The sequence below is a fragment of the Spinacia oleracea genome, chromosome 1, assembly GCF_020520425.1.
Source record: "Spinacia oleracea cultivar Varoflay chromosome 1, BTI_SOV_V1, whole genome shotgun sequence".
Taxonomy (NCBI): domain Eukaryota; kingdom Viridiplantae; phylum Streptophyta; class Magnoliopsida; order Caryophyllales; family Amaranthaceae; genus Spinacia; species Spinacia oleracea.
The window spans coordinates 91722916-91795004 of NC_079487.1; the positions used below are offsets into that span (position 1 = coordinate 91722916).

Genomic DNA, 72089 nt, shown 5'->3' on the forward strand with positions numbered 1-72089 from the left:
AACACAATCGAATGGTATGAGTGACTCAATTCATTTATTAGTGACGTCAAAATTTTATAAACTAACATCTCATACCCTATTGAAATTTTCTCATATATCATCCGTGATAACTATTTTTCATTTACTAACGACATGCCGCGATTATACGCGTTAGTATGTATATTAATGACAACAAATTACCTTGATCATGACGGTATGCCCCGACGCCACGAGATGGCAATGACCGATGACACGACGCCACCAGACTACCGAGAAAGCTAAGGAAATCGGAATGTCGAATAATCATCATCAATGACCATGATGACACATGAGTAACTTCTAAACTATTTTTCACACACTTTCTCATTTCAATTCATTCATTGTTGTTCTCTTGTCTTAATATGTCTCGTATTCAACGTTCATCAAGTTAACTAATAAATTTTTGCATCGCACCATGAATGTCTCAATTTCTCTAATGACTAAACCATTTTATCAAATCGTTTTGAGGTAATTTGACTTGACATGACGTTTAGAGGTTGCATCATGCTGGCACGCATATACGGCGTCAAATATAAACGAACGTCATCATATCTGTGGCCGACTTCAGTCATGATATCTTCCCAAAGCCGCCACAGGGGGGCAAGATAGTACATACTCCCGTTCAGTTTAATATACTTGTTACAACTCTGAAATTTAACTAACGATGTGATACAATTTATTTTCATGATGATCTTGTCGTAAGATTTTGGTAACAGGTACGACGCTAAGACAAATGTACGAACACTGGGGGCTCAACCACTATCACATGTCGAAATAGGCGGATAAAGAAAAGTCATTGGGTTTCCCAAAGACGACAAGTGATAAGACGTCAACCGATTAACAAGAAAGATTGCGAGGATCAACCAATAAGTCGACCAACGTTGGAATGGACAGTGTCAAGACCAGCGATGCGTCATCATTCAACATGACGGTACGACGCCAGATGTGACGACGATGGTACAAGCGATGACAATGATCTCAGGAACGAAAACAAGATCGGCAACGAGAGGTGTCACGACATCAGGACAATGCTGTTGATTGTAGAATCGTCATCAAGGGAAAGTCGACGATACGACGTAATTTCGTTACATGAGCCCATATTAAGTAATATCTAACACTTACTTCGTGCGTTAATTAAATTATTACATTTTTTACTACACTGCGATTAAAGTTCAATTTCAGTTTTTGTTATTTGTCGCATTGAATATATCTTTCCAAACGCAATTATATTATATTTATGTTTCGTCTTATTTATTTGAAAATCAACGCTAACATCGCATCAAGCGAACGCCCACCTCTATCTTTTTTATTCTCTACAGATCACTTGTTGACGATATCACCAACGGCAACAGCAACGAACGACATCATCAGAAGACGACATCAACGAACGACGCTATCAACTACAAGCGAAGACGTCTCCACGGTCATGACCCTTAAACTTATTGGATCCCAACGACGACATGTCGCTTCTAAGCGCGACCACTACAGAATACACAGGTACTATTTATGTGCACATAACTTCGTTCTTCGAGTACCTCACAGGTAACATCTATTACACAGCGAACAATAGAGACAGCGTAAACAACATTTTAAGCTAACGACGTGTATGCGCCCCCGACGCTTGTCCAAATGCCTAACCAATCGACAAATACAAAATTGAAAAACACATGTCTTTCCCCCTCAACACTGACGAAAAACAAAGCAAGCCCAGAATGCTCAAAACCTACTTAAATTGTTGTTCTAAAAATCCCATAGGCTAAAGTCTTCTGCCATAAACTACACCATCAAAACATCTTATCCCTTGTCCTCATGTTATAGGAAACCTCACAACCCTTCGAATCTTCTTGACATTCGTCATAAGGTTGCTTCGAATCATTCACTTCATTCACCTGTAACTTCAACTTAGTCTCCTGCTACCTACCCTCACACGACATTACATCCGACTAAAATAATTCGACCTTGTGCCCAATCGACGCAACTTCCTTCTCTAAATTCTTCGCATGACTATGAACAAACGAAGAGGCTTATATCGCCTGCATACGATAGATGTCACACAACAGCGACAATAGAGGCACGCCTGTAAACATCAGATGACCGACTGAGATACAACAGTTGGCCATGACGCCTGTAAACATCAGACGACAGACTAAGATACAATCGTTGGCCATGACGCCTGTAAACATCAGACGACAGACTAAGATACAACAGTTGGCCATGACGCCTGTAAACATCAGAAGACAGACTAAGATACAACAGTTGGCCATGACGCCTGTAAACATCAAACAACGGACTAAGGTACAACAGTTGGCCGCGACGCCCGCAAATATCAAACGACAGACGAGATACAAAAGTTGGCCATGACGCTAGATACCTAACTAACGTTGTGTCTTAACATATATGTTTTCGCACAGGTTTTTTGAGAATTACATTCTGTTGTCTTATGCTCGTTAAGAGGAATGATTCTTTCACAAGATGTCAGGTTTACATCTAATTAAGCTAAGGACACCAACGCCGACATGAAGACGCCAATATACGCATGATGACATCAAGTGCTGTCAAAAATCATGGATGACACCAAGTTGCGACGCCACTGATCAAGATTAAGTATGGAAGACGACGGACAAGACGAAGACAATGACAGATTAGCATCGACATCAAATCAACGCGGTGGAAGACTTTGAAGATTATTTTCCTAACTTTCGACTCCCTACAATTAGGAAAATGGGGGCTATTGTTATTGGTCGTTTTATACGACGTGAGGTCGACGCGGGAACAAGTCATCGCAAGTCAGTCCGTCCTCGGATCCTATTAAGGAAGCAATCAAGGTTGGTTCCTATATTCAAGGAGCCACTATCCCCACTTCATGCTTGTTGGACAAGGTCAAGGAAGCTAACAAGGATCAAGAAAACGGTAAGAGAAGATCAAGCGATCAGTTGAGAAGATCGTGGAGGCGGTTGAGAGTATCATGGAACAACTAACAACATGATTCCGTCTTCTATGCTAGACCTAGTACTATATAAAGATAACCACTCTACAATAATAAGGGACTTCCGAGAATACCTACGATAAACCGACTGTCAAACTAGCACCCTCCACTAAATACTTCCCTTCGTAATGGTGTTAACCCCACGACACCATTACCTTCCTCGTAGCCCACTAACTTACGAATGAGAGTAAGCTTCTTTCTCCTATATAACTCACAAAGCATGCCACTCAAGAGAAGGAACTACTATTGTTTATTATATACCTTTCCCTTAATCCACTCATTCTCATATGCCAACATCCCTGACATTACAAAGGCTACGCCATATACACCGATGATAAATACTTATTAGCAATTACCTTTCCCGGCAATCCTTAACCAATTATTCTTCGTGTAAATACCTTCTCACATTTATGCTTCATTATTAGCTATGTCTACATACACGAAAATATACATTGTACTTGTACTCACGTACCTAGGCTATTTATGCCGAGAACATAGTAGATTAGTGGACTCATTGCCACCCGCGGTTTTTATCCCTTTTGGGTTTTCCGCGTCACCATCTCTTGTCTTGTCTCTCTTTATTTTCTGTCATTTATCTCCCGTCATTTGCATACTTTATTTTATCTAGTCGTCTATGTCCCAACCAAAGGTCGTCTATACGAAATTTGGCATAAACACCTACCATCGCGTAGCTGAGCCTACTGTTCCATGGAATCTCATTGACGCCTTAGAACATTGAGGTTAATCGGTGTTCTAAAGTTAGCGAGTCTGCCACAATATGCTGCAGGGTCTCTTCAATATCTATATAGATCGCAAATTGTGGAGGTTTAGTGGAGCTTCCGAAATGTTTACAGTTTGAAAATTCAGACTCGGGAAATGCCATAATCTATTAGCATTACCCACAGATCTTTCCCATCTTAAATCTCTGCAAGAACTCTGGGTTTTGAATTGCCCACACCTATCAAAGTACCAACTGGAGAAGACTACTATCTCATAAGGCATGTCCCTAGAATATGGCTTGACGGTATGCTGTACACTAACCTAATATCCAAACATGACACAAACCCCTGCAAAACAAAATAGCGAGCTACAGGAGCTCTGCAACCATTGCAGACCAACAACAGACTCTACACCATTCCTAGTCAAGTAAGGTCAACAAGGAGCAAGAAGCCACACTGAAATCGAAACTAATACCACAAAGTCAACCTGATCAACTTACTTCACATGACATACAATACCCACCAACCAGAACCTAGTCATACTTTGTTTGCTTTTGGATCATTTCTTTGTACTTTTTTAAGTTTTCTTTACGTTTGAGTTAGATAACATGTGAGATCACTATGTGAAACAACACCTCCTAATTATTTACTTTAAGTCTTTAACTAGCTAATTGATTCAGAAGCTCTCTAAACCAAAAACAAATTAACAAATCAAAATGTCAACTCTGGCATAGTTGACCGGAAAATAACAAAAAACCAGAGGCAGCAACTCACAATAATTAGGCTAACTTATTTCCTGAAGCAAAATCTGATAGCATTAAGAAAATCAGTATCAAGCCAAGTATGGGAGAAATGAGATGTTGTACAGACTCTTATATCATTTAGAATATTTAGTTTAAGCTCGTTTAATTAATCTACTTTTACTAATTGTTTATTTACTTTTGAGGCTAAATAATTTACTTTTCAAATTAAATTTGATAAGTTCTAATATTATTAAGTTTTAGTTTACTTTTGATTTTTTTTTGTTTACTTTAACGCATCTATATAGCTAATTGATTCACTTCTATGAAGCTTAAAACCGATCATAAATTCAATCAGATGATCATATGAGAAACATACATTATATTGATTCAAACAATATGTGAATCAAGCTCAAAGAAAAAATTTGCAGCAATTATAAGTCTAGAAATCATACTTATATCTTTGAGAAATTTTGGAGTGAAATCACGAAATCATGGTCGAATTGACAGCAAGGTTGATACGAATTTGTAAGTATAAGCTAAAATCACATGCCGAATTTTGGAATTAGAGAGAGAAAGTGGTGAAAACCTAATTCGAGCATCATAAAAGTTCAAAATCTGACGCTTAAAATAATTTTGAAATGAAGCTGAAGAAATTAAAAAACCGATTGTGATTGGTTTCACAACTCTTACCATTATCTACTGTAACTTCGCATCATTTTGTTGACGAATTCACAAATTCAAGCCGAACATTAACGAATTCTGGTATTTGAGCGAATAACAACTGTGTTGAGATCAATTTGCAGATTCAAATGCGAAATTGGTTGTTCGCATAATGATTTGAAGAACTAGAGAGAGAAAATGCACAGATCGAATTTGTGCGTTTGTGGAAGAAAATTCGATGAACTAGAGAGAGAGAAAAACCGCATTATCCAAATTCATTTAATTCGCGACATTTGATCTCACCCGTCTTTTTTATTTTAATCCCACGGCTACCGGATGTTCTAATTATAAGAGAAGTTCTCACCAGAACTCTATATATATATATATATATATATATATATATATATATATATATATATATATATATATATATATATATATATATATATATATATATATATATATATATATATATATATATATATATATATATATAGGTGTTAGCACCCGGTTCACCCTTAGGGATAATCCGGATTCGAGGTGAGTTCTGGGTGGATAGTTTCCAGTCCTCTCCCAATTGTTGTTGCAGGGATCGAACAATATATCTATACTAATATATTAAAAGGGGTTTATAAGAACGTATATGTGCCACGTAGATCCCTCCTTATTACGCCACATGACCACTACTAAGTATCATGACATGTAGTTGGCAACCAAAAAGCATGTAGCAAGGATTGAACACTAGACCTCTTGAATTAAAAGTTACCATTCTTACCATCTTAGCTAGCCACAATGATATTATATTTTTCTATTTAAATAATAAATACAACCTTTTAAAAATGAATAATAATGAATTAAAGGGAAAAAAACAAAAGGGAATTAATTACTTAACTTATAAATGTACAATTCTTCTCTTCTCAACTTAAGCTTGAAAAATAAAAAAAACTTAGGGTAATGGAGTGTAATTATGAGTGTGGAAGAGGGAAACATTGACAAGAGTATAATAATCAACTAATCATGAAGAAGAGAACTCGACTTTGTTTTGATTTTCGGATATGGGAAGGAAGTTTGTTGACCGGCCACTGATCTTGCATGGAAATCAGATAATAGCACCACATACGCACATATTTAAAATAAGCAAATCCCAATAAAAGTAAAACCCGGAGCAACGCCCGGGCCACAAACTAGTTATACTATTAAAATAGAGGAAACCAATGTGGAGTTGACAAGTGTTACTGTTTGATTTGCCTCTCTCATAATTAAAATAATATACTAAAAAAACATCTCTATTATATAGGTAAAACAATGTCAAAATATTAATTATAGAAAATAAAACTATAGCATATACACTCATAAAATATCTTTGACTTGATTACTAATTTACATACTAATTAATGTGTAGCCAACAATATTGCAACAATCATTTCTAGATATATAAATACTATAGAATGAAATAAGGAGTATACTGTACAAATATAATGTAAGGATTCTAATTTAAAAAAGACATATTTTATAGACTTGCATAAAAATTGAAATATTACTAATATGGAGTACATACTAACGATTATCTATATGAATTGCAACAAACTTCCAGGAAATAAATTTCTACAATCTTTAACATAAAATATTGCATTTGTTCGAATTTTTTTTTATCTTATACAATGTTATGAAAAAACGTGTCTATTCTCTTATCTATATAAAACTAGCTTTTGAGCCCGTTCATAGAACGGGCGGTTGTATAATGGTTGTTCAGCTGTCTTTTAAAGTTTTAATTAGTGAGGACTTGTGATGTTTTGGTAATATATGAATTAAATAGAGGTGTAATCTGAAGTAAGGATGGCAATGGATCGGAGGTGGATCGGGCCGATGGAGATTCATCCGCCTCCATCCGTCAACTTTTCATCCATCATCCAACCCATCTGTCACTCCATTTACCCTCCATCCACATCCGACTCGTCCATTATGCATCCGCGGTCCGCGAATGAATCATGTGGATCGGATCATTAGCCGGTGTAATTAAAATTATTGTCAACTTTATTTATATATCAATCAATATAAAGTAATATGTGTTAATATAGTGGACAATGAATTATAATTTTAATACATTTACATTATAAAATAACGGAAAATGCTAATAAAAAAAAATATTAGGTAATACATACAGGATTATATTCATAATTAAGTAATTGTAGTAAACAAAATTAATAATTTTAACGGATGGATCAGATGATGGATCGGGTGACGGGTTGGATGAAGCTCCACCCGAATCCGACCCGACCCATCACCCGATCCACGCGCCACCCGTTTAACAACAGTGTTTTATCGGGTTTCACCCATAAATTTGGTCTGGGTTGTTCGAATATCCGTCGGACTTTGATGAAATTGTCACCCCTAATTTGAAGGTTGAAAAAATATAAAAATTATATGTTGAATTAATATTGAATGTTAAAGGGGTGAAGTGGAAGAGGTTAATATGCATAGTGGACTATTAATAATTGATGTTGAATAAGGAAGATGAAGTGGAAGAGGAGTTAAAGTTGTAAAACATAGAAACAATAAAAAAAAAACTAATAATGAATTGATAAATAAAATGAGAGATGACACATGGCTTCCAATAATCTATGGTGACACATGGCTTCCAATAATCTATAGTTATCCTTTTTAAATACTAGGTATAGATATTGGAAAAAAACGTGTACTACGACGTATATTAATACTGAAATATTATAGCCACTATCATTGCATGGATAGCTGAAATATGTTTTTGTATGGTGTTTTCATAAAATAGATTAGATGAACAATATAGCTTAATATGGAAAGATCCAATTCAATACATACTACTCTATATCTATCAACCAAACAAAGCCCCGATTTAAATTAAGAGGATATTATAGGTATATGAACAATATAAAAATATAAACATTTGTAAGGAGAATACATTGAAGTTTATAAGCTAGCTATTTTTATATTGGTATGTTTCTTCTTTACCTCCTCCGTAAGTTGTGCATCGCGCGACTATGTTGCAAGTTCAAAAAAGAAATATAGGAATTATGAATTTGATTAATTTTTGTTTGTTGCATAACACATCGATCAATTGGTATATAAAACAAGGAAATAGAATGGGTCGGGGTATGCCTTATTCATATCATAAAGAATATTTGAATCCCCTATTATGAAAAATTATTCAATTAATTAGTATATAGATTGATATTAAATTTATAAGAATCGTGCATCGATGTGGAGCTAACAAGTGTCACTCTCTAATTGTATTGCTTTATTGTAGGACATTCAAAAAAGAAGAAAATAGGAGTGATAGATAGAATTTCATAGTGTAAATTCATATTTATAGTTTATTAATCTATTAATGTAAACATTTCCACTATTAGTCAGTAAGTAGATTGATTTTCAATTAGTACATAAATTGATATTAAAATTTCATAAACCGTGAATCGCACAAGTGTTATATTATCCTTGAAATAATGAACTATTTGATATATATGTAACTTAATCATCGACGCGGGGATGGAGGAAAGTTTTGACCTCCAACATCAGCCCCTACATTGTTGACCCCATCATCGACCCCAAGTGGTCGGGGATGGAGAGAAGTTTTGTGGGCTATGTGGATTAAAAAATAATATGACGCAGGTGATGGGGGTTATCCTTTATGGGTATTTGGGCAATGATGAATTTTGGATTGAACCTGACCGCATCGCTTATCATTTATCTAATTGATTATGAGTATATCAATATATTTTTAATACTAGCCTAAGTAATATAATGTGGTTTATTTACTCCATCACCCTAATCAGACAACTGAGTTTTCAAACATTCTAGAATAGAGTTTCAAAACTCGTATGCCAAAGAAAATATTGTCGGACCCACGGTTGAGCTTGATACGGGTGTGACTTCCCGAGTGGGTAAGGGAGCGTAGATGAGTTTTATTTTGTACCCCGTGAGGGTGGGATTATGATTGAGTTTGAGACGAGGATGAGTGGGTGGAGGGGATGGGGACAAGATAGGAAGGTACGGTTTTAAAGGGACCAATCCCCCCCCCCCCCACCTCGAAGTTATCTCTAGTTGAATAAAGTAGATTGGGTGGGTGGAAAATAAGTGATTGGGTACAAGGTAGATGGAGTTGAGTGTCGAGTATTAGGTGGATATGACTGTCCAAGTAAGTGATGGATGCAAAGGACTTTATTTTTTTTAACACAGGTGATGAACAAGGATGAAAATAATTTTATATACGTACCCTTATTGGTTTTACTTTTTAAAATAAAATAAAATAACACACTGAATGGGGCTATAAAATATCTACCCATCGCACGGGTATAACATAATCTAAATTATAATAATATATATAAACTCTATTGATAACTATAGTTTAATATCATTCAAAACTAATATTTGGATTATAAATTGTACATCGCACGGATACTATACTAGCTTATTACTAATACGTAAAGAAAAAATTTGTATTTTTTAATTGTTATTGAATTAATCTTAATATATATTTTCAAAACATCTGTTTTTAATTTTTATTAACAATATTAATTAAAGATATTAATGCTAAAAATTAATATATAAATAGTCTAGAAATTAAAAATGATGCATCTATTATGAAAGTGAGGAAATACATGCTAAACCGGTTAATTGTGACACGAGAAACATTTTGAGTGGTTGTTTTTAACGACTGAGAAAACAAAAAGAGATAAAACTCATTGCATATCTAACACGTGTAAAAAATAAAATATACTCCATAACTAGTTTTTATCCCGTGCGATGAACGGGCTACATGTATTTTTTATATATAAAAAAGTTTATATTGGCTATGTAATATAGGGGATTACACAAAAAATTTATAAAAATAAAACAAGATTTGTTTGGAGTATAATGAAATTGAAATTAGAAAGTAAAACAACCAATCTTAATTTTTAGAGAAAAAAAAAATCTAATTAAGGTGGAGAAGTGAAAATGATGAATATAAATGATGATTTGACAATAATAAATAAAATAAATCACAGGGTGACACGAGACATCATGATATGAAAAACATTATGTTTTAAAATATTAGTATAGATGTTCACTGTAGTAATTCGGAGCATCTTACTTACTAGAATGTGGTCTAATGGTGAAGAAATAGACTCTTCTCCCTCTCCACTTAAAAGGGACCCATGTGGCCATGTATTATCAAAAATAAAATGGTTTACTCTCATCCTCCTTCGGGCTTCCACCTATTAAATTTCGATGGTGTTAAGAGAGAAATTTTCTCAACAAGTTTAGGTTTTGTTATCCGTGACAAAGCAGTGTTGTTAAAGCCAGGTGTCAAGACATGATACGTGTCGTTTACCGTATTAAATTAAAACCTATCTTAGACCTTCAAAAATATTAACAAGTAGTAAAAGGCAAGAATTAAAAGGGTCGATCCCACGAGGAGGTAGTTACTATCTAAACTCAAATTTTAACTTATTATGAAAAACGAAATTAGACATATTTATACTATTTACTTCATTTACACATGTACGCATAAAGGGGGTTTTAATATTATAAGGAACTAATAATCTTAATCAAAAGTGATACTAAACTACTATATACAAGTATAAGAAAAGTTAGTTTATCCAACATAATTTCGGTTCGATCATTGACTAACGATATACGAATTGGTTTCTCATTCCCTTTCATTTAGTCTCCTTCAATATTCAGATTGGTATTTAGGTTGTCAAATTACCGCCGCGGTCTATTCGATATTTTGCTCACTAGAAACCTAGAATCTTTCCAAAATATAACCAAACCCCAATAAACTTATTTTATTAGATCAATTCATATACTTAATATAACCAAGATATGAGCCGCTCACACTAGAAATATTGAATCATTCATTCTAAACGACTATTAAACGCCGCACCTAATAGCAATTTAGCATAGTTTAAGTAACCCATATACTAGTAATCGTGCACTATTACAAGTATAAAGATCAAACATTATAATTCAAACAAATGGGCATACGAATTGAATAAATACCAAACTCAAACATGGAATATGATTAAACTCCACATCTAAAAAAATGAACAAAAATCAAGAAATTCAAAACTAATAATTAATCCAAGCATAAACAGCAAGTTCAATCATAAACTAGATAATTAAGAACTAAAGTAGGGAGAACTTATTATTGAAGCTAGACCAAACAGCCGCTGCTCGATTTTGCCGTTGATATCGATGACTCGCCCTCCAATACAACTCAATTTCCTAGTCTCAGATCAATCTTGCGCCCTAACTCGGTCTCACGACTCTCAATTTTGCTGCTATGCGTGTGTATTTCTTGACGGTTTCAGTAGCAACTTTATAAGAGATAAACCCTAGTTTTTGACCGGAGATATCGGAACCAGGAAATCGGTCTTGAGATTTTGTTGTTTTTTCTACGCTGAGAAGGAAGGTGAAGGAAACTGCTGCTTCGTATGACTCCAACAACCCACCTATTGGATTTTTAGGCAGTGGGCCTTCTCCACTAATTTGGGAATGTAGTGGGGGTTTCCCTTAATTCCCACATAATAAGTTGCTGGGTTTTTTTCATTTGGGTGATAGCTAGAGTTAGTGGACCCAATTCCCTTCACAATCTTCCTCATTATTTTTGTAATAGTTGTGTCTCGTATATATGAATCTACGGTCTTCGGCTTTATCCTCGAGCGATCATTACCTGTAGCATTACCGAGTACTAGTTAAGCTATTTTAACAATAAAATATAAACTAATAAAAAATATATTTATAATTATTAAAAGTAATTAAAGATCCAAAAATAATAAATAAAAGATGACTACATTGTTAAAATAAGGGAATAAATATATGGTAAATAAGGCACTTATCAAGACACGTACTTCATCCAGAGGAGTCCATCTTATATTATGAAGTATCGACACTCCGATCGATCAGGAATCAAAAGTGCGGTGGCGATGCGATGCAAAAATCTCATTATTGAAGGGTATAATTTGGTGTAATCAATTCGATGAACCATATTTGGTAGTTCCGGTAGGAGATAAGTGGGCTTATTGAAGATGCAGTAGATATTTATGTCAAACTTCGATTCTTTTTCGGTTATTCACGTACTGTTATCGGGATGTCAATCAAGTGATAGATTTCTTGGAAACGAAGGGCATTATGCTTTTCGTCTTCCGATCCTTCCTTTTTCTTCATAAATCGAAAGGATGATTTAGGTTACATATTTCAAATGGGTTAACCTGGTTTCTTTTCCTTGTGAAAAAAAGAGTAACAATTTTATCGAAGCAATATACTTGTGTAGCACTGTTGTTATGACCTTCTATTACATTTGTACTAGAATTAAGGTTATGTTATGTTAACCTTATTTTTACTTTTTCCAAGACCAAAGAATTTAGATAAGATAAATTTAGGAAAAATAAGGACTTCCAAGGAAATAATTCCCTTGGTCCAAATTTGCATTTAATTCTAAGTCTAATAAATGCAGTCCAGTATTAATTAACAAGTTAATAATTCAGTAAGATCAAGTGAACTGAATTCCTAGCTATAGGCCGCTTAAGTTTAAGTGGAATTAATAATATTAATCTACAACATACTCTTGACTGAACCCGTAGGGTCACACAAATAGCACGTGAACAGATCAAGTATTTAAGTGAATATATTATTCATTAAGTACTCTATTTATGATCATTCAAAAATGACGAATCTCGGTTCCAGTGGGAGCTGAAATCGTCAAAAGGAAAAGTAAAGAATATTCTTGAAATGAAGATATTGCCGGAAACGAAAATATGGTTCATGACGGAAATATAAATATTATCCAAGACGTAGATGTTGCCGGAAACGGAAACATGGTTCGTATCGGAAAATATTTTCGGAAATAGAAATATTGTCGGAATCGGAAATATTGTCGGAAACGAAATTATTACCGAAATCAGATTTATTATCGGAATAGGAAATTATTTCCGAAATTGGAATTATTAACTGAAACGTAAATATTTGCTCGAAATGGAAATAGATTCCGGAATCGGAAAACGAATCAAAAGCTCGACGAGCGACAAGCCGGCCCATCGCTCGACGAGCAAAAAGCCGAGCGCACAACACTAGGCGCGAAGCCCAGCACCATCACCCAACCGTGTGAGATGGGCCTGGAGCGCTGTGGGCCGCAACGAGCCAAGGCAAGCAGCAGCAAGCCAAGGCAAGCAGCAGCACACACGGCCGAGGCCAAACTGCAGCGCGCGCTGGGCCTTGGGCTAGCAGCGACTGCGTTTGGGCTTAGCCAGGCAATCGTGCCAGCGTGGCCCTTGTGGCTGCGTTGGTTGTTTCGTCTTGGGCTTCAAGAAATGTTCGATTACTTAGTCGCCAAGTAACTTTGGCTTTGAGTATTAGTTATCCTAGTCCTACTAGATTTGGATTAATTAAGAGTTTAACTATTGCTACAATTCTAATTGGTTAAGAATTTCAATCCTAATAGGATTGATAATTGTTTTCCTAATAAAACTCAAATCCCTTATTTGCTACTCTATAAATATGAGGCTAGCCCTTATAATTTAACACATCAAATCATATTATTTACTCAGATTGTGTTCAAGGGAGAACATAGTTTATAGCCTAACCCGAGTGCATAAAACCTTAGTAATATCCTAGTTGGTTTAACCTAAGGCGGATCCAAACGTGTTGTGGACTTTCTACGGAGGGGCGACACTTGGAGCTCTAAAGACTTGTTCTTGTTCGGTTCGGGAGCAGCTAGGGAAGGCACGCATCACATTGTATGTAACCTAAATTATGCTAATTGACTATGTGACAATTAATTTGGATTCTGGCCTTATGGTTTTTCCGCATGAATTATATTATTGTATTATTCATAACCCTACAGTGGTATCACGAGCCTCTAATTAATTCTATAATCAATTATAGTTAACATGGATTAAATTTTATAAATTTTCAATGAATTGAAGGGGTTATTAATTTCGTGATTGTAATTAATTGCAAATTCGTGCGATTATTTGATTATATGTTCGCAGGATTTTCGGCAGTTTTGTCAGTAATGGTCGAAATCTTATGTTTTTATAGTGAATTTCGCATGTAAACGACGTTTTAAAATTTTGACAAAAATTAGAGATTTGATGCCGAACCCAGAATTCCTAAATTCGAAGCCTAACTATGACTTTTCGGAGGTTTTAGTTTTCGAATGCAAAATTTGTGGAGTAATTTTTATGATGTTAAATTAAATATTTGTGAATCTTGTATGTAAATCTTGAATTTATTATTGACCTACTGTACATGTTTAACAATTTTGAGGTCTAATTTTGTTAATTATACAACCTAATTTGTAATTATAATTAGTTTGTTGAATTTTAAATAATTTATAATTTGTTTTGATTTTCATAATTAATTGATAATTTAATTAGGATCCAATGATTAAAAACCACCATAAAATTTGTTAAAATTGAAATATTATTAAATTTTTATGACCTAGATTTTAAACCCTAAGAAATCATGTAATCGGAAAATAATTTGAATAATAGATTTTCGATTTTTCGCCTAAATTTAGTAAAATTAATATGGATTATTAATTAGTAGTTAAATTTAAATATAAAAGTTTTGATTTTTATGAATTGTTCACGATCTTGCACGCACAAAGCAATGGAAGCTAAGTGTTACCCTTAAGGGGGGTTGCATTGTGCGGGCATGTGACGACGAGCAAGGGAGATCGTCGCCCATGCGGTACGAGGCAGCGAGCAAATGCACGAGCACGCACACGTGGGCACAACGCCTGTGCAGTGTGTGCTGTGCGAGTGATCGAGCAAGGCGAAAGGGCAACGCTGCACACTCCCAGCAGTGCTGGAGTCGAGGCAGCGTGCGATGGATTTTGAGCCATGCGAGTCTTCCAGCCCGCGTTGTGCCCAGCAGCGATGGCGACGAGGCATTGATGGATGCCCTCGTGCCATGCGCGCAAACTAAGCAAGAAAGCAGTGACAACAGGCGATGGCGTCGAGCCAATGGGTGTTGGCAAGGGCCTGGCTGTGCGATGGCCTCGGCCATGCGTGCAGTCAGCTCTTGCGACGCTGCAAGCCTTGGCGAAGCATGGGCCTTGCGCCCATGTGTCTTGCCTTGGCCGATTAACTTGTTTCGTTTAGTTTTTAATTTTTTATCGAAAAACGATTTGACTTAAATTTAATTTCGTAATTTAATTTTTCTCGGAATTTAATTTTGATTAATTTATTATTATAATTTGTTTTATACTAATTATTTTAATAAAATAAAAACCTTTGTAAAATTATAATTAATTAATTTTAATCAACTAAAAATAATAAAAGGGATTTAAAAAATTATTTTATTTGAGCTTTAAATTTTAATTAAATTTGCAACTTTTTGGTTGGACTAGGAAATACAATTTTATGTTTAAAATTAGTAAAGCATGTAAATTCTTGGTTTTAGTGGGAGCCTTTAATCATTAAACTCTTGATTAGGTCTTTATTCCTTTAAGGTTAAAACAACTCGATTAGAACTAATAAGGTTGAATAATTAGTAGATTATTGGAACCTTTGATTAGTTGCTGCAAATGTTTATGTGATGCATATTTTTCTACTAATTTGCTATATGGGCCATTCATTGATAAATGAATGGATGAATGGTATATTGTAAATGTACTGTTTTGCAGGTTGTGGAAAGTGACTAGTATGGCCCAAATAAGATAGTAAATATGGTATGCGTACCATTAATTTGAATGTAAAATTGGTCTAATGCACCGATGTTTTTATTTTAATATGGTCTGCGTACCATCAAATAGATGTAATTAGTTTATTTATAGCATATCCTATTTGAAGAAAATGGCGCCTCCCATGGTGAAATTCAAGACGGAGTTTCCAATCCATTTTCAAGACGGAGTTTGAAGTTGAAGCTTCAAGATAAAGTCGGGTCATACTAGACCACATTTAAATCTTATGCATGTTTTAAGTTATTTATTGCTTTAAATATGTCTTAATATTATACATGAGATTGAGTCTTGATTATGTTGCATGATAAAGGATTTTAGTTCACTTAAAATCTAACCAACATAGTAAGAGCCCTAAGTTCTAAATTGTAAAATTGAGTTAAAAGGTGACATGCGAAAATAACGCTTACTTGGATAACCTTTGCATAAATCTAGTAATAGTTTTCCGCCATAACGAGGTGTTACTTATTGATTCTAATAAAGGGGTAAGGTACACAATATTGTGAGTAAAATTGTTGATCAATTAGTGATAGTTTTCCGCCACAGCTAGGTGTCACTTCCGATCGTAGTACACAATTAGTTGTGAGTACAAGTTGATTTTGGTTGAACTCAACGATATAAGTAAGGAGTCCTTTTATGTCGTGGAAAATGGGATAGGTTTTCCTTTTATGTCGTGGCAAATGGGATAGGTTTTCCTGATAAGTTCTTAGACGTGCCTATCAACCAAGAATAGTTTCTGGACTATTAGCAAGGGATTTGCTTACCTAAAATATTTTAGAATTAAGTCAAATCGTGCTTAATTTTTCAATGATTTTGGGGTCTTGGATTCATTTTATTTTCACCTACCGGAACTAAGTATTTCGAATAAAATACCAATGACTTGTTTAAATTGCATGATTGCTTTAATTTTCAAGTTATTATTCATGATAAATGTTTAGACTTTGTATGCTTCAATGTATGTTTTAATTATTGGTTATAATTAAATATCTTGCACTGAAGTAAATCCTTTTAGGAAGGTAACATTAAATTTCCTCGATTGGTAGTGAATCCAAGAACGACTCACGGAAATGAGAGAAAGTGAGCAATTTAAAATGTACGTTTCTTTTAGCGACTTTTATGGTTGTTTTCGAGTATGAAAGTCGAATGGAAAACCGATTGGTGCTTGTGATCATAAAGCATTGAGTTTAAACGCTCAGCTTTACCAATGGTTAACAACCTAATATCTTTGTCCATTTAATTCTCGAATAATTCTAATCCCTAGACATTCGAATAGATCGATGCTTAGAGAACTTTAGAAACTTCTAGAAAGATCATCTAGTTGAAGCAAAATATTCAACATAAATTAAATGGTAATAACCTTGTTGGAGTGACATTGGACATGTCTAACAAAGTATAAAAGTCAACACTAGAGAAGTCAATTCTTAAGACTATAAGAAAGGGTACAAGAAATAGGAAAACAAGGAACAAGTGAAAAGGAATTTACAATTCTGTTTCTACCTATAAGTTTATGTTTAAAGAGAAGTGACCTAGCAATCAAACTTCCTTGGTATCATATACCGCTTGAGGATCTTATTTCAGTAATAACTCAAACAATGAAAGTTAGGCTATACTAATGACCTACAAGTGGGAAATGAAGCATGGCATTGCTACATTAGTTGTAGGGTCATCTAGTTTGTTTTAAGTCCTTTCAAGGCTGGAACTTAATGACTATTTTGTTCCATAATCAGCATACCTAAATTTCTGTTTTGAAAGACAGAAAGACTCACATTCAAGAAAAACAAATAAATATTTGTTTGTTTGTTTGAATGAAATGGTCATTAACGGGTTGAGTCAATATGCTTGATTAAAAAAAACAACTCTTTAACAATAAAGAACTTTACTAGGTTCAAATCAATCTCTTGATTTGAATTCCAAAAATCTTTGGCATTATTACTTAAACCATATCAACAAGTTAACATTCTAAAGCTCTATTTTGATGGACCTTTGAAATTTGATTGATTTCTAGATCATTCAAGACAAGCTAGTCTTACTTGTTGAAAGTAACAAAAGATATGAACTATTGTTAGAACACCTAGACAATAGAGTTCAAAGCTAAAAGAAGATTTTATGACTTTATTATTTCACCTGAATTAGAGTGAATATATGTTTATTTACTCAATGTGATGTAAATTTGAATCTGTTTGGCTAGTACAAAGATTCAGAAGTATAAAATCCACTTGGCAAGAAATCATAAAGATCTAGGTTAGATCATGTTGATGATTACTTATACCAAGAATGATCATCAATGATTGTGTGTTGTAATTTCACAATTTATCTCCATAAGATATGGTTTATCTAAATTGGAATGATCGAAGTCAATTAGTACTTGATTAGATCAATGATGAATCATAAAGATTTTTCCTATAATTTCTAAACATAATGCTCAACTACCACCAAACTAAACCAAATTCGTCAAAGCTATTGAAAAGTAATTTCAGAATATCTTTTCAATAATATATATCTAAAGAGTTGCTAAACTTAGTGGGAGCTTAGTGTTTGTTATTAGACAAACTAAGGCCCAAATATAGATATATGTTTTCATTGTGATTAATTCAAATAAGACAAAAGGGTATTGTTTCTACCACGAATCTTTGAGAACATAATGTTTGTTTGCTCGAAATAATGTCCTTTTGAAGATTCGTTTCCAAAATGACAAGTGGGAGAAAATAGACCTCGAAAGTCTTCGAGGCAAACAACAAACATAAACTGATGTTCCAGAGGCTTTTCGAAGTTCTTCAGAAAATCCAAACACTTATTCTTTAAGGACTTTAGAAGTGGCTTTAAATAATATACGTCTCTTGGAAGACTTTACAAGTGCTTCAAGGAGAACAGAATATTCAAAGGACTTTCAAGTTTCTGTTGATATTCTATTGTTTGATGTTCTATACCCAAGTAGGCATAGAGTTCAGGTCACTGAAACTATGAGATTCTTCTATTAGCTAGTGAAGAAAACCTACATCTTGCAGTCAAACTATTATCATGTAGATTAATGAGTTTGTGACTTATAAGAAAGCTATGTGTAGACACCTACTTTTGTCCCCATTCCCGAAAGGGAAGGTTCGATGATGAGAACATAAATCTCCACTTGGCAACGCATCTCCTATAAAATAACGAATCTCAATCACCCTTTTCATTTCATCCAAAACTTCTATTTATGGAAACCTGCTAAAGATAGTAGCTGCCGTAAAAGGTAGTTGTTAAAAGTGGCAAAGTCATAAAAGATAGAATCCTGTCAGAATTAGGTGTTGCACTCCAACATAAATCCTAAAAGAGATAGAATTTGCAAAAGGTATTCTATTACTGGTATAATTCAAAAATAAGAGTTACGTATTAATTAAAATCCTAACGAACCTAGAGTTCGTAACGGGCTCAGACGCATTCCGTCATAAAGTTAATACGCACTAAAAGACTCGGATAAATCTCAAAAGCTCCGTATTCTAAGAGTCCAAATCTGACAAAAAACTCGGCCCAGATCCCATTTTCAACGCCTGAATCTGGGCGCCGAAATCTTCGGCGCCCAGCCCTAAGCGCTGAAAATGCCTGGGGTCGTGTCATCTCCGAATTCTTTTTGGATTCGTATTCTAAAAATCTATCTTTCCAAAAACTCTTCCCCATAAATATAGCCTCAAAACCGACGTGAAAAGGACACACACACGACAGACAATTCCATAACCTGAGTATCGACTCTAGCCTTAAGCCTAGCCTCACGCTGCGAAATTGATCCGGCGTTCTGTCGCAATCGACCCAAAAGTCGAACAGAACGCATCTTATCCCTTGTAGCTGATGAATTAAGCCTAAATACTGGAACATTGCTTGGAAACCCGAGATTCGTTAAATAAAAGGAGAAATAGCAAAGCCAAGTGGTTAGTTTTCTGAGAACCGTGACGCACCTCTCAAGGGTGCGTTTTAATGTGTCCCTCCTATGATTTAATCGCTTTCATCACCCTTTTATAAAATTGTCAAACTATTAACTTGATTGATCTATCACGCCTAATAAGATAATACCTTGGATAATTGAATTATCATGCTAGGTACCTTAAATCAATCTAAATAAGATAATCACGATCGATTTAGTGTTATGTGTTGCATATTGCTAAAATCAATTCAGAATAGTTTAAAAGTTTAACGCATGTCCCTTCAATTATTTATGCTGAGCTAGTAAGGATAACTTGCCTCTGGAGTTATCGATGAGCACTCCTCTCGGTAGTTACAGTCCCCCGAACTCTCAATCTCTGCTCTGCGGGTGTACGTTGAGCGATCCCATCACCAGGGATCACAAGGGAACCTACGGCCGTCATGGTCGAACATAATTGCACTCCCTTTATGTCACGATAACTGGGTTTTGTCAGTTTTTCTCATTGTCGTTAAACACTGAATGGCGACACCTATATTACTAGTCAATTGGGTGTAAACTCACAGGAAATCTAACTACACTTGATCTGACAACGTCACACCCACGAGGGACGAGGTCATGCATTAGCCTCGTGCTTTTTCGACCCCCTCACAGTGGCGACTCCACTGGGGAACGTTAATGAAATACTCGTGCTCGTAGGTAATCAAAATAGCCGAAGGGTGAAACGATCCTACTCCGCGTTTATTTCCTTATCAAGTTGGGACGACCTGAAAATCAGCATATTAATGTGAACGGACAGAACCGCATAATGAATCTCAGCTCCCTTGGCATGTTTCATCTCGGGAGTTGGGACTAAGGATACCCATCGCCAACCGGGGGGTGCATACGCTTCGAATGTTGTCCACTCGACACTTTTCGCTAGTAGTACACCCGTCCCAAACCCAATCGCTCGCCCACTAAGGTCCCTCTCATTGGTGCATGCCCCCTTGGCTTACATCGTGATTGGCCTCTTGGGACGAAATTCGTCTGTTGAATGCACTACCTCGACCGGGGCATGTGTTGGATCTACGATAGAAGCGGTACCAAGCCAGGCGCAAATAGTACCCATAGAAGCCTATCATAAACTACTTGACATATTATTTTTGCTTCATGTTGTAATGCTAGTTATGTGTAGCGAATTCCGTGATTATGTTGTGATTGTGTGTGACAAATAACGCTAGAAAACCAACGACCCTAAAAGTTGCCCAAACATTCATAAACACCAATTGGCCAAAGAGTTATACCTAAATACGTGTTCCGCAGTCCCGGGCGATCGCCACAAAAATAAGCGACGCCCAGGACGGCCTGTAACGGATCCCACGACGCTGCATAACGCGCAAAGGACGTTATTGGGAAAGCACGCAAAATTAAGTCGTATGTACAAAAAAAATAGACGAACAGAATACGAGTACCAGTCAGGGACGCATTTTCAGTGCCCCTGGCTGGGCGCCAATTATTTCATCGCCCTTGCTGGGCGCTGAAGTTGCTGCTTGGCCTCTTGGCCAGGCACCGCAGCCTCGGTGCCCGCGCACAAAATATACGTAGCAATAAAAAATTCGTAACAAATTTGCTACGAGGACGTACGAAAAAGGCACTCAATTCTAAAAACGACTTATAAAATAAATAACTCCTTGCGTCGTCATTAGGCCTCCTATGACGACAATGTTCGGCACCAAAACCAAGCATGCCAATTAATGTAACTTTGAATGTCACGCGGGCAAGTGTTTCGAAAATCTAAAGAATGACCAAAAGAAAAGCCAAAATATACCAACAAGAGTGAGAATAGAAAACCGATAGGAAGAGTCAAAAGTCTAGACTAAGTAATGCTTAACTTTGGGCCTAAACTTTAGCTTGTCTTATGCATAGGGCTGGTTCTGCCACTTGGCGTCGATCTGAAAATCAAAGGTTAGTACGTCTCGAAGATACATCACCAACACAAGGTTTAGCAACTCCAAGCTCCATTCGTCACTCCCCCTTTCAAGGATCTCCGATTCCCCAACCTCGATTCGCACCCTCAAACATGTCCATAGAAGAGCTGCGGGACCAAATGGCCCAAATGACCCTACTTATGAATCAACTGAAAATGGAAAACGAATCCTTAGCGGCTGCGCAAGCCAAACATGACCTCGATAACGAGAAGAAAATCCAAAAAATGGTTCTGCAGCAAACTATGGGGAGCAAGTATTTCTCCCTCGATCTTGAACCTTTTCCCGGCAAACTACCAGAAAAGTTTAGTTCATCCGACTTACCAAAGTTCAAAGCCACGGACAATCCCCTGATCATCTCTTGAGCTTTCTGAATGCCATGAACTTGAAAGGTGTGGACAAGTCCATGTATCTGCCTGCCTTTCCTTTGTCCTTGGAACCTGTGCCACTCAAATGGTACTACCACCAGGACCCTAAGCTCTTCCCCACTTGGGAGGACTTTGTCAATGTCTTCGTCAAGCAATACTCGTCGAACATGGATTTTCAAGTCACCATGCGCGAGCTGGAAGTCCTCTTTCAAAAGAAAAATGAAGGTTTCACGACCTACTTCGCTAGATGGAGGGACCAAGCGGCCCAACTAATCAATAGGCCTCCTGAAACTGAATTGGTCCAAAAATTCATTGACAACCTAGACCCAGCTTATAAACAACATCTTAGATACTTGGGCCTTGATACCTTCAAGAGGGTTTACGATGTGGGAATAAAGATTAAGGACGACCTCACAAAAACAGTACAAAGCAAGCCTGCATACAAAAGTAATACCTACAACAGGGGCCACACGCCTCAAGCCCAAGAGGTCCACGCCGTAGAAGAAACCCCAACCCGAAGGAGCCCCGAAAGGTGGACCCGAGACCGAAAGTTTGCCCCACTCGGGTCGACTCTAGTACAAGCCCTCCAAAGACTAACCAAACAAGGAAAACTAAGGCCCATAGGCCCCACACCCGACCCTCCATTCAAAAATAAATACTGGGTCGAGGGCGCCCGCTGCGAGTTCCATCAAGGAAATGGGCATGATACTGAAAACTGCTGGAATCTAAAAAACACGATCCAGGATATGATAGAGGATGAAATAATACCCCTCCCTAACGTTGGCAAACCCAACAACAACAAGAGCCCACTCGGCTCTTGTCACATCTCTCTCGATCAACCGGAAAATATGAACTTTGACCCTACGGTGTATATTACGCCCCAAGGTGCACCACTCGCCATGGTCCCTATGGATCAAATCGAGAGAGAAGTGTGCGGTGTATGGGATGATGATGTTGAAGATATCTACCTGTCCCAAGTATCGGGCCAGGACCTCTTTACTGAAACTTGGCCCGGGCATGCTCCCATTGACACCACCCCTCAAGAGCCCAAAGTTGACAATCTCACTCGGTCCAGAAGGGTATACCAACAGGATATTCGCCCACCTCCCGTGGACGACATCCTAGTCAGACAGACTCCTGAAAACGTGCGGCACACCACCGTCGCAGAAGTCATCGAAAATCCTCTCTTGAAGCAACTAAAAATAACCAAAGCCGAGATTACCATCTGGGATCTCATGTGCACTTCAAAGGAACATCGTGAAAAACTTATTCGCTCACTTGACCTTATCTCAGTCCCTACGGACATCACACCTGACTCGTTGGTTAGCCACGTCACGAGAGATGTTGAGGAAAAAGCAATAGTTTTTACTGACAAAGACTTACCTAAAGAAGGAGGCGCCCACAATAAGGCTAACTGTAGACACCTACTTTTGTCCCCATTCCCGAAAGGGAAGGTTCGATGATGAGAACATAAATCTCCACTTGGAAACGCATCTCCTATAAAATAACGAATCTCAATCACCCTTTTCATTTCAGCCAAAACTGCTATTTATGGAAACCTGCTAAAGATAGTAGCTGCCGTAAAAGGTAGTTGTTAAAAGTGGCAAAGTCATAAAAGATAGAAACCTGTCAGAATCAGGTGTTGCACTCCAACATAAATCCTAAAAGAGATAGAGTTTGCAAAAGGAATTCTATTCCTGGTATAATTCAAAAATAAGAGTTACGTATTAATTAAAATCCTAACGAACCTAGAGTTCGTAACGGGCCCAGACGCATTCCATCATAAAGTTAATACGCACTAAAAGACTCGGATAAATCTCAAAAGCTCCGTATTCTAAGAGTCCAAATCTGACAAAAAATCGGCCCAGATCCCATTTTCAACGCCTGGATCTGGGCGCCGAAATCTTCGGCGCCCAGCCCTGGGCGCTGAAAATGCCTGGGGCCGTGTCGTCTCCGAATTCTTTTTGGATTCGTATTCTAAAAATCTATCTTTCCAAAAACTCTTTCCCTATAAATATAGCCTCAAAACCGACGTGAAAAGGACACACACACGACAGACAATTCCATAACCTGAGTATTGACTCTAGCCTTAAGCCTAGCCTCACGCTGCGAAATTGATCCGGCGTTCTGTCGCAATCGACCCAAAAGTCGAACAGAACGCATCCTGTCCCTTGTAGCTGATGACTTAAGCCTAAATACTGGAACATTTCTTGGAAACCCGAGATTCGTTAAATAAAAGGAGAAATAGCAAAGCCAAGTGGTTAGTTTTCTGAGAACCGTGACGCACCTCTCAAGGGTGCGTTGTAATGTGTCCCTCCTATGATTTAATCGCTTTCATCACCCTTTTATAAAATTGTCAAACTATCAACTTGATTGATCTATCACGCCTAATAAGATAATACCTTGGACAATTGAGTTATCATGCTAGGTACCTTAAATCAATCTAAATAAGATAATCACGATCGATTTAGTGTTATGTGTTGCATATTGCTAAAATCAATTCAGAATAGTTTAAAAGTTTAACGCATGTCCCTTCAATTACTTATGCTGAGCTAGTAAGGATAACCTGCCTCTGGAGTTATCGATGAGCACTCCTCTCGGTAGTTACAGTCCCCTGAACTCTCAATCTCTGCCATGCGGGTGTACGTTGAGCGATCCCCACACCAGGGATCACAAGGGAACCTACGGCCGTCGTGGTTGAACATAATTGCACTCCCTTTATGTCACGATAACCGGGTTTTTTTAGTTTTTCTCATTGTCGTTAAAAACTGAATGGCGACTCCTATATTACTAGTCGATTGGGTGTAAACTCACAGGAAATCTAACTACACTTGATCTGACAACGTCACGCCCACGAGGGACGAGGTCATGCATTAGCCTCGTGCTTTTTCGACCCCATCACACTATGACGAAACCCAGATTCCCTAAAATGGTTAGAGGCCATAAATAGACTCTATGTTTTAAATGGTTAAAGGCCATAAAACAGAACCAATTTTTTGATGACAAAATTGACATTTTGTTGATTTGCAAAAATGGTTTACACCTATTGGTTGCAAATTGGTTTTAAGAATAAAAACCATCAAAACATAAAATTGTGTTGTCACACAAAGCTAGATTAGTTGCTAAAGGTTACAGGCAAATTCACGACGTGGATTGTGTTGAAACCTCATGCATAATCATAATGCCCAAGTCTATAAATCAAGCAATGATTGCATATTAGTACATATGGCAATTGGATGACCAAACATCTTCCTCAATCAAATGTTGGAAGAAACTATGTACATGGCATGTCATAGGACTTGTGGATCCAAATAAATACTTGAAAAGGAAAGCTAGCTTATGAAATCTAAGTACAGATTTAAGCAAGAAATTGGGAATTGGAACTGTATTTTAGTGAAGCTAATAAGTATCTTAGTTTCATAAAATGTACATGATTCTTATAGATATATAAGAAGTTTAGTGGGTGTACGTAAAACTTAATTGGTCCTATGTGTATCACACACATATCTCTCTATTGTGAAATAACATTCAAATGTTAATGACTTAGATTTGAAATTATTCATCAATGGTGGACTAAGGCGAAACTTAGTTCATACTGGGTATTAAGATCTATTTACAAAGATTTTATAATATTGTTTTAGATTAAGTAATGGCATTTACTAAATTAAACACGAAAGACTCCGTGGGAGATATTCGACCCATGTGAATAAATCTAAGTAAAGAATGTTTGAACTATGTATAAGCAATTACTAAGTTAAACATCAAAGGATCTAAATGAGATTCTTAACCTATATTATATGTCAAATAATTTAGCTGGATTTAGTATCTACTGAAACTAGATGAGCTAAAGTTACATGAATAGAATTCAATTGGGAATTATTCTGCAAAAGAATTTATCATGTATGATATAATATAAGGATCGCCAAAAATGTATCGTATGACTTTAGGCATAACGAACATATACCAATCTCTATTGGTCTAAGTAAAGATCAAGTAGATTGAGATCAAGAAAAATTATGGTACTTGAAAAGGTACATAGTATTAGTTCTTGATTCAAGGAAATAAAGACGTGCTAAATATTGATGCTACACACATAAACACTGGCAAAGGATCAAGCAAGATCCCTTTGGAGTTAACCATTGGCAAGAACGAGCTATATGCATTGTGGTTTGAAATGGAAACATGGATTGAAGACCATGAGTTTTTGCGTGGGAAATTAAATATTAATTTCTATGTTCTAAGATACAATTGGAAAGTCTTCCACACATGGGCAGACCTATGTGGACCCCGGAGGGTTCACAGGGACCCCCATTTTTTTAGGAAAAAAATCAGAAAGTATAATGGCTAAAAAGAATATTCTATATTAGTGGTCCCAATATTAGAGAGAGAAAGTAATGAGTAAGACAAAAAGCTGGAGTAAATACGAAGTACATCAAATATGGAGGACTACAAAGTATGGGGAAATGGGAATGCAAAAGAGTAAATAAAGGGGCTCTCACTGTCTCACAGCCTTGAATTGTCATTGTTCGTCAGCATTAATTTACTTGAGAATATGAAAAGAAACTCAATTGAATAATGGTGAAGAGTAAAAAATTGTAAAGACTCATCGTGCTGCTTGCGAGTTGCGGCGCGATCATTCTAGATTATTTGCATCTCTAAATAAGTTATACGTTATACATTCTTGTTTTTTTCATCTAATGTTAATTTACTACCCAAATTCATAAATGTGTACACACAACTATATAATATATGGAAAATGTGTTTTCTACAGAAAGAAAATTTGCAATATATTGAAGTAGTTCACAGGAGAGTATGATACCATGTGCGCTAAGTGCAGCATAATCTTTCTAAGTCATACTACATGAACTTTGTAGTTGACCGACCAATGTTCGTATTTCATGTAAATTTATTGAGATATGCTTAAAAAACACATGCATTTAAAATATAAAAGTGCTTATGAGATAATACTATGAATATACAAAACATAGCTGCAATACCTCAAAAACTTTGTTATTATTTTCCGTTTATTCCATCTAAATAATTGTTACTTTGATTTTTGAATTAGGTATATATGACTTATAAAAAAAATCAATAAAATTGTGTTACATTTTTGGACCCCCATTTTATAATTTCTGGATCTGCCCCTGCTTCCACATATCCTTGAACTGCTCGGATAAGAAAATCCAAACAAAGCATCACTAGCAACCTATGAAGTTGAAGTAAAAGTAATTATTTCCTAAGAAGCAATAAAACAGAGTTGTCAAAAAGTTCTTCACTGAACTTGGGTAGATCACATGTCTGCTAACTTGATGGTTCTTCATTGCAAAATGCGTAGAACCACTCTTGAAGCAAGAAATACTAGATCACAAAATAAACATACTCAAAAGATCTTATCATCCTATCTCGAAAGGCATTCGATGAATAGGATATTAAAGATTGGCAAAGCATGATAACTAAACCTATGCAACAAGTGAGAAGCAACACTCACATTGTGGCACTGGAAATCAAGCATAGCTTTGAATTCCATTAGTTGTTTTAAAGATGGGCTTTGAATTCCATTAGGTAGTGTTTGGATGGGAGCATTCATTTCAAATGATGAATTTCAATTCTATTGATTTCAAATTCTGACATTCAATTCCAAATAAGCTGTTTGGGAAAAACAAGAATTATAAATCCGTCATTTTAAATCCTCTAAGTTGTTTGGGAAGATACAATTTTGATTTCAAAATGAAAAATCCCTAATTATTTATTTCCATGCATGCAATAATTATGAAAACTAAATCAAAAATTGTACATCATTTAAACATAACATACAAACAAAAAATTGATACTTTAGATTTATGATATTTAATACCCGATATGATGAAGAATTTGATCAGGAGAACTGGACTCATTTTCACCTAAAAAATATCCAAAATCAATTGACCTTGGAATTTTAATTGCAAAAATTCAATTAATCTCAAAATTTTAATTTCATAGTAATGAAGCCTAAAACGATTAAGAATTTATTAATTCCACAACAATTAAATATTTGATTAATTAAGAATGTAGAACAAAAAATTAAATTGTCAATAACAACATTAGAAGTTGGGAAAAAACTTAAACCCTAACTATTCAATCACTGCCTTCATCTTCAATCTGTCATGACGCCGGCGGAGGTCGCTCAGCGGAGGCAAAGAGGCTACAAGGAGGCGGCGGCGGTAAGGAGGTTGTGAGAAAGAAACAGGTTGATGGAGTTAAAGACGGAGAACAGGAGAGAACAATGACGAACAGGAGAGAACAAATCCAAATTTAGGGGAAAAATCAAACCCTAAAAAAATTAAAATTTGGGGAAAATACATACCCTAAGATCTGTCAAACAAGGAGTTGAACCATAATGCAACCAAATCCATATATGAGTGGGCACCTGAGAGTTAGTAAGAGAAGAACAAGTTGTAATGGGCGAGGCAGGAGAGAGAAGTAGGTAGAACGTGAGAGAGATGAGCCTCTGCAAGAATTGCATTTGAAATGACTTCATTTGAGAGAGGATTTGAAATTCTATCAGTTGGACGTGTTTCCTAAGAGGCTCGGATTTGGGCCAATTACAAATTCAAATGTTTTTATTTCCCAAACAGGTCATTTGGGCCAATTCCATCATTTGAAATGAATTCCTTGTTTCCAAACGGGCCATTAGTTGTTTTAAAGATGGGATTTGAATTCCATTAGTTGTTTTAAAGATGGCCCATTGTTGTAAAACATTCGGGTTGAGCATTTATCATATATGAAATGTATTTTCATATTCCATTTAATATTGGTTTAGTATTAAATGACGAGTCCTTTCAATTTGACAATATATTCAAGATAGACTGTCAGGACCAGTCTTGTGACTAAGAAATGTCTATCAAGTGAACTTGAATGTCAAAAGTTGAAAATGCTCCCTGGTCGGAATTTTTCTATAAAAGTGGACGCATAGAAAACGCTAGACGACTATAATGCAAGATGACTAGTAGTTTAGTTTCTTGAACTATGTGGACATGGCAATGTCGCAATCATTTGCATAGATACTTACTTGAGAAGATTAGTATCGGACAGACCAATGAAACTTTACTATAAGAGATGAAAATCTGTCATAAGTAAATTTCATTACATTATTAGACACTAATCCTCAATACCTGAGTGATTTGAGATTACTTGTTTGAGAACTGGTTACTTTGACGTTGTCAAGCGTCTCACCGTAAAAGGAGACTATAACGGCAATGCTCAGGTAATCACCTATAAAACGAAGTCTAACCTCAAGATCACAAGATTGAGATTGTCCTCCCATAAATCGGGATGAGATGCCGAAAGTTGTACAAGGCCACTCGGAGAGCTAGAAACTGAAAAATGCATGGCCATGCTCAAATGAATCATATGCTATGATTATCTGTTTATTTGATCATTTGAACTCTGAAACCGAGAAATACCACTGGGCATAATAAGGATGACTACGCTTACCTTATATTCATGAGCAGGCATCAAGCGACAAAGGAATTAGGAAATGCACACTTGTCCCTAAGGACAAGTGGGAGACTGAAGGAAATAATGCCTTTGGTCCAAGTTTGCATTTAATTCTAAGTCTAATAAATGCGGTTCAGTATTAATTAACAAGTTAATAATTCAGTAAGATCAAGTGAACTGAATGCCTAGCTAGAGGCCGCTTCAGTTCAAGTAGAATTAATAATATTAATCCACAACTTACTCTTGACTGAACCCGTAGGGTCACACAAATAGCACGTGAATGAATCAAGTATTTAAGTGAATATATTATTCATGACTGAACCCGTAGGGTCACACAAATAGCACGTGAACGAATCAAGTATTTAAGTGAATATATTATTCATGACTGAACCCGTAGGGTCACACAAATAGCACGTGAACGAATCAAGTATTTAAGTGAATATATTATTTATTAAGTACTCTATTTATGATCATTCGGAAATGACGGATCTCGATTCCAGTGGGAGCTGAAATCGTCAAAAGGCAAAGTAAATAATATTGCGGAAACGAAGATATTTCCGGAAACGCAAATATGGTTCATGACGGAAATATAAATATTATCCAAGACATAGATGTTGCCGGAAACGGAAACATGGTTCGTATCGGAAAATATTATCGGAAATATTGCTGGAAACGAAATTATTACCGAAATCGGAAATATTTTAGGAATAGGAAATTATTTTCGGAATCGGAAATATTAACGGAAACGTAAATATTTTCTCGAAATGTAAATAAATTCTGGAATCGGAAAACGAATCGGAAGCTCGAAGAGCGACAAGCCACCAAGCGAGCCGGCCCATCGCTCGACAAGCAAAAGGTCGAGCGCACAACACTAGGTGCGAAACCCAGCACCAGCGCCCAGCCGTGTGCGATGGGCCTGGAGCGCTGGGGGCCGCAACGAGCCAAGGCAAGCAGTAGCAAGCCAAGGCAAGCAGCAGCACACATGGTCGAGGCCAAACTGCAGCGCGCGTTGGGCCTTGGGCCAGCATCGACTACGTTTGGGCCTAGCCAGGCACGCGTGCCAGCGTGGCCCTTGTGGATGCGTTAGTTATTTCGTCTTGGGCTTCAAGAAATGTTCGATTACTTAGTCGCCAAGTAACTTTGGCTTTGAGTATTAGTTTTCCTAGTCCTACTAGAATTGGATTAATTAAGAGTTTAATTATTGCTACAATTCTAATTGGTTAAGAATTTCAATCCTAATAGGATTGGTAATTGTTTTCCTAGTAAGACTCAAATCCCTTATTTGCTACTCTATAAATATGAGGCTAGCCCTCATAATTTAACACATCAAATCATATTATTTACTCAGATTGTGTTCAAGGGAGAACATAGTTTATAGCCTAACCCTAGTGCATAAAACCTTAGTAATATCCTAGTTGGTTGAACCTAAGGCGGATCTGAACGTGTTGTGGACTTTCTACGGAGGGGCGACACGTGGAGCTCTAAAGACTTGTTCTTGTTCGGTTCGGGAGCAGCTAGGGAAGGCACGCATCACATTGTATGTAACATAAATTATGCTAATTGACTATGTGGCAATTAATTTGGATTCTGGCTTTATGGTTTTTCCGCGTGAACTATATTATTGTATTATTCATAACCCTACAGTTATGACCTTCTATTACATTTGTACTAGAATTAAGGTTATGTTATGTTCACCTTATTTTTACTTTTTCCAGGACAAAAAAATTTAGATAAGATCAATTTAGGAAAAATAAGGACTGCCAAGTATTTTGTACCATTTATAAGAATTATAACTAAAATAAGTTTGAATAAGTTGAGATAATTGAAAATTGGTTGAATTGAAACAATTAAAGTGCAGAATTGAAAAAACTAAAAAGCTAATTAAACTATTCTAAAGTGTTTAAAGTAAGAAACAAATAAAGTGGTGAAAGTAGGAGCAACCCTTAGAAATCTAGGATTTTCTAAAAGTTAGAAAACTACACTCCATACATGTTGGCTTTAGGGTAACATTCTGTTTATACAAAAGGAACATGTGCCGGAGGGCAACCGTCAAGTACGCACGGTGCTCAACATATCTACACGGTCGACCTTGCAACATTACACGACATGTCAAAGCAAACGTTGCATAGTCCGTGAGAGCATCATGCTCTCCAAAGCCGTTGTTTGCACGAGGGTACAGGGGTTGCACGATCCGTGTCAGGATCGTGCCCCTAGCTACTCCACTTATTTTCTTCTCTTCTCTTGTCCTTTGCATAGATATACTCTTTAACCCTTGGGCTTGACTTGATGGGAGCTTTCTATTATAACAACTCTTCCTTCATGTGAGTCCGTGATAATGGTGATGAGGTGGAGAAATAATGAGGCCACGAAGCTACGCTCGTACCTCATTATCGTGGCTCTTGTCTCAATTGGATTGGCGAAACATCCATATTCCTTGCGTCGCATTAGCTTGACTTGAAAATAGGAAGTGTAATACCCGAGTTTTTAAAACTCGATTAATTATGCTTAATTATTTTTATTTAGCTTAAATCGTTTTAAATCCTAATTTCAAACTTTATTTTAATTTAACGAAGCTTTATTTCACTTGGAATTTTAATATTGTTACACAATTTGTTTATTTTTTTCAATTTATAATTTAATTTCATATTTACGAGCTTAACGACCTTTTTAAATTTTAATTATTTTCGGATTTCTAAATCTATTTTATTCGGAAACTAAATTAATTATTTAACGTTCTTATTTTATTCGGAACCTAAATTTATTTTTCGTTAACGATAATTTTTATAATGAATTATTTTAATTAAACATTTCTATTTTAAAGAAATTTCCAAAAATAGCAACAATTTCTGAATTTTTGGCCAAATATTGTGAAATTAAGAAAATGCCCTCATATAACCAAAATTCCATTTCTTTTCTTCCCTTGCTCTCTACGTATAAACCAGAAAGGAATTTCCTTCCTTCCCTCAAATCTGTCCAGGTTCACTCCTTGGACCTCAAGTAATGCACCTTGTTCTTCACTCTTCTTGACTTTTTATAATCAGACATTTTTTTTCTCTCAATCAAAAATCAATCCACAAAACTGAGAAATCAATTCCCTTGTTCCTCCATTGTTCGAACCACCACCACCAACAACAACCATCTCAACCACTCACCACCATCACTACTACCACCGTCCAACAACCACCCTGACCACTGTCACCCCCAGCACCACCCGACCACCACCGTATCTCCTTCGCTCTCTCTCTTCTCCTTCGCGACCCACCTTCCCTGCCTCCCCTATTTCTGTTTTTTTTCCCTGCTCGATGCACCACCCACGTAGCAACACCACTTCCCGGCCACCTCACTAACCCTTCTAGACCAACCTCCGCCTCTCAATCTCGGCGAGTTGCTGATTCCGCCGCCCAGAACCGCCCAACCATTCTCAAACTCCCCTGCTTTCCCTCCTTTGCTCGACCTCCCTCTACCCTTCCGTGCTGTTCCACCGCTGCGAACCAACCACCTTCACCATCACCGTCATGCTCCGACGCGGTCTCGCGCTGCTGCGACACCAGGGCCGCCGCCCAACCCCCTGCCCAGTCGCCCCCCCTTCCTCCCCTATTCGCGCGCGCCTTGCCTCCCTCCTCACGCTCTCTCTCTGAATCGCACAACCACCGTGTTAGGTTATGATACATATGACAATTCATAAATCATGCGGAAACAACCATTAAGCCAGGAATACATATTATTTACACATAATCATTTAGCATAGTTTAGATGCATACTCTTTGTTGCGTGCCTTCCCTAGCTGCGCCCGAACCGAACAAGAACAAGTCTTTAGGACTCCAAGTGTCGTCCCTCCGTAGATAGTCCACAGCACGTCCGGATCCGCCTTAAGATTGACCAACTAGAATCGCCCTTAAGGTACTATTATTTTCGGCACTTTTAGGCAAATGTGTGACTGAATTTTTCTCTCAAAAACTCACTTTGAATACTTGAAAACTCGTTGTAAATATGTGACCCTAGGCACTTATTTATAGAGTTTATGGAAAGGAATTATAATCCTATTAGAATACAAATCTATTTAATTATAACCCTACTAGGATTCTAATTAAACAAAGTTTATCTATTAGGATTAGATTTAATCATATTACGAATCCCGGTAGCCTTAGGATTCCGAGTAACACACACGAGTGGCGCACAAGCACCGCACGCCCGCACGCAGGCCTTGCGGCCCACGCCGAGCGCACAGCGCAAGGCCCACTGTCGCAGCCTTGTCCGCGCGCGCGCCCAAGCTTCGGCTGGGCCTGGCTTTTGCGCTGGGCCTGGTCGTATGCTTGGCGTGTGGTTGTTGCGCTTGGCTTGCTGGGCGATGGCCCGGCTTCGTGCTGGGCCTTCGTCTGGCAGGCCTCGTCCGATGCTAATTCGTACGATACGCTTCCGATTAAATTCTCGATTCCGGAATTCATTTCCGATACGAACAATATTTAATATTTCCGATTCCGGAATTAATTTCCGTTTCGAACAAATATTTAATATTTCCGTTTCCGGAATTATTTTCCGATTCCGATAATATTTCCGATTCTGACAGTATTTCCATTTCCGGCAATATTTCCGATTCCGGTAATATTTCCATTTCCGATAATATTTTCCGATACGTACCATGTTTCCGTTTCCGGCAACATCTACGACTTGGATAATATTTATATTTCCGATACAATCCATATTTCCGTTTCCGGCAATATCATCGTTTCCGGAGTATTCATTTCTTGCCTGTGATGATCTTAGCTCCCACTGAAACCAAGATCCGTCGATTCCGAATATCCATAGATGGAGTATTTAATGCCATTAAATACTTGATCCGTTTACGTACTATTTGTGTGACCCTACGGGTTCAGTCAAGAGTAAGCTGTGGATTAATATCATTAATTCCACTTGAACTGAAGCGGCCTCTAGCTAGGCATTCAGCTCACTTGATCTCACTGAATTATTAACTTGTTAATTAATACTGAACCGCATTTATTAGACTTAACATTGAATGCATACTTGGACCAAGGGCATTATTTCCTTCACACCGCGCCACTGTGCTGGCGTTACCGCCGGCGCCGCTCAGGCCGCACAGACCCGCCGCCACCCTCCCTACCCTTCCTTTCTTCCTTCTTCGTGCCTGCTGCTTGCCCCTCCCCTCTGCTCAACATTTCTTAAAATCAGAAAACCAATTTCCTGACTTTGAAATTCTTCCATTTAACCCAAAACAAAAGGGGATGGGCCCAAATTCTAATGGGCTTTGGTAAGCTCATTCTCTATTACCATTCCAGATTTATAAATTTATCTTTTATGTTTTTATCCAAATAAATTTGATAAAGTTTCGATACATGTTTATATAATAAATTACTAATAAAATTACTTATTATTTTTCAGGTAGGAAAATATATTTAATTACCGATTTTTACTAAAATTAAGTTACTCGCTAGTATTAACAAAAATGGAATTTAAATAATATTTTCATGAAAACCGGTTTTATGAAATATAAATATATATATATTTCGATTAAAATTTCATTGAATAATAATATTTTCATTAAAATTCGAAATTATACTTTTTATTAAAATTCCTTAATTAAATTATTTACTTATAAAAAATTATGATTTATAAAATATTGATTTTATATTATTTATCGTCGTAGTACTAATTCAATAAATTTAATATTTTGAAAGAAAACGGACTTTGGAGCTCAGGAAGAACGATCCATCAGACGGGAAATATAAAACTACGGTTGAGGTAACGGCTATTGCTAGTACCCGCAATTCCCTTCTAAATGTGTTTATGAAATTATGACGATATGACTGAATTTATGAACTGAATGCTTTGGCATGTTTTATTGAATTGCGGGAAATGAATTATGTTTTGATTGAATTATTCTTTATAATATGATTTGATTGAGTTTTCTCATAAAATGATGTTTATGCAATGCTATGAAAGAATTGATGTTTTATGGATCCCAGGATCTAAATGATGTTTTATGATATAAAATGAGTTATGTTATTTCAACAGAAATACAAGCCAAGGCTTGGTAAAAATACATAAAACATGATAAATGAAAGTGAAAGACCTGGTTTGTCTGGCGGTATATAAACTACCATCTTCCTATCTATCGGTCATGCATGCACCACGGACATCTGTCCACCCATGGATTATGAGCCCAGGCTCCCATGGTTTATGAGCCCAGGCTCAGGGCCCAGGCCCATGTTACGATGATGAGCCCAGGCTCTTATGGGCCCAGGCCCAGTGGAGAATTCCTTCACGGTTCGTACTTGCCGACAACTAACATGTTAATTAAAAGTTTATGAATGACGTTTTTCATTAAAAGTTTATGAATGAATTAAATATGATGTTTTATTAAATGTTTTACTCATTCTATTCTCCCTGTGTTATTAAATAAAATGAGTTGAAATGAATTTACGTTGCTAGGGTAGTCGTTACTGAGTCTTCGGCTCACCGTTTTGTTTTCCATTTTAGGTACTGTGGGGATCGATGGAAACGAGTAGAGGCGAGGGATTTCACTTTAATAATATTCACCTAGTTTATGCTTAAAGTTATAATAGTTTAATTAAAGACTTTTAGTAAGTTATGTACTTTTATTTTGAGAATATAAAGGATTATTATATTAAATTGGAGGTTTTTATGGCTTATGTATGATGTTGCCTTGTAATTTCCAAGACGGAATTACGGCAGGTAATGTCCTGACCAAATTAGGTTAATTCCGCTGCTAATTATGCTTTAATAATTGAATTAGAGGTCGGGGTGTTACAGTTTGGTATCAGAGCCAAGGTTCTGCGACCATAAGTGCTAAACCTTACGGGTTTTACACGTAATAGAATTCAATAGACTTTAAGCAAAGAGTTTTTAGGAATAAGTTAAAAAGAATATGTTAAAATCATGTTAAGTTAAAATGAAATGAGTGTGAGCGTAGGAACGCACGGGAAAAAAAGGGATTCATTTCTCCTGTTATGTATGTTTTCTTGATTGAATATGTTATGCGAAATATCGATTATCAAGGTACTAATGATGCCACGAACAAAGCTCACATCAAGCGCAACATTCACGATGACGTCGCCCACAATGATGTTTCCCATGACGATTTCTATGACGACCAATCTATAAGAGACCACAAGGAGATGATGGAACGATTAGGAACTGCACGTACATTTTCAACTGAATTGGTCAAAGATTCTCGGAAAACGAAAGTCAATAATGCGAACGAAAATGCGTCACCATTCCAGAAGTTTTCACCTCCGAATCCACCAATCTATGATCGCAAGCCGATTCGATGGAATTTGAATACTAGATCAATCAACTACTCGAGACTTTCGAAATGCTCTAACGAATGGAAGCGAATATCGTGCTAAAACGAAAACTTGATATCGATGTCGATGAAAAGATCATTTCGTTAAAGATTGTCCTAAACCACCCCCAACGAATACCGGAACATCAACATCGACCAATCATGAACGAAACCACAACAATGCTAAATCCATCACGCCCGTCAACATACGTAAGAGATTACATGATAAAGGACAAAGATGACGCCAATGCTGATATTATTTTGATTTAGCTCTCTCTCGCTTTAGAATCGAACTTCCCTTGATTTTATGTTTATCGTCACATGTCATGTTATGAGTTTTCTACCCTAGATAGACTGATCAAAGTTTAAGCATTACTGTGTCCTTGAAGAAGTTAAGTTAAAGCACGGTTCGAACTCAAAGATTTTGTGGATATGAATTGTTTTGAGGAATTTTTATGGTTATGAAATCTTTAAGGATAGAATAAATATTATAGTACCAAACGAGACCAAGGATGTATTTCATGAGTGATGGATCACTAATTAAGTTGAGGTTATTTTAGGTTTAAAGTGTTCAGGTTATGAATGATATTGATTCTAGGGTTACCTCCCCGTATTAGTCATGACGAATACATTGATGTTTATAAGTACTAAAGTCTATTATCAAGGAAATGATTGATATGCCTCTATTAAGGAAGAAGTTATACAGAAAAGTTATGAACCCAACATGAGTTATGATAAATGACCCATTTGAGTTGACACATGAATAAGTTCTTGAGGATTTTACCAAAATAAGCTATCAAGAATTAGTCTGTCGATAAGATTTAATGATAGGGTACCGAAAGAACATAAAATTGTATTTTAAGTGGCGAGTCACCGATTAAATCAAGGTTATACAAGGTTTAAAGCGTGTGAGTATACTTGATTTTTGAGTTACTATTCCGCACCCGTTATAATGATTGTTCTATGGTTGTAAGTACCTAAGTGTATTTTTAGATATGTTAAGGAAGCTAAGCTAGAATTTTAAAGTTATGTAAGAATATTATGCGAAACCAAACATGATTAAGGTTACACATGAAGTTCTGAGAATTATAAAAGAAGTTATCAAGAATTAGTTTTTCAGTAAGGTTGATGGTATTCTTGGTTTACCTTTTCGCATCATTTATAAGGATTGTTTTTGTGTATTATCTGAAAGGACGCTTGATTATCTCCATAAAAGAAAAGCTGAACTAGAGAATGTAAGATTTTGCAAAAATGTTGTGAGGAAAAGTATGATTTATAGTGAGGACATGAATTGAGTTTGCGAATAAAGCATTGAAATAAGTTATCAAGAATTCTGTCTATCAGGTTGATGATGTCAAATGAATGTTATGAAACCCAAAGTGAATTGTGAATGATTGAGGAATGCAATGGAGTTGAGAATAGAAAATCGACAAAATGACATGTCTATAGAACCAGGTAGTCTGAACTGGGTTTTCTAGGAGCTGGATTGTTTCTGTTAAAGGCACACTTGATGGCTTAGCATTATCCGCAAAACACGAGATTTACATGACTTAAAATATTAAGGATAAATAACGAAGTCGCATGTCTAACAATGTAATTCCTGTAATGTAATTGGACTCGAAGCACTGCAACGAACGTAGTCAACGAAGTTGTTCAACGTAGAAGAAAAGAGCGGATATCGAAATCAAAACAAATCGAATAAAGAAAATCAACGATAAGGATCCTGCAGCAAAGAAGCTGAAGAGCGAACAAAAACGCAATATCTCCAAATAGTCACCTACGAATGATATAATGTACGAATCGCGATGTTTTATGTAAACGTGTTATGAATCAACCATAATTATGATATGAATGTTATGCTTATGTTGAATGTGAGATTTTCAATTAAAGAATTATGTCTCTATGATATGCTTTATGGATTATGTTTATGCTGACATGATTGTATTGGTAATACCTAATCGTTATACATGGAAGCCGTCTCCAATGGAAGTTCTCCTGAGCTCAGAGTACGAGATTATTATTATAATAAATAACTTTTACAACTATTTGAGTCTTGCAATTGATAGATAAATATTTATTTTCATTATATATACATATATTTTCAGAATTATAATTTTGCATTAAAAAATACTATTTTTGGTGGAAAATATTTTCAAACAGGATCTCGCAAAGTAAAAAGGAGCCTAGTCTATGCTAACAAGTTTGCCCCTTTTATGTTCTTTGCTCCTCGATCCTATTATATGAAATCAAGTGGAGATACGAAAGATGATGGCGAGATGTAATTGACCTTAATGACGATTAAGGATCAATATATAATTTTGCCCCTTCGATTCTAGGTCTCGAGTTGAAGCGGAGTCCTAAAAAGATGATGGCGGAATGAAGCCTAGACATTGTCGGGATTGAAATAAAATTTTGAGATCTTGGTTTTAAAATAAAACATCATACTTTCATTCGAGTGTTTTCAATTTCATTAATCATTTTTATGAATCTAATTTTCAAGTTTCGAGGACGAAACTTTTTCTAAGGGGGTAAGAATGTAATACCCGAGTTTTTAAAACTCGATTAATTATGCTTAATTATTTTTATTTAGCTTAAATCGTTTTAAATCCTAATTTCAAACTTTATTTTAATTTAACGAAGCTTTATTTCACTTGGAATTTTAATATTGTTACACGATTTATTTATTTTTTTCAATTTATAATTTAATTTCATATTTACGAGCTTAACGACCTTTTTAAATTTTAATTATTTTCGGATTTCTAAATCTATTTTATTCGGAAACTAAATTAATTATTTAACGTTCTTATTTTATTCGGAACCTAAATTTATTTTTCGTTAACGATAATTTTTATAATGAATTATTTTAATTAAACATTTCTATTTTTAAGCAATTTCCAAAAATAGCAACAATTTCTGAATTTTTGGCCAAATATTGTGAAATTACGAAAATGCCCTCAAATAACCAAAATTCCATTTCTTTTCTTCCCTTGCTCTCTACGTATAAACCAGGAAGGAATTTCCTTCCTTCCTTCCCTCAAATCTGTCCAGGTTCACTCCTTGGACCTCAAGTAATGCACCTTGTTCTTCACTCTTCTTGACTTTTTATAATCAGACATTTTTTTTCTCTCAACCAAAAATCAATTCACAAAACTGAGAAATCAATTCCCTTAGTTCCTCCATTGTTCGAACCACCACCAACAACAACAACCATCTCAACCACACACCACCATCACTACTACAACCGTCCAACAACCACCCTGACCACTGTCACCCCCAGCACCACCCGACCACCACCGTATCTCCTTCGCTCTCTCTCTTCTCCTTCGCGACCCACCTCCCCTGCCTCCCCTATTTCTTTTTTTTCCCTGCTCGATGCACCACCCACGTAGCAACACCACTTCCCGGCCACCTCACTAACCCTTCTAGACCAACCTCCGCCTCTCAACCTCGGCGAGTTGCTGATTCCGCCGCCAAGAACCGCCCAACCATTCTCAAACTCCCCTGCTTTCCCTCCTTTGCTCGACCTCCCTCTACCCTTCCGTGCTGTTCCACCGCTGCGAACCAACCACCTTCACCATCACCGTCATGCTCCGACGCGGTCTCGCGCTGCTGCGACACCAGGGCCGCCGCCCAACCCCCCGCCCAGTCGCCCCCCCTTCCTCCCCTGTTCGCGCGCGCCTTGCCTCCCTCCTCACGCTCTCTCTCTGAATCGCACAACCACCGCGCCACTGTGCTGGCGTTACCGCCGGCGCCGCTCAGGCCGCACAGACCCGCCGCCACCCTCCCTTCCCTTCCTTTCTTCCTTCTTCGTGCCTGCTGCTTGCCCCTCCCCTCTGCTCAACATTTCTTAAAATCAGAAAACCAATTTCCTGACTTTGAAATTCTTCCATTTAACCCAAAACAAAAGGGGATGGGCCCAAATTCTAATGGGCTTTGGTAAGCTCATTCTCTATTACCATTCCAGATTTATAAATTTATCTTTTATGTTTTTATCCAAATAAATTTGATAAAGTTTCGATACATGTTTATATAATAAATTACTAATAAAATTACTTATTATTTTTCAGGTAGGAAAATATATTTAATGACCGATTTTTACTAAAATTAAGTTACTAGCTAGTATTAACAAAAATGGAATTTAAATAATATTTTCATGAAAACCGGTTTTATGAAATATAAATATATATATTTCGATTAAAATTTCATTCAATAATAATATTTTCATTAAATTTCGAAATTATACTTTTTATTAAAATTCGTTAATTAAATTCTTTACTTATAAAAATTTATGATCTATAAAATATTGATTTTAAATTATTTATCGTCGTAGTACTAATTCAATAAATTTAATATTTTGAAAGAAACCGGACTTGGAGCTCAGGAAGAACGATCCATCAGACGGGAAATATAAAACTACGGTTGAGGTAACGGCTATTGCTAGTACCCGCAATTCCCTTCTAAATGTGTTTATGAAATTATGACGATATGATTGAATTTGTGAACTGAATGCTTTGGCATGTTTTATTGAATTGCGGGAAATGAATTATGTTTTGATTGAATTATTCTTTATAATATGATTTGATTGAGTTTTCTCATAAAATGATGTTTATGCAATGCTATGAAAGAATTGATGTTTTATGGATCCCAGGATCTAAATGATGTTTTATGATATAAAATGAGTTATGTTATTTCAACTGAAATACAAGCCAAGGCTTGGTAAAAATACATAAAACATGATAAATGAAAGTGAAAGACCTGGTTTGTCTGGCGGTATATAAACTACCATCTTCCTATCTATCGGTCATGCATGCACCACGGACACCTGTCCACCCATGGATTACGAGCCCAGGCTCCCATGGTTTATGAGCCCAGGCTCAGGGCCCAGGCCCATGTTACGATGATGAGCCCAGACTCTTATGGGCCCAGGCCCAGTGGAGAATTCCTTCACGGTTCGTACTTGCCGACAACTAACATGTTAATTAAAAGTTTATGAATGACGTTTTTCATTAAAAGTTTATGAATGACGTTTTTCATTAAAAGTTTATGAATGAATTAAATATGATGTTTTATTAAATGTTTTACTCATTCTATTCTCCCTGTGTTATTAAATAAAATGAGTTGAAATGAATTTACGTTGCTAGGGTAGTCGTTACTGAGTTTTCGGCTCACCGTTTTGTTTTCCATTTTAGGTACTGCGGGGATCGATGGAAACGAGTAGAGGCGAGGAATTTCACTTTAATAATATTCACCTAGTTTATGCTTAAAGTTATAATAGTTTAATTAAAGACTTTTAGTAAGTTATGTACTTTTATTTTGAGAATATAAAGGATTATTATATTAAATTGGAGGTTTTTATGGCTTATGTATGATGTTGCCTTGTAATTTCCAAGACGGAATTACGGCAGGTAATGTTCTGACCAAATTAGGTTAATTCCGCTGCTAATTATGCTTTAATAATTGAATTAGGGGTCGGGGTGTTACAGAAAGATAGTGCCTCCGTAGGAAACAAGCAAAGAAAGACAACAGAAGAAAAATAACCCTAAATGTAACTAAACTACGCTAATAATACACAAAAGAGTCTCTAATGACCGCTAAAGATGTGCAAATTACAAACACATCACCCCAATACATGCTTGTCAACTTGGCTATATATAGTCGGCTAGAACGGACCCGTTTTAGATCCGAAGATCCCTTGAAGGTGCATTGGAGAAGCTTAACCAACAAAAACTTCTTGTTTGGGTGTGGCTATTAGTTGGAATTACGAGCTGCCCCACTATGAAGCTAACAAGATGGCCTTTTCACTCCTTTCTCATGCACAAGTTCATCTACACCACACCTTCTTCCCTTTCCTCTTCTCCTTCTTCCAGCTCCCCCGTCTTCTCACTCACTCAAACAGCCAAACTAACCAATCATAGAAGAGAGAGATGGCCATGGCTGCTCTCTCTCTCCTCCCTTCACAATTTCTCTCTCCTATCCCTCAATACCACCATAACTTAATTCCATCCATCAAAAACCTTTCAATCACTTATACCCCGCCAAAATTCTCACTTACCCACCTCAAAAAACGCCGTCTTTCATCCACCCAGATATTCTCCGGCGGTGGTAATGGAGGAGGAGTTCACGGAGGAGGTGGTAATGGTGGTAGTGGAGGTGGTGGAGATGGTGGTGAGGGAGATGCAGGGGAGAGAAACAGAGCAGATGCAATTCTTGCGCTTGCAGAGGTGGGAAGGTCATTGGATAGCTTGCCTAAAGATTTATCCATGGCGGCAGATGCGGGTCGGATACCAGGTTCGATTCTTCGGCGTTACTTTGAGCTTGAGAAGTCGCCGGTTTTCCGGTGGTTGCTTCAGTTTGGCGGGTTTAAAGAACGGTTGCTTGCTGACGATCTCTTCTTGACTAAAGTTGGAATTGAATGTGGTATTGGAATGTTCACTAAGGTTGCCATTCTTAATTACTTCATTATGATTATTAATTCATATTGTGTTTTGCGTGGGCAAAGATGACAAAGTAACAAAATCAATATAGTGTATTCGTACTTTGAAATAGACTAGTAATGTGTTAGGCTTTTAAGGGACACATATAACATAAGAACACCCTCCTAGAGAGGCAATAACCACAAATCTTCAAAATCAGTGAATAGAAACACTTGATGATATCTTAGGTTTCATGTTCTAAGCTAGCTAGTTGCTTTCATGTTCGTACATTTGTTCGATTTTGATTATAACAACATCGAGTCCCCGATATAATTTTGCTTGTTGAATTGAATTGTATTGTACAGACAGCTGCAGAGTTGGAGAAACGTAAGGACAATTTTAAAAAGGAGTTGGACTTTGTGACAGCTGATGTGGTATGGATGCTAAAGAAGTTAGTTCATAATTTATATTTTTGGCAGCTACTTTAACAAGTAGATTGATAACCTATAAATCAAAATTTGTGTTTGCTGTTAGATAATGGCTCTGGTTGCAGATTTCTTGCTTGTATGGCTTCCTGCACCCACTGTATCCTTGCGACCAGCTCTCACACTCACTGTAGGACCTGTGGCTAGGTTTTTCTACGGTTGCCCCGACAATGCATTTCAGGTTCTTTTTACCATATATAGGTTACACTTCATATTCACAACAACATATATGTGTGTCAATAAAAGGTATCATAAGTCTAAATGACATTCTTTCTCAATTATAATGCGCGCAGATTGCTGTTGCAGGAACTACATATTCAATTCTACAGAGAGCTGGTGCTCTAGCGGTATGTTGTCAGTTGATCTTAGCAGTTTTAAAACTCTGGATAAATTGTCTGATACGCCTTCCTTTCAAACCAACAAAATATAGTAATTATGAGCTTAATTATTATCATATTTTTCGTTTGTTTTGCAGCGTAATGGTGCAAAACTGTTTGCTGTTGGAGCTACCTCATCTGTGGTCAGTTCATTAAAAAATGATTACTACATTTCTTCTAGAGTTCCATTGACATTATTGTCCAAAAGATCAATAAAATTTGACCATTTTACAAACTGAAGCGAAGCTCTATCCTTTTGCAGATTGGTACAGGAGTGACAAATACGTTGATCAATTTAAGGAAGGTTGTTGATAAATCCGCCTCAGATGAAGCAGAAGATATTCCAATGTTGGCAACCAGCATTGCATATGGTGTATATTTATCAGTTTCTGCCAATCTTAGGTATGTTATATATATGTTGATCATGGACCGCAACCAAAAGACTACTGGCCGGACAGCTGCGTAGTTATTAGAGAAAACCATCATCTTGTGGAATACAATCTAGTCATTAACATCATCTTGTTTTCTTATAGGTATCAAGTAATAGCAGGAGTCATTGAACAACGGATTCTGGATCCATTGCTTCATGACCGCAAGCTTTTATTGAGTGCGGTCTGCTTTGCAGTACGGACAGGGAACACATTTTTGGGTTCATTGATGTAAGATCATCTATCCATGCATTCATTTTAAGCAATTAGTACTTTTTATACTCTTGTATTTCTCTACTAAATTACATTACATGTTATCACGGGTGATAGGTGGGTGGATTTTGCTCGATTAATTGGAGTTCAAAGGACACGAGACTAACATCTTAGCCATGGATCATATATTTTGCTATTGATCCCAGCCACACCGCTTTTTGCTGATTGTTTGAATTGGTGAATACTTGTTATTTCTTCCTCTTTCCGGTGAAATGTAGAATGCATTAGGTCATACACTCATACTAGCATTACTTATTCGCGTCCTACTATTGAGATGGAAGTCATGCAAGCCATGATTGTAGTATTCGTGTATTCATATATTTTGTTGCAGAATTCCAAGTTTTGTAATTTTGATATTATAATTGGAAGGAAGCTTTGTAATGTTCTGTAATGCCCTTTCATGGCTTCACGGAATGCAATGATAATAAGAGTCAACAAGTTTAGCCATATTTTACAATCTAATGCAATATCAACGCAACTCTATTTTTTCGAGTATTTATGATTATGATGCGCACATCTAACTATTGATTCAAGTCGCTTCGCCAAGATTTTGGAACGGGTGTGGCTTTCTTGAACAATGTTGAAATCAAAAAAAAATATATATATCCATTGTGTGTGCGTCGATTTTAAAAGTACTACGTAATTCCTCCAACTATCCACACGAGATACACGTAATTTTAGTAGGTTTCAAAATGAAATACTTTCTCGATGAGAACTTTAAAGCATAATTTGCTAGCTCTTGTATAAAGAACGCTTATCAACATTAGTAATTATAGACTTCTAGATTTGGAAAAACCATCATTGTTTTTTTGGTGTGACTGAGCTAAAGGGGGGAAAATCATCATTGTCACTAGCTATTTAGCTTAATAACACGGATTATTAAAAAAAATCTTCTAATTAATGGTGTCCCAAATCACTATCTTTCTTTTGATTGGTACTACTCCCTCCATTCCTTTTTGTTGTTCCCCTAAGGAATGATGGGGTTTTTTTAAGAAAACTAGAATCTTGGGTTGTATTGGGATATGAGTAATGATTGGGTGTAAGAATAATGATTGGATGTAAGAGATTATATATTTAAAATAAAGTAAGGAGAGAGAAAATATTAAAGAAATAAGATAAATGGGAGATATTTTATTATTAATAACAAAAAAACAGAGTAAATTCAAACCAGAAAAATCAACCAAATTTCGAACAAAAAAAAATCAAGAAAAATCAAACCAGAAAAATCAAGAAAATTAACCAAAAAAACCCAGGAAATCGATAAACCAAACCAAAAAACAAACAATGAAATCATGAAAACAAGAATTCGACAAACATGAAATCAACAAATCAACAAACAAACAAACAAACAATTAAGAAAATTCAACCAAACAATACCCAAAATATTCGACAATCAAAACCCAGAATTTAACCCAGAATTCAACCCAAATTCAACCAAGTTCAACCCAAATTAAACCCAGAAAATACGAACAAGTTCAACCCAAATTAAACCCAGAAAATCGAACAACAAATTCAACCCAAATTGAACTATTTCAGCCCAGAAAATCGAATAAATTCAACCAAAAATCGAGCACAATTCAACCCAAATTCAACACAGAAATGCGAACTATTTCAACCCAAATTCAACCCATAAATACAAACAAATTCAACCCAAAATCAACCACCAAATTCGACCAAATTTAACCCAAAAATCGACCAAAATCAACCCAAAAATTCAGCCAAAAAATCATCGAAAATCAACCGAATAATTCGCCGAAAATCAACCGAAAATTCGACAAAAACCACCCAGAAAATTCGACAAAAAAATACAAAAATAATAATAATAACCACTTGATCCTTACAACACTCACGATTTTAAGGATATAGAGGTCAAATTCGACCATGAAAACTCTAGATCTAGAGTTTTTATGGTCGAATTTCACCATCTAAAGCCATATTTCCGTATTCTACAACTTTAACGGGGGTGGTGGCGGCGGCGGAGGCAGAGGTTTGGTTGTGGTGGTGGCGGCGATCTCACTCCCATATATGAAAGAACATAGAGATGTTTTGGAGGAGAGAGAGTGAAAAACGTGAGAGGAAGTGAGAAACAGAGCAAGAAAATGAAGAGAGAGAGGGAGAGTAAGGAGAGAGAAAATGAAGAGAGAGAGAGAGAGAAAAAAATCAGAGAGGTGAGAGGAGTGAAAGAGACGGGTAGTGGGGTGGGGTTATGGGGGGTGGGAAAATAATTAAATAAGGGTGGTGGGGAAAAAGAGGGTGGAAAAAGGGTAGAATCTTAGGGTTTTTTGGTAAATAATGGGGAATCTTAGGGTAAATTGGTAAAAAAATCATGGTTAAAAATAGTAAAGATTCAGTATGGGTACAACAAAAAAAAATGCCAAAAAAGGAAATGGGAACAACAAAAAGGAATGGAGGGAGTAGTAAATTTTAGGTTAAGAATTTTTTTTTGTAAATGTGTAAAAAGCATATCCGTAGTATTATATGGGATAATTATTTGTTTAGTCTCGATATGATCTAATTAATTTATGATTAATATGTAAAATAAGATATGATTAATATGTAAAATAAGATATGATAAGATTAGATTAAATCTAGCACTTCGTATTAGATTGGTTAGGACTTAGGACTCACCAAGTAAAATAAAAAAGAAAATCTGATAACTAAATTGAAACGAAGTAAATGATAAGAACGTCGAACAGAAGACGAACGAGATTGGAGTAATAGTAGTTCCAGAGTTGCAGGATGAAACCTAAGACAAGTTCGAAGGCGAAGAGATTCAACGTTGAATTACTCGACAATGATATACTCTGTGTTGTCTTCGCTTTCCTCGACCTTTTCGACATCGTTCGCTGCGCTGCCGTCTGCAAATCATGGTACTTCTTTCTACTTTTTCTTTTATTTATTTCAATTTTTCATTTTTATACCTAAAAGCTCTTAAACTGATCGAATTTGGCTATACCCACTTCATAATTTGATGTTTTTGGCTGGTATTTGTAATTATATGGAATTCCATCACGTTTGTGTTAATTCTCCCTGAATTTTCAATGGAATTTCGATTTTTTTTTATTTGATTATAATTAAAGTAGATTGGTTGAATTTAGCTCTAATTCGTCATTTGTTGATTTTTCTTTTATCGAATTATGTAAATTGAAGGATGCAGCAGCTGGTTTTCTCCCTAGGTTTTCTAAAAAGTTGGATATTTAACCTGTCAAATTGTATGCTGTTCTTGGACTGGCATTTCTTTCGTTAAAATTTTAATCAAGCAACATGTTATGCAATCCTGATCATCAATCCGTGGATATCACTAACATTCCTATTTGGATTACGCCTTTATCTCAAACTTTGTTGCTCAGTTAACCCTGTTATACCGTCATCTGACTTGGAGACTTGTACTTCCCAGTGTCCAAAACATTGCTAATTTCAGGGACTTGTGGACTTCTACGCTCTATGGAGTCCTGTTTGAAGTGTTGAAGTATCATGTTGTATTTGAGTGTTCAAGTGCCATATTGCTCAGATATGGTTATTTTATGTGTTGAATGTTGTGTCCTGACTTTCCAACTCATACATGCCCAACTCAGCTCCTTCCTCTTGAGCATGCTTTGTACAATAACCAATATACTTGTGTGTGTATGCGTGTTCGACTGGTCATATTAGTATTTCTTAGTCTCTATCAATCCTGAACTCGCATTTGTTTTACTTGCTGAAGGAATTTAATCATCAGCAAATCTAGATTAATGCATTCACTGTACCTCGAGCGATGGGGTAATGAGGCCTCCAGCTCGTCAATGGATATGGAGGGACCATTGAACATGGTCCTTGAGGATCTGGCAACGCAGCGTCATAGGTCTGCTCTTGTTGAAGGTTCTTTTATTGTTGATCAATGGAAAGGCCATACAGCCGGGTAAAGTCGTCAATCTCTCCTAAAACTTTGATCCTTGTTGTTTGGATATTTTCCCTTTACGTTCCATTACCATCATAAAAATATATATGATCGAGTGAAAATGCTTCCTTATCTGAAAGGGAGAGAAAAAGATTGTCATGCATCTTTATTGGGTAGTAGATGTTCTATTTGTTAGTCTTGTTTGCTGCAACTTTATCTTATCTTTGTCTACATCTTAATTTGGATTTTCTGTTCAAACGGCAATAATTTTACCTTATACTCATTTAGGATTGACCAATGCCGAATGAAAATGGGTTTGATCCTAACCAGTGGAGGGGACAAGGTATGATTCTCTTAGTCTTATTGCAATTTGCTTTCAATTTTTATCACTCTCAGATGTAAGTATGGTGACAATCCATGACTGGTGTGGTTCCTTTGTGAAGTTCTTCATAACCTCTTCTACCCCTTTATGCCTCATTATATTTACAACTTACAACTTATTTTTTTTAAAATTTTTGGTTTGTGATGCCAGTTTATGCGTCTATGGTCATCAGAAAATTACAAATGCTTGGAAGAGTACTCTCTCAGTGATCTGGCTCCGTTAGTTGATTTTGATTTTGATGAGAGCAAGGTAGAATACAAGACTAGAAGTTTAGATATGCTTTTGATGAACTCTACTGTGGAGGCACCTAATCAGTGTCGAATTTGTCAAGTAATTTACAAAGTGGCCACTGGACTAAAGTAGTGTTGTAAACCGAGCAGTAGGCTTTCACTTACTGTTGTTTCCTTTTCCTTATTGGAGAATCTATTTCCCAGCTGTTAAACATATATCTGTTACTTATGTACAAATATTTTTACTTTACAGGTTTGTGACCTTTTCAAGTTATTTTCATATTTCTATAGGTTGTTGGCTTGACTGGAACCCGTATATGTATATGGAGGCGCAATGGAACCCGTAGTATATTTCCTTCACGTGAAGGCATCTGCACGAAGGGCTTATGTATGAGGTATGTTGGCTGTTCCCGTGTTCCCTCTGATTGACGATTTAAATTTTTCTTTTGATGCAAGAAAATACTTTAAGCTGACTAAGTCATGCCCTTTTTGTTTCTTTTTTATGATACAAGTAAAGATGATTATATCCAAATGAGTTATCGTGATAAAGCAGTTAAAGAAATTGAAGGTTTTATCATACATATTTGGAATTGCATCATTTCATAATGACCACATACCAGTTTTCCAGATGCATTAATAATCTAAATATTGTGTGCTCAAGAACTTGTTATAGTTGATCCTTGGAAGGAAATTTTCTATGTACAACCGGTTGTGTCTTATGTATGGTACGAGTATAGCTGTTTATTTACCCATGTGCTTGAACATTGTAAGCACATGGGTATAAAAAGCCTTGGTACAACCGGTTGTACGTTGAAGATCCTCCCTTGGACTAATTGCAAAATTCTACAAGTCTACAACTATTTCTGCTATTGCACTCTCTTTTTGGTATGGCTCTACTGTTTGAAGCTTGTTTTGACCAGTGCCTCTAAATTTTGCCTAAATTTCATATACATATTAGTGACTGCTTGGAATGTTTCTCTGATCTACATATGGTTTGAGATTTTGATAACTTAAGCAATAAAAAGTAGGAAATAGTGGGTTGCTCGTATCCAGGTTTTGTTTCACTTCTGACTGATGAGTTATCTATGCTCGGTGTCAGAAGGCATCCCATGATTTCATTATTAGTTGTGCACTTCATTCTTGCTGTTAGTTACAATTGTATAATGATTCAATGAGGGGATTGTAATGGTGAAATACTCAAAATGATTTCAACAGTAAATTATCATTACCCCATTGCCTCAAAGAGGCTCCCGCAAGAAGCGGGATAAGGGGGGGTCGGACGTACCCAACCTTACCTCTGCAATTGCAGAGAGGTTGTTTCCAATCGACCCCAAAACGATAACGGGACGACCATCTTCTACTTCATGGAAAGGAAGCGAAGAGGTATTAAGAGTCACTTTGATTTAGTCCATTACATCCCACAACCAAAAGAACAAATGAATCTTTGGCTCCATTGGAAGTGGACAGCAAAATATGCAGAAAATGCTGTGCTATTAACTCAGTGCTTGTCAGGTTCGAACTTTTTTTGAAAGGTGTTGAGTGTCGCAGTTTATGGTGATATACTGAATCACTGATAAGCTTGCATTGTTGAATATTTCGAAAATACTTGTAAATGAAAAGGAAGTTTTTTCTTATGTCTATTCCTTTTTCTAAATATATCCAGTATTATTACTGCACATTTTACAACTTCCTTTCCAGTCCTGACGCGTGTTATGATGTTGTGTTCATGAAGGTACATGGATCCAGAGGCTATGGTAGGATGTGAGGATGGCACAGTTAGGGTATTTGATATGTATAGTAAAAGTTGTTCTCGAATAATCCGGTAATTTGGCCTATGCTTCCTCCTGTATTATGTAAAGTTCCTCACTTGAAACATATAATTGATCTAAGTTACAGACAACAATATTGTCTCCATTCCTCGAGTTCCGATGCTCAGTCCTCAGATATAGCAAAAGATTGGATCTTCATGCAGCGGGCTTTTTAAGGAAATAGACTGGTCATTTCCAACTAAAATATTGATTGCGAACTGTCATTTTCACTTTTGCAAAGTTGTTCATATGTCAGATTGTTCTTCTATTGGGACACTGGCTGTTACTTAAAGATCATTGGTGTTATCTCCTATATCTTCCAAGGGGTAGAGAACGTTACATCAAATAAACTTACCATTGTAATTTATGTGTCAATTTTTTGTTCTACTAGCTATCACCTTTTCTTGCCATTTTGCATTCACTTTTCGCCAAACCTGCTACCAACTTTGTTCTTGATCTTGCAGGATGCAAAACTCTCGTGTGACTTGTTTGGCTGTGGGAGATGACCAGCTTGTTCTGAGTGGTTCACCTTATGGAAGCATAGCTGTATCTGGCCTATTATCTAATCAGCAAGTTGCTACATTCACGCCACCCAATATGAGAGGTTGTGATTTTTTCTTCTTCTATGCAACTTACGATTAATTATAGAATTTGGAAGATTATTATCTAGAAGAGGGCCAGTTTCTGATTTTTTTACATATATGATTGCTCCTAAGGGGTAAAGGATGCTCCAGTGTGCTGTTGTTTCCCTGGACCTCGGAAATTAAAATCATTAGTAACTTTGAGATGCTATATACTTCCTCCATCCCTACATTATAATAAACCACATTTATTTGGAGTCATTTTTAAGGAAATTAGCGGAGCCTCAGTTTAGATAAGTTCAAATAACTAAAAGTAAGTTAAGTTCGTAGCTGCTAGTAAGTGCTACTCCCTCCGTCCCGGAATACTCGACCCGGTTTGACCGGCACAGAGTTTAAGGAACTTGAATTGACTTATTTAATTTAATAGGTAGTAGTTGATAGTGGGGTATTATTTTAATGTAGTTAGTGGGAGGTGGGTTAAGAGGTGGGGTTGGGGAGAGTAGGGGTTGAATTTTTAATTATTTTTTGTATGGAGTAGGGGGTAGGTGGGTTAATAGGGGTGGAGTGAGAAATAATATAATATTGTTAGAATATTTCCATTTTTAGAAACAGGTCAAGTATTAAGGGACGGCCCGATAAGGAAAACAGGTCAAGTATTCCGGGACGGAGGGAGTAACCAACTTCGGTTCAAAACTACAATAGTTCTGTTAAGTTCAAATAAACCATATGTCCATACGTATCTTTCACCTTTAAAAAAATTATTTCTCCACCTTACCAATGTAATCCTTTTTTGGAATTATCATGCGGGTGTCATTAAGGGTAATCTGGAAATATTAAAAAATTAACTTGCGAAATTTAGAAAATGACTTGTTATTTTGGGATTAATAAATAAAGAGAAGTGTAGCGTATTTGTTTTGACATGGAGGAATTTTATATAATCATGTTAGTATGGTCATTAATGTGATCTGGGTTGTGTATCAGGTGTAGAGACCTTGTGCTACAATCCTTGTTCTCATTTGGTATTTGCTGGATCATCAAATGGTTATGCAGCTTGTTGGGACCTTAGGTATTACTGTCTCAATATTTCACGGGGTTGGCAACTCATTTCAGTGTGATCTTATCATTGCCTGCTTACCCATTTTGTAGGAAAATGCAATCGCTGTGGAATACACGGGTGAGCCCTAATGCAGTGTATTCAATGCAATATCTCAGAAATGACACATCAACACTGGTAATTGGTGGCGTAGATGGTGTTGTGCGTATTGTGGATCAGAATACTGGCAAAATCCTGACAAGGTGTGTTATGGACCCAAGTGTAGCCAAATTAACTTCAAGAAATAGTTTGTATGGTTCAGTTGAAAGAAGGAAGGTGAAGAGATTAAAAGGAGACGGAGCAATTGGTAGTATTCCAATGACTGCTCGGCCACGCATTAAGTGCTTAGCTGTGGGGATGGGAAAAGTCGTTACCATTCATAATACCGAGTACATCAGAATGTGGAAATTCAACAAATAAACTAGAAATTCAAGTAGTTTTGTCCCGTTTTCCCCATTTGGAGTAAGTAGTTCTATTTTAGGAGATGGCGTAATCTTGTTGCTTGTTTTTTTAGCTGAATTCCAACCAATTGAGATTGGTAATCCTGTTTCGGTTTGGTAATTATTTCCGATATTGTTGGGCTTGATGTATGTTTGAACTTGATGACATAAATAATTACATAGCCCCTTCCAAATTTCGATAGTTCAGAAAATTACTGCGTAATATAAATATTAATATTGTGTTGACAAAGATGTTTGTTGTATGTTTTCCGTCAAGTATTGTTTACAGGGTTACCTTTTTCACTCTGTATTACTAGGAAGAAACTTAGAATACAGTTCAAAACTTCTAAATTGTGTACTCTTATGACACACAAGTTGTGAACTTACAATTCAATTGCGGCAGACTTCATTGTCGTTGTTCATGAGCACAAATAAAGTTCTCTCCATAACAAATGACATCTACCATGTCTGTATGGGTGTCAATTACATTTTACAAATAAAGTCCTCTCCATGCGTGTATAATCATGCACAATAGACAGGTGCTCAACGATTCAATCCTGAACCATGAGCCGTTCCGAGTTAATCTCAGTGATTGGGAAATTTTTCCAATCTAATGGCATTTTCGTAAATAATTGATGATTTTATTACGAAAATGCCATTAAATGTGGGTGACATGTCATCAAATATGAGCCACATGTACGTTCATAATTGTATTTTCATAATACATCAACAACTATATAATATACAGTCAACAACTCGCAATATACAATAAACTTCTACTAACAATCAATCCACAACTATAAATATACGGTCAACCACTTACCAATAAACAATATTGCATTTTAGTAATTCATCAACAATTATATATACACAGTCAACGATAAATGTTATACAATCAACACCGAGGAATATGGAGTCAATAATTACAAATATACAGTCAACACCTAACATTATACCACCTACGGGTTTCAAGCAAAATATTTACGAAAATGCCATTTGATTGGAAAATTTTTCCAATCACTGAGATTAACTCGGAATTTCTCCTGAACCATAACCAGTTTGATCTGGGACTAGAATCACCTCAAAGTTGCAAGTTCTAGTGCTGATTGAAATTTTTTCTTTTTTTGAAGGATCCTGATTGAATTACTTTGTTGTGTTAATAGTTGCACTTCTAGTCGTACATACTTCGTAAGTTCGTATAAGGTAATGATGTGGTAAGAATATTTTCTTGAGCCCAAAATACAAAAATAAACCACAAAAGCCCAATCCAAGGCATATAACTTTCCTACAGGTCAGAACTCTCACTCATCCTCAGGCTCCTTCCCCAATTTTTCCCCCAAATCACAAACCCTAACCCTAGAATTCAATTCTCAATTAAAAATGGTGTGCATAAGGAAAGCAACAGTTGACGATCTTCTGCAGATGCAGGCCTGCAATTTGCTCTGCTTACCGGAAAACTACCAGATGAAATACTACCTCTACCACATCCTTTCATGGCCGCAACTTCTCTACGTCGCCGAAGATTACAACGGAAAAATCGTCGGCTATGTATTGGCCAAAATGGAGGAAGAAAGCTCGGAATGCCATGGTCATATCACCTCCCTCGCTGTTCTTCGCACTCATCGCAAACTAGGGTTAGCGACGAAGCTCATGTCGGCGGCTCAAGCTGCCATGGAACATGTTTATGGTTCTGAGTATGTGTCTCTCCATGTTAGGAAGAGTAATCGTGCTGCTTTTAGGTTGTATACCGAAACTTTGGGTTATCAGATTCATGATATTGAGGCTAAGTATTATGCTGATGGGGAGGATGCTTATGATATGAGGAAACAATTGAAGGCAAAATCTGGACACGGACATAGTCACGGTCACAGTGGTCATGGTCATGGACATCATCATCATGGCGGGGATTGCTGCTCTGGTGGTGGTCGTAGTGGGGAGGCAGGGAAGGCAGGGAAGGCGGCAGCGACTGCCAGTCTCCAGACGGTGGAGTGAATTGAGAGGTAATACGGATGATATTTTTGTTGGGGATAGTGATGGTGGATGCCTACATGTGTTTATTCGTAATAACTGAAGATTTCTTTAAAACATGTGATTAAGTTACCATTATTGTGCTTTTGTACTTGAATTGTGGTTATGAGAGGTTATCAGTTAATGTTATATTTTGAAAATATTGTTGGTGCTTGCAGATGAATGAGTTTTGGTTGTTGGTTCAATTGGCTATTGATCAAGTAATTTTAGGACTTAAAAGGGAAATGATTGGCTATTGATCAAGTAATTTTAGGACTTAGGAGGGAAATGATTGGCTATTGATGCCTGATTTTAGGTTTGTGATAGTAGAAATACTTATCTGTAGCCATGTAGATCCATAGTTATTCTATGGTTTGGTGAAGTGATTGATGTTCTTGTATTTCTGTTTGAGCTTTGAATCCATATGTGTATTCGGTGTTGATTGAGTTGGCTAATCACATAGGTGTAGGGGCTTGTTTTTATTTTATTGCACCCCAGTTCCCTATGATGTCACTGTGTATTACATACGGAGTACATAGATGTTTTGACAGCTCAAATTATTTCTTCAAGCTTCTTAAATTTGGGGACTTTCCTGTGAGATTGTCGAAATTAATTTGGGGACGTTCCTGTGAGATTGTCAAATTGAGGAGAGGGTCAGATAGTGGCTGGGACTCGAGAGGGTATATAGGAGGTATTGTTTGTAAATTCAACATCTGTAGTCTGTAACCAAAAGAATAAAGTCAATTTTATGTCAAATCCAAAACTATTCGTGTAATCTTTCATTTCGAAGCAAGCAATACTTTAGTGGCCATACCGAAAAGTATGTATGAGGCTGAATAGGCTTCTGATGAATGGTTTACCCTTAAAAGGTGTCTATTTATGTACTGCTTGGTTCCGAGATGCAGTGAGTATCTCTATACTGTATGTCCGTAACTTAGATTTGAAAACAATGTTTCCCGAGACTTTTGAAGTCATTCTGCTCCCTAAAACACCCTTGTTCCAGTTTCCTGAGACTTTTGAAGTCATTCTTTAGCATGAGTGCTTTTCCTTAGCTCAGTGTGATTTTTTGCCTCAAGGGGCTATTTCGAGTTTGTAGAATATAGTAATCCCATTAAAATTAATATCTAACCATACTAGGTGTACCTTTTATGTAAACTTGTGTAGGTAGAGCCCACATTCTTATTGAAAAGTTCTATTTTGTCCTATTAGACCTAAAAATTAAGTATCTCACTACTCCCTCCGTCCCTAAAAGATTGCTTCATATACCATAAAATCATAAATGGATGTCCGTATTTGTTTACCCCATACCTTATTTGGGTTGTGGTTCTCGCATGTTTCTCCTCACACATTATTTAATTTAGATAAAAGACAAATCTGTCTACCCGCTTGCTTTTGAGCATACTTAATTCTTAATACAATGAATAAAAAAGGTAATCTTTTAGGCACGGAGGGAGTAATTCTCAAGAGTAGAATACTTTTTGTGTTGCTGCTTCTTTTAAGTATTACAAATTTTGAAGAATTGGCATAGAGAATGTTGTTGGTGGAAGTAATATCTGCAGTATTATGGAGTACAAACTTTGAAGAATGGTTGGTGAGATGACAGGGGATGTTGTTGGTGAGATGACATGTACTAGACTTCTAGATCATTCTATATATTTGTCGGATAGTATTAGTTGTTGTCGCAGAGATGCTAAGTTTGGGTGCTAATCAACTGCTGGTGGGGTTTAGTTTTGGCTGTCTTCAACTCTCATTGTACTTCTTGAAGGGAGTCTATGTTTGCCAATTTTGGTATTCGTTCATATCTTTTTGTCCATGATGAATTCAAGCTGATTACAATAAAATTATGTCATATCTTTATCCTTGTTAGTTGTTACCACCAAGATCACGAGCTGATTCTTAAGTGCAAATGCAGTTTCTTGTAGTAAATCTGATGTTTGGACGACTTGGCAAATTTTGTGCATGTAACCCGTTTTATACCCTAAGGTTCAGATTAGCCAATCATTTTATGAGTATAATTCTTTTTCTTTGACCTTTTTGTCCACTGGCTATTAAGCTCAATCATGCAAGTGAGTGGCCAATTGGTATTTGGTGTTGCAATATTCACAGTCAACGCATAAATCTGAGTGTGTATTTGATTCCTGGAGACACTGAGAAAGCTCCATATAGTTGAATGCTACGGAGTATGTATCTTAAGAATCTAACAGTTAGTGTATGATTGATATATATTCTCCATCATTTTATGTATCCTATATGTCGCGCGTGTATAGTCCAAATTAAAGAAGATTTTCGACTTAAAATGTTGTCTGATTGCTCTTTGCCTCAGGAAAATTATTCACCAATCGCCGCACATCCAAGGCTTTATTCTCCTTGCTTAAAAATCTCCCTTATTATCGGTTTATATTTTGGTGGAAATAATCTGATTTTCATTTTGTTGTTTCTGTGTTTCAATAATCCGGTGTGACATTCGGCTACGTTCTACTTTGCTTTATTTACATAATTGCCATTGTACCTGCTTGTAGTTGCTACGTGCTTCACGTTTCAAAACTCCTCAATATCCAGGCGTCTAGAACTCTATATTTCGCAATACGGAGTACTCCGTACTAAACTTTTCTTTCAGGTTTTCATGTTTTCCCATCCGATTTGACTTTTGCACCAGCTCCGTTATTCTTTTATGCATACCCGTTTTAATTTCGGGTCTTCCATCTTTCTATCAAGACTTGAGCTACTGTAGTTAACATCCACATCCAACCATCTTAGTCGTTAAGTGCGGAATATAGTTTACTTGTGAAACTACAAAAGCAAACTTATTATTGAGAGGGGACCATAAACAAGTCTGATTAGTTTGTCTTTGAAAACTACTCCCTCCGTCTCTTTTTGTTTTTTACGTTTGGCGTTTTAACGATTAATTAGTTTGCGTCGAGATTCCTCAATTTTTTTTATTTAAACAAGATAAATTACGTTTGTTTATAATGTTTTCACTTTTATCAAAATTCTGATATTGGGAAATGTAAAAGTATGAGAGATTAAATGTCTCAAAGAATTTAATTGGTTAAAATAATAATTGGATACAAATTTTTTTTTTTTTTTTGGTAAGAAGAGTAGGGTCAAGCCCTTTGAATTAAAAAATAAGAAATCACACACTGCTAGAACAACTGAAGGAAACAAAACGCACGAAACAGAAAAGAACTGACCAGCTAACCTACAAACAATAAAACCAACGAAATATCAAATTAAAGTAAAGCAAAAACAACAACCACACCAAGCTAGCCAAACAGCAGCTCCTCTCCTCTGCTAGACCTTGTTTGAAGGAACCATACGAGCCCGAGTAACTCCACTAAGGTCCTCCAATAAAACGTCTTGAAGATCCTTCGGGACCGCCTCTATTATTACAAGTTTTTGGTCAGAATAGACACCATAGTTTGCTAACCAATCCGCCGCTCGGTTAGCCTCCCTATAACAATGCCCAATAGTGACCTTCCAACCTTGCCTTGATATTAATGCTTTGCACTTGCGAATCAAATGAATATATGGAGAGTTAGGAGGGCATTCCTCCAACAGAAAGCCAACAATAACTTCTGAGTCCACTGACAACTGCACTGCTTTGTGCCCCCCATGCCAACAAATGTTCAAACCGTGCAGGACCCCCAACAATTCTGCTCGAGTGCAGGTGCTGATCCCACAGTGTACTGCGTACATTTCATGTACCTCCCCCATATGCCCTCTTATTATTCCCCCAGCTCCACTCAACCCCGGATTTCCTTTTGATGCGCCATCCGTGTTTAGGCGCACCCACCCTTCCCTCGGAGACAACCACCGCACAAATATTTCCTCCCTTTTCCTCTTCCCCGCGACACCTGACTTCTCACCCAATTCCCACGCCCTCATCACCTCGCCCACTCGAGCCATTATAAAGCTTACTTGGTCTATGGGTATGTTTGGCTCTCTTTCGAAACACCTCGCATTCCTCCATTTCCATAACCACCAACAGGTTATAGCAAATATTCTAGGCCATTCATCACCTCTTCCTGCACTTATCACCTCTAAGTTATGTAAAACCCACTCCTTGAGTGGTAAATTTATTCCGTCGTGCCTTATATTCCACCCCAGCTTTCTCCAAACCACCACTGCCACTGGACAAAATCTGAGTATGTGCTCAGTATTCTCCTCCACGTGGCCGCAAACAAAGCATCTTGGGTCATCCGTAAGCTTCCTCATGAAACGAGTTGCATTCGACATGATTCTGTCTTGGCATGCTAGCCATAGAAAAAAACGTATCCTTTGTGGAACAGGAGTTTTCCACAATTCTTTCCACCCCTTGCTCAATTCAGCATTCGGTGGAGCACCACCCTTCATTATTACCATAGCAGACTTAATCGAAAAGCCTCCTGATGGTTCTCCATTCCAGTACACTCCGTCTATTTCCTCCTCATCATCTGTTAATTCAAAAGAGGCAATGGTTTTGAGTGTTAAAGCAGGAAGGAAATCCGCAAATGTATCAAACTTCCATCCCAATTCACGGTCCCACATTTCCTCCACTGTCACGTCCTGCATTTCAATGGGAGGTTCTGGAGAAGCTAGTTTAATCAAGGGGGTGTTAGATAGCCACCGATGATGCCAAAAGAAAGTTTTTCTTCCATTACCTACCGCCATATTGACTCCTTGCTGGACCACTCCAATGTTCTCAACAATACCACGCCAGGCATTTGACGCATCCTCCTTGGGCTTAAACATATCAATATCGCATCTTCCCTCACAATACTTGCTTCTAATGACTCTAGCCCAAAGAGACTTAGGTTCTGCCAACAATCTCCAACCTAACTTTGCAAGAAAGGCAGCATTGGCTTGCCTCATAGATCTAAGTCCTAATCCCCCTTCTCTTTTTGGAGTCGTAACCTTTTCCCATGCTACAAGATGAATCTTTCGGTGATCATCCGTACTGCCCCAAATAAACTTTCTGGCTTGTTTATCAACTTCGTCACAAACCGAGCATGGCAATTTGGTAGTCTGCATAGCATAGAACGGCACTGAACAAAGAGAGGACTGAGCTAAAGTCACTCGTCCAGCCATCGATAAACACTTAGTCTTCCACCCTGCTAGTTTATTATTGACTCTCTCTACCAAGTACTGGTAATCAGCTTTCGAAGTACGGCCATTGATCGTTGGAACACCCAAGTATCTCCCAAGATCTTCCGTTGCTTCCATTGCCAAGGTATTACACACCTCATCTCGTATATCAAAGTTAGTGTTGGGGGAAAAGTATACACGAGATTTTTCCACACTGACCTTGCTACCAGAAGCGTTGCAAAATTCATCAAGACATCTTTTCATGATCGCAGCTTGTTCCTTAGTAGCTTCCCCAAACAAAATTAAATCGTCTGCGAATGCTAGGCTGGATATTTCTGGCCCGTACCTACTTGCTTTAACTGCTTTCCACTCTCCAAATTGCATGCTTCGATCAATTAAGTGAGTTAAACTTTCCATGCATATCACGTACAAATAAGGAGAGAGTGGGTCTCCTTGCCGAATGCCTCTAGACGGTGAGAAGGGATCCATAGGGACTCCATTCCAAAGTATTTGCAGTTTGGCAGAAGTTATACACCACATCACTAGCTCTACAATGGGTTGCGGGAGACGAAGTTCGAGAAGGGACTCCCTGATAAAAGTCCATCGAAGGCGATCATAAGCTTTTTCAAAGTCAAATTTTTACTGCCATGTAACCCACACGACCTTGTTTCCTCCGCATCGTATGAAGCATCTCTTGTACTATAATAACGTTATCTGTAATTTGCCTACGAGGTACAAAACTGCACTGTGTAGGAGAAATTAAAGCCGGTAAAATCGGCTTCAAACGGTTGACTAGAACTTTGGTCACCACCTTGTACACAATGTTGCATAATCCTATGGGCCGGAATTGATTAGCACGTTGTGGATTGTCGTTCTTGGGGATGAGAACAATGAACGCATCATTTAAACCTTCTGGCAAGTTACGGCATTTCAGTACATCAGTCACCATAGAGATCAAATTTGGGCTGACCACCTCCCAATAGCGTTGATAAAACACTGGTTGAAAGCCATCTGGGCCTGGGGCCTTGTATGGTTTCATATCCATAAGTGCAGCCCGTACTTCACACGCAGCAAACGGACGGTTCACCATATTCCATTCACTCTCTGAGATTCTAGGAAAGTAATCACATAAAAGTTGACCTTGTGGAGCATCTGGTGTTTCCTCTCGAAACAAAGTAGACCAATAGTTCAGTACCATAGTCTTTATTTGTTCACCATCTGTCACCCATACTCCATTTTCATCTTGGAGTGTCTCGATTCTGTTTTTCTTCCTTCGAATCACAGTGGACAGGTGGAAATACTTCGTATTGCAATCTCCATCTTTCAAGGCCTCCATACGCGATTTTTGAAACCATAGAGTCTCTTCTTGTTTCAGTACCAACTCCATCTCTCTCCTTAGGGTACTTTCTAACTTTATCAAATATCTAGGGCCTCCATTCGCCAGGATTTTCTGAACACCTTCCAACCTCGCCCAAAGCTCAGATTTTTTGCGAAATATGTTATAGAATTTCTCTTTGCTCCATACATCTAACTTTCTGGCAAACACTTTCAGGAAGGGGATCAAAGGCTCATCCTGCTTCCAATTCGAGATCACAAAGCTCTCAAAGCTTTCCTGACTCATCCAAGCTGCTTGGAAGCGAAAAGGTTTAAATACCTTAGGGATTGGTGCAAAGCCGTTTGTACTGATAAGGATGGGGCAATGGTCCGAACTTACTTTTGGCAGCACTCGGACAGCAGCTTCCTCAAACTGTAAACGAAAGTTGTCATTAGCTAACCCTCGATCTAACTTAGCTGACTTGAATGTTTCTTGCGAGTTACCCGCAAACCAGGTGTGCTCAGGGCCTGAGCTCCCCAAATCAATGAGTTCATTCTTAGTGAACCAACTCGCAAACTCTCTGCATCTTCTTTGCAATTCGGTCCCATTCACTCCATTTCTTTCATCTATACTCAAGGTCTCATTAAAGTCACCTGCCAGTAACCATGGCCCATTAAAAGTCTCCTTCACCTTCTCTAACTCTCTCCATAGTTCCTTTCTTTTGACACAATCCGGGCTTGCGTATATGGCTGAAAATAGCCACGGTACTTCACCTATCTTGTTTATCCTCACTGTGAGATGTTGTGAGTTATTATCAAAAGTTGTTACAGTGACCTGGTTAGTCCTCCAAAACATCCAAATTCCACCACTAAAACCAGTAGCATCCACTTGTTTTTGACCATCAAAGACAATCTTATCGCAAATCTTCTGGGCTTGTTCCCCACTTATGTGTGTTTCAACTAATACTAGCACCGTTGGGTCATTGATACGTACTAGTTCGCGAATAATCCCTACTTTATTACTCACACCTCTAACATTCCATATCATGATTCGTACTGACATATTAAACTTCGAAAATATTGGGTACCTATCAAATACATCCCTAGGTATTCTAGGAAGCATGCTCAGGAACGCCTTCCTCAATGCCTTCATTGGTTGATCTGTCTCGAACGGCACTTGAATCGTAGCCAACATCTCCGGCGGGTTGTGTACCGGAGGTAGGAACGTATCCACTTGCAGTAAGACTTTGTCCACCAAGGGGTGAACTACTACCGTTGTTGGTCCCTCCATCTGACATCCTATGAGGGCCGAGTATTCCGAGGGAACCCGAACTTCCAATGTTATTGGCACCCGAAGGTCGTTCATGGTGGCTCTTCTGGAGTTGTGGTTGGCTCTTTTGAGCGGAGTCCAACCTTCTCGTGCTAACTGAGGAGGGGTTAAAAACTCTATGAGATGTATTTTCCTTTCCAGTTAGAGTCCCTACTCTATGCAAAGAGTTACTCAGTTTTTGGATATGTTTTGGTCCCAACCCAACCCCTCTCAACCCTAAGTTATTAACTTGCGGGTTTAAAGGGATTCGATGTTGATCCCTCTCGATTTTCTTTTCCAAGGTTTCCAGACTTCCTGCCCTTAATTTATCCTTTCCTAATCTATAGAGGATCGCCGCTTGATTTTCTTTCCCCAATTCCGCCGAATTCGCACCAAGGTCAATAATTTCCTCCTCCAAAAGAATATCTTCTTCTACTAATCCCGTATTTTCCATAATTAAATTCGCTCTATCTCCTCCCGAGATTTCCTCCACCAGATTGCCAATATTCTTATTCTGTTTTTCTACCACCATATCCTCCCCTACAATCTCGATTATTCTGTTACCCTCTATGGCCATCTCATCCGAAACCCTATTTTCCTCAATTGGCAGTACATCGAACCTCGAACCATTGATGGCTCGACCCTCCTGTTGACCTTGGACCTCCCTTTGTCCTCTCATATGTTGCACCTTAGTTACTTGACTACTCACCTTTTTGGACCCTTTCTCACCACTACCCTTAGAAGTTTGACCTAGTTGCCTACTCTTCTCAACTGTATCTTGATTCTGACCCTGTTCATGTCGTCCCCTAGGTGCATACCTTCTCATTGGGCGTTGGACGAGCATCCATGATCCAAACTTCTCATGTTCCATAGCTTTTTGCTTTTCACTTATTGTCCCTTGCTTGTTCTCTTTCTCCCTGTGACCAACACATTCACCGTTACCTTCTTCCAGTGTGATTTCCTCACCACTCTTGAATGAACTACAATCACCTTCTTTATGCCCAAGTTTCCCACATTTGAAGCAAATCTGCTTCAGCCCCTCATATTGAATTATCCATACTCTACCATTCAGTCGGAATTTTGACAGCAGGGGTTTTGTTAAGTCTACTTCAATGCTAAACCTAACATACTGGCCCCTGTCCTTTGATTCAGTATTTCTGTCAATCTTGATTACCTTCCCAATCTTGGACCCGATTTTATGAAGAAAATGGGTGTCAAAGTACTCAACTGATAAATTTGGGATACGTACCCACGCTGTGAGCTTCTTCATAGGCTCTTCATCTGGTACAAAATTTGGCACCCATTTTCGAATTGTCAAATAACTATCCCCGATCATCCAAGGGCCTTGCGTTAGAACGAAATTATAATCATCCATGTTATTGAATCGGACTACATAATAAGCATGCCCTACATCAGTAAGCGCAATGTCCCCTTTTAAACTCCATTTAAGACGAAGCCTTCTGATGAAAACCTCATAACTCAGCCGTTTGTCAAATAGTTTGACAATTAAAGCTTTCATCCAAGGCAGCCGAAGCCTGCGTTTCTCCTCTTTTGTTAATAATATTGTAGGGCAAGAATCATCCTCCAGTACAGCCCTATCTGGCTCATCGTCGTCCGTTTCGATGTCATCTTCTTCCAGATCCCCTAGACCGTACAAGGGATTGTTCATTCCATTTCCGCGTGCCGCCTGCACGTAGGAGCCGGGTCTAGTTGTTTCTTCTTGGCCTTCAACCTCTGGTCTAGAAAGCACCATCTCCACATCTGTGGGCATCACTCCATTACTCGCCTTTGGCAGATCAGAATCCGCGTAGTTTCTCTTGAACTTTTTGTTCGAACGCCGTAATTGGTCGTTCTCCTCACTTGAGAGGCCTTGCTCTCTTCTTTCGCTTGCGCTTTCCATTTCTTTCGATTGGATACAAATTTTGATAGAATAGTAAGTCATTTATGTGATAACATAAAAGGAAATATAAAAAATATTTTAAAATACCCTAAAAGAAAAACGTAAAGAACAAAAAGAGACGGAGGGACACGACGGTTTTCGCATGCCATCCTAACAATAATTTGATTCACCAAGTACGATAAGTATGTTAATTAAATCAAGTAAGACAAACTTCTTTTCTAAAAGCAAACTTGACCCAACTAGTTAATTAAATTATTAGGGTACAGTATTCTCACCTTAAAAAAAAGTTTGGGGTGAAATAAATTAGACAAGTTAAATCATATTTTATTAATTCAATAAGTTTTAATCAGATCTGATAATTTTCACTTAGGTTTTATTCCAGTTTAGGTCCCGTTCGGCAAAATTAGCGGTTAGCGGTTGAGTAGCGGGTAACGGTAAATGGTAGCGGTAACGGTTAGCTGTCAAAGTAGCGGCTAACTGATATGTGTGTTCGGCAAAAGTAGCGGTTGATATTCTAAAATAAAAATAAAAGGTAGAATATTGTTTAAAACTTTATTATAAATTTGTCAAAAGCTACTCGCTACCTTAAAAGCTACTAATTTTAACGTTTGACAAAAGCTACTCAAACGTTACCCCTATCGCTAACCGCTACCTAAATCACTACCTTGCCAAACACTCACAAATTTTACAAGTAGCGTCTTGACTAGATCAAAACGCTACCCGCTACCTCAAACGCTACTGCCGAATACGCCCTTAATCTTTTTCAATCCGATTTAATTAGTAAGTTTAATTTAGATATCATCTAGAAAAGAGAACGTACCATTTCCTTGTCAATTACTACATACTACCTTCGTTTTAAAATGATTTTTACACTTTCCGTTTTAGTTCGTTTTATAATGGTCTTTACACTTTGTTATATTTTATTTTTGGACATGAACTACCTTACTCTTCTTATCACACGATATTTACATTTTTACACTTACTTTTTCTTACTTTATTCATTTTTTTCTTACACTCATACACATTTTTACACATTTCTCTTACATTATCCATAATAAGTTATATTCAACCAACTTTTCCATGTTTGTTTTAATATTTGTATAAATAAGTAACGAGGAAGTATAAATCAATATCTGATATGTATTTCACAAATACATATCACCCACTAAACGAGAAAAGAGGGATAAGACATACGCTAAAAGACAAAATCATTTTTTTTAAAAATGACTTCTGTTTTTGAAAAATGGCATCGGTTTTTGAAAAATGGCATTCATTTTTCCAAAATGGCATCTGTTCTTGAAAAATGGCACCTCCTTTAATTTTTGTCTTATCTCTATTTTGTCGTTTAGTGGGGTGATATGTATTTTGAAATACATATCAGATATTCGCCTCTCCGACCTCGATAAGTAACCGTATATATCTTTATGAACGGAGGTATTGCATAAATACTACTCCCTCTGTTTCTTTTTGTTTGTTACATATTTCTTTTAAGGTGTTTCATTTTGTTTGTTACATGGAAGAATCTTTCTATTTATAAACTTATTATAGTGTTATTTTTTGTGCCCACTTTCAATTTTAATTGGTCAACTTTTTCAACTCATTAAATTTATTTACCATTTCCCAAGTATGTTAAGTTAACCATTTTTGTGCTTTTTCATTATTGGTTCATTTTGATAAATAAAACAATCTTATTGGTTGTTGTAGTGATTAGTGGATTGGGGTTTTTAATAAATAAAAAAAGAATATCTATTATACGTTAATAAACGTGCAAAGGTCCAAACGTAACAAACAAAAAGAAACGGAGGGAGTATTATACTTTTTTTTTACGCATAGCACACCCAGTTCACCGGAGCTTAGCTCCGACTACATCTGGATCCGACCCGGGTCGCACACCTTGCTTATGGTGGGTGAGTCTCCCAACAAGAATTTCTGCATACGGCGAGGCTCGAACCCGAGACCTCCCTCAAGCGGCATCAAGCTGCTTACCACTTGAGCCAACTCTATGTTGGTGGAGGGAGTATTATACTAATGCTTAGGATTAATGGAATATCTCTAAAAAGTAAAGCTATATTAAACTATTAATGGAATATCTCTTGGAAAAGGAAAAGAAAAATTAACGAGAAAAGGCACTTTGTTTGAGCTTTGAAACATTGTTAATGGAATCAAAGTGGGGGACTTTTCTTTTATCTATCTGGCATTTGTCCCAATTTTCAAAAGAAATGACACCCACTTAATCAATTAAATAAATAGATACTTGTTCATAAGTCACAATCATCCTACTCCTCATTTCCCTACCACATTCACTATGATTTGTATGTATGGTAGTTGCCACACCACAATTAGATGAGATTCAATCTCTAATTCTTTTGAAATCAATTGTCACAAATCATAGTATCATTCTACCAATTGGATTGGAATTATCATTTTATAACAAATATCACGGGATTAGTCAATAGAGGGATCATTCGAGTTGAATGTCAACTAACTTAACTGATCATTTATCTAAATACTTGAGAATTGAGATCATTTCTTATCATCACTACTATTTTATACGATTCTCTATATACCAAAAACTTATCATGTCTTCTTTAAAATTGTCGTCTATTCATGTGTTAAGAGCATAATTTCTACCGTGTACTTCATAATATTTGCGATATTTGGATCAATGAAGAATGGATTGAACAACATATAATCTATTACACAAGTCCAAAATATGAGCTTTTCTTCTTTCAAATGGAAATAGAAGTTGTTAAATAATAATGTAGTTCATCATAATTCAAAGAAGTATAATCATTGCTCAACGTTACTTGTTTCATCATTGTATTGAAATTTCATGTCCTTTGTTCATTGACTATGGAAAACTATGAAGTTCTAAGAGTAATCAATAATAAACTCATAATCAATAAATAGTAACCTTCCCATTTAGAACAAAATTGTGAATGTTCAAACTTGTGATTAATGCTACAATAATGGTTGTTCCCCAATGTATCTTTCACATTAATATTATTGATTAAGACTAAAAAATTCTTATATGTACAAAAGAATTCCTACTAAATAAATACAAGGGGGAATAAATAAATAACATTAGTCAAGCTACCTAACTATATTAAATTATCAACTAAAAAACAACCCATTTGCAGCTAGGTCCCTTTTTTACACACATGTTTCACCATTAAGGGGGTGTTTGGTATGAGAGATGGAAAGGGAGTGGAATGGAAACAAATAAAAAAGGGAAAAGGTAATGTTAACTATTTTCATTATTGGTTGTTTGGTATAACATAGGAAATGAACCACTTATGCATGATTCCCTTACTTAATGTTTGGTAAGCACTCCATAATAAGGAAAAGAATATATTTTATAGTGTATAAATCATTAAATCTACATCAATATATATACGAAATATAAAGGAAGAAATAGTAATAATTAAAACTAGTAGAAATTAACAATAAATAAAATCCTTGATGAATCGCACCCCCTTGTTTATAGCCCCAATACCAGATTTTTGTCAAACCTGCCACCTTTTTACATAAAGGAAAAATAAAATTCAATTGTTCATTATAATTTTTTAAAATTTGTTTGAGGAATTATTATAAGGCAATTCAGAACCATCTCAACCACTTTCTTTTCCCCCTTTTACATCTCTTTCTCTCTCATGTCCTCACCTACATCCAGTTTGGCCGCCCATCCACCATTGACCCACCACCTCCACCCATCCCCACACCCCACCCTCCCCACCACCTCCAACTATGCAAACTCAATTGACTCTTCCCGGCGCTCACGCGCTACTGACTTCGATGATCCATTGCAATCCACCACATGCTCCGCGACAAGCGCCAATAAACTTCGCCTCATTTACAGGTATGGAGATCACATAGTCTATCGCCCGCACGAAAAATCTATTTTTAATTGGGAGTAAGCTCAGGACAGAGGGGTGAGAGAAGAAGTGATGAACGGAGGAGAGGGAGACTGGGAGAGAGACAGAGCAAAGAGGCGGTGGGCGTTGTGTATTTGAGGGGAAACGGTAATTGTTACCGTGGCTTTTGGAGTAGTAACAAAGTAAGGGATTCCATTACCCTTAAATAATGGTAACAGTTACTACATGCTCCAAACCAAACAGCTTATAACGTAAACGCTTATCTGAATCCGTTTCCAACTCTAAAAATTCACATACCAAACATCCCCTAAATATCAATCTAAAAGATTGACCCAAATAGTAAGGAAAAGCTTCCAATAATATATGTACATCAAGAAGATATATTTACCTCTTTCTTTATGATCCGGGAATCTTCACCATATAACTGGTTATACCATGCTCAAGGGTGTATATAATCGGTTATACATAGAAAATTGTGTTACGTACCGATCATCTTGTTGACCTATTGAAACGATGAGGAACTCTTGGAGTGGGAGCAGCTACATCTTGACCAGATTTAATAGAGGTTAATCTGTCAGAAATTGTGTTATCAAACAGCCTCTTATCTGTACTCTCAGCATAGCATACGAAGTAACAGCTCACACAAGCATGAGGCAAAGCCATTGCTATCCTTGTCTGAAACCATAAACAGTATCAAATATTATTAAACAAAAAGGCTTTAATAGTAATATGTACTCCGTAGTTGAAATTAAACCAAAAGTGTGTGTTGGTTGAATCTATTTATTCAACTACAAGAATTTAAATTTCCTGCATATATATTGTTGTATGAATTACACTACATAGAAGTTTGATCATTTGCCTTGATTTTTATTGATCTGAACTGAACTAAACTGTTTTTTCACATGTCAAAACTATCTTTTTCTATCCGATTTTTAAACGTCGAAATAGGATGGTAGGACCTAGAATAAATTAGGAGAGCCTACATGGTCGCATGAAGTAGAAGCATGATTAAACAATATAGTGCACAAATTTAATGTAGACAACTATCTTTGTTTCGGTAGAAGGAGTACTAACCATAAGGTAACCAACATAGAAGGACAAGAGGGAGAGAGTGGCAGTGTAGCCTTGGTGTACATGATGAGTCCACGCCGCCACCATTATCACGCAAATCGAGCCACTACATACGCCTGAGAGGAAGCAAACTGCGCTTATTATATCAGAATCAACTATTTCTTCCATTTCTTGCCTCTCAAAAGCTGCCCATGTATCTATTGATGACTTTGTAAAGTTTTTCCCATAAGCAGCAATCTACAATAAAGGATACACACACAATAACGTGGCGTAAAAAAGGTAGTCACCAAATATCCAATATCAGCAAATTTCGTGTGATTGTCTCAGCAAAATTGAACAATAATAAAAATGACTTTCTTAAAATAACAATTAGGGAGTAGGTAAGAAGAAGGAAACATATACCTGAACATAAGCCCAACCATTGCCATATCTAAAGATAGAGTTCATGATATTCAAGCAACAATGAGCACAAGAAAACATGAACTCGTCTTCCCCTTCGACCAAATTCAACCCCCGAGAGATAATCCTCAAGGCTTCGATTGTAGGAACGAATAACGAACCAAGACAAGCACTCCCAAGATTCCTAGTAATTGCCCTTTGGAAGCAGAAATTAGTGCTAGACTGTATTCCTCTTAGGTAATACAATGCAATTACTCTACTCACTGTCAAATTCGCCACATTTCTCATCACTTCAGTTGTCCAAGCTAAACTCAAAACTAGTCCTACTATTACCAATGGTGTTAAATAGAAATTCAAAGATCCAATCACAGCCAATATCCAAAGAGACATCCATATGAACCCAGCTACAAGCATACAGTATGTAGGATGATTCAAATCACGGAATTTCGATACTGGTTCCAGTGATTTTATCAGGATCTTGGTGGCGAAACTTGTTCTTTGAGTTACCCAACAAGAATATAACCCATTCCCAATTGCAAATGCAATAAGGGCAGCTCCACATGCATCAGTGGTTGGCTTTTGGAAGCAAATTAACAGAATTCCAGCTGAAAATGAGAATGCAAAACTACTCCATAATATGAAATGGATCATAAACTGAGGCCAAACCCTAACAGCTTTTTGCCATAAAAATGCCAAAATTATGCTTAAAAAAGAAGCAGCTTCTACTTGTGGCAAATAATGTCTCAAGATATCTTGCTCTTTCCTCCTAAATGATCCTCCTTGAACAAATCCTTCAATTGCTTTGTATATTAGAAAACCAACCAACCCAATTGCTCCAATCATGTGAACCACAAATAGAAATAGTGATATTTTGTTGGTATACCCTCTTGAATTCAATGAATTTACTGATTGCTGCAATTATTACAAAAACACATACATTAGAAAAAGCCAAACATAAACTTTGACAAATTAAAAAGATATAAAAGAGAGAAATTTAATAAATTACTTGAGGAGCTGGGGTAGTGGTAGGAATGAATCGAGGTTGAGACGAAGGAGGAGGAGGGGGATGATGAACTTGAGGAGGTTGACGAACATGATGATGATGATGAGGAGGCGGCTGATGAGAAGGAGGAAGAGGAGGTGTTGTTAATGGAACTCGACCTCCATTAATGACAACTCTTAAAGGATTAGTGGGATTTAATGTTCTTAACATTGAAGCATTGAAATTTGTATGTGGGGTTTTTCCACCTTTCTCCATATCTTGACCTCCTTCAAAATCCCCTGTTTCCTCCTCTGTTTCTTCATTTTCTCTGTCTTCCTCCTCTGTTTCCTGCCCACCAGAAATAAAGAAACTGTTATCAAAATGTAAAGAGTAAAAGTCTTTGTTAATCCGAATAGGATAGGATAGGATATAATCCACTGCTGCATGAACCAAGATTTTATCGTAGACAATAATACAATAGAAGGAAAGGAAAGAATAGTAATTTACATGTTGATAAGCTCCCATGGATGTCTGCCTGAGATTGAGTGAAGAGAGAAAGGGTGTCTGAAATTTTAGAGAGAGAAAAGGCAGTCGTTACTGGAAACGTTTTTTTAAAGAGGATAGCTTTTTAGTTGTTGTTGTTGAATTGTTTTTTTTTTTTTAAATAATGTAACATCAAATTTGGGAGAGGGACAAAATGTAGGACGCCACTTGGTGTTTGGTGGTGGATTTTTGGTCTTTTCTTATCACGCTCTTCCTTGGCGCGTTTAATTACTTCTTTCTTTGAAATCAACGCTGTCAATTTTGTTGTGCTACTCCGTAGTCCGTACTAGGCAGCCTTGCTATAGAGCACCTAGAGTCAATTTTCGTGGTTGACTCCCGACCCTAATTTCTTTGAAGCTGAAATTAATGTTACTCCTCCGTTTATGGTA

General features: G+C 37.0%; 4 protein-coding genes across 6 annotated transcripts; 3 read left to right on the top strand and 1 right to left on the bottom strand.

Moving 5' to 3' along the window:
* Positions 1 to 39994: 39994 nt before the first annotated feature.
* LOC110803888 (protein RETICULATA-RELATED 4, chloroplastic) lies at positions 39995 to 45272 on the top strand. The gene is made up of 10 exons (XM_056836176.1): positions 39995 to 40785; positions 41211 to 41273; positions 42039 to 43286; positions 43628 to 43696; positions 43797 to 43928; positions 44041 to 44094; positions 44223 to 44267; positions 44387 to 44526; positions 44658 to 44783; positions 44883 to 45272. The coding sequence occupies exons 3-10, from the start codon at positions 42774 to 42776 to the stop codon at positions 44929 to 44931; spliced, it is 1128 nt and encodes a 375-aa protein (XP_056692154.1). The 5' UTR covers positions 39995 to 40785; positions 41211 to 41273; positions 42039 to 42773; the 3' UTR covers positions 44932 to 45272.
* Positions 45273 to 47254: 1982 nt separating this feature from the next.
* LOC110803884 (F-box/WD-40 repeat-containing protein At3g52030) lies at positions 47255 to 53438 on the top strand. 3 transcript variants are annotated; one of them, XM_056836185.1, is made up of 10 exons: positions 47556 to 47695; positions 48247 to 48443; positions 48529 to 48723; positions 48991 to 49045; positions 49235 to 49333; positions 49606 to 49709; positions 51047 to 51136; positions 51587 to 51726; positions 52685 to 52769; positions 52850 to 53438. In XM_056836185.1, the coding sequence occupies exons 3-10, from the start codon at positions 48557 to 48559 to the stop codon at positions 53214 to 53216; spliced, it is 1107 nt and encodes a 368-aa protein (XP_056692163.1). In that variant the 5' UTR covers positions 47556 to 47695; positions 48247 to 48443; positions 48529 to 48556; the 3' UTR covers positions 53217 to 53438. The 3 variants fall into 3 exon arrangements, with proteins under 3 accessions (XP_021865117.1, XP_056692163.1, XP_056692160.1); XM_022009425.2 differs by lacking the exon at positions 48247 to 48443 and having other exon boundaries at positions 47255 to 47695; XM_056836182.1 differs by having other exon boundaries at positions 48247 to 48723.
* Positions 53439 to 54513: 1075 nt separating this feature from the next.
* On the top strand, positions 54514 to 55421 carry LOC110803890 (N-terminal acetyltransferase A complex catalytic subunit NAA10). The gene has a single exon (XM_022009433.2). It carries the CDS (start codon positions 54617 to 54619, stop codon positions 55226 to 55228), a length of 612 nt encoding a protein of 203 aa, XP_021865125.1. The 5' UTR covers positions 54514 to 54616; the 3' UTR covers positions 55229 to 55421.
* A 13598-nt stretch (positions 55422 to 69019) lies between these two features.
* Positions 69020 to 71822, bottom strand: LOC110803889 (protein PNS1). Its single transcript, XM_022009432.2, has 5 exons — positions 71665 to 71822; positions 71182 to 71505; positions 70179 to 71087; positions 69780 to 70013; positions 69020 to 69380 (listed from the first exon to the last, which is right to left on the bottom strand). Exons 1-5 carry the CDS (start codon positions 71680 to 71682, stop codon positions 69195 to 69197), a joined length of 1671 nt encoding a protein of 556 aa, XP_021865124.2. The 5' UTR covers positions 71683 to 71822; the 3' UTR covers positions 69020 to 69194.
* Positions 71823 to 72089: the final 267 nt, after the last annotated feature.

What these genes read in the sequence shown, in the direction of transcription:
- LOC110803884 (XM_022009425.2), top strand. Translation starts at nt 47,565, where the DNA reads ATGAAACCTAAGACAAGTTCGAAGGCGAAGAGATTCAACGTTGAATTA. An exon ending in GCTGCCGTCTGCAAATCATG is followed by an intron (nt 47,696 to 48,528) that starts GTACTTCTTTCT and finishes TACTTGCTGAAG; the next exon opens with GAATTTAATCATCAGCAAAT. An exon ending in TGGAAAGGCCATACAGCCGG is followed by an intron (nt 48,724 to 48,990) that starts GTAAAGTCGTCA and finishes ATACTCATTTAG; the next exon opens with GATTGACCAATGCCGAATGA.
- LOC110803889 (XM_022009432.2), bottom strand. An exon ending in CCACTACCCCAGCTCCTCAA is followed by an intron (nt 71,088 to 71,181) that starts GTAATTTATTAA and finishes TAATAATTGCAG; the next exon opens with CAATCAGTAAATTCATTGAA. An exon ending in TCTATGTTGGTTACCTTATG is followed by an intron (nt 69,381 to 69,779) that starts GTTAGTACTCCT and finishes TTATGGTTTCAG; the next exon opens with ACAAGGATAGCAATGGCTTT.
- LOC110803890 (XM_022009433.2), top strand. Translation starts at nt 54,617, where the DNA reads ATGGTGTGCATAAGGAAAGCAACAGTTGACGATCTTCTGCAGATGCAG.
- LOC110803888 (XM_056836176.1), top strand. Translation starts at nt 42,774, where the DNA reads ATGGCCATGGCTGCTCTCTCTCTCCTCCCTTCACAATTTCTCTCTCCT. An exon ending in ACTTTGTGACAGCTGATGTG is followed by an intron (nt 43,697 to 43,796) that starts GTATGGATGCTA and finishes GTTTGCTGTTAG; the next exon opens with ATAATGGCTCTGGTTGCAGA. An exon ending in TCAGTTTCTGCCAATCTTAG is followed by an intron (nt 44,527 to 44,657) that starts GTATGTTATATA and finishes GTTTTCTTATAG; the next exon opens with GTATCAAGTAATAGCAGGAG.